General features: G+C 44.8%; 1 protein-coding gene and 2 long non-coding RNA genes across 4 annotated transcripts; 2 read left to right on the forward strand and 1 right to left on the reverse strand.

The window, feature by feature from the left end:
* The first annotated feature begins 12,701 nt into the window (after nt 1-12,701).
* Nucleotides 12,702-20,145, forward strand: PDP1 (pyruvate dehydrogenase phosphatase catalytic subunit 1). 2 transcript variants are annotated; one of them, XM_068672259.1, is made up of 3 exons: nt 12,775-12,850; nt 13,195-13,229; nt 16,118-20,145. In XM_068672259.1, exons 2-3 carry the CDS (start codon nt 13,199-13,201, stop codon nt 17,767-17,769), a joined length of 1,683 nt encoding a protein of 560 aa, XP_068528360.1. In that variant the 5' UTR covers nt 12,775-12,850; nt 13,195-13,198; the 3' UTR covers nt 17,770-20,145. The 2 variants fall into 2 exon arrangements, with proteins under 2 accessions (XP_068528361.1, XP_068528360.1); XM_068672260.1 differs by lacking the exon at nt 13,195-13,229 and having other exon boundaries at nt 12,702-12,850.
* A 7,159-nt stretch (nt 20,146-27,304) lies between these two features.
* LOC137851293 (uncharacterized) lies at nt 27,305-34,157 on the reverse strand. Its single transcript, XR_011093109.1, has 2 exons — nt 30,203-34,157; nt 27,305-29,245 (listed from the first exon to the last, which is right to left on the reverse strand). It is a non-coding gene; the product is annotated as an uncharacterized lncRNA (long non-coding RNA).
* A 1,321-nt stretch (nt 34,158-35,478) lies between these two features.
* Nucleotides 35,479-42,071, forward strand: LOC137851832 (uncharacterized). Its single transcript, XR_011093511.1, has 3 exons — nt 35,479-36,369; nt 36,529-36,631; nt 39,199-42,071. It is a non-coding gene; the product is annotated as an uncharacterized lncRNA (long non-coding RNA).
* Nucleotides 42,072-62,918: the final 20,847 nt, after the last annotated feature.

Here is a 62,918-nt window from a genome sequence, read left to right on the forward strand (position 1 = left end):
TTAATAATTTAAATGAACACAGCCGCTCTGCTGTACCAGCTGCTGCTTGTGCAGGAACTTCATAGCCTGGGGACTTGGCACTTTGCTCAAAGCTGGCAGCTTGCTTGGGGAATCAGCTGCTAAGCCCTGTTTCTGCAGGGAACCACACGGAAAATGGTGCTTTCAGCAAGAGCGAGGCCGTGGCTGTGGCCCTGCAGGCTGGCATCTGTGCTCCAGTGCCTGCGGGGAAACCTGCTCGAGGCTACGGGTCACAGATGAAGTGATGTTCCCCAGAAACCCCACAGAAACCTCTGCTATTATAATGGATATTGAATTTCCACTTTACAGCTCTCTTCATCAGGGTGGCAGAAAGCCATCGAATGAGGTTGGTTGGGTTGCTCGGTTGGTTTTAATCACTGAAAACAGTGAAGGAAGAAGTTGGCCGGCTCATGTGGTGTGGAAGGAGCTGAAACGAAAAACAAACAAGCTGTAATGCCATCTTCTTCGTGACCTCTTCACCCCGCTTTACAACCAGGGGGAAATAATTCCCCTCTAATCATTCACAAAATCAGTCACCGGTTCTTCCTGCAATGCTGAGCTAAGGTATTTGCGTTAGGCTTAGCCCGATCCCTGGGCCGAGCAGCGCTGCAACAGTTTTACTCTTTTCATAGAGCTCTTTTCAGAATCATTAGGGTTGGAAAAGCCCTCTGGGATCACCTGGTCCAACCATCCCCCTACCACCAATGTCACTCACTGAACCGTGTCCCCAAGCACCGCGTCCAACCTCTCCTCGAGCACCCCCAGGGACGGTGACTCCACCACCTCCCTGGGCAACCCGTCCCAGTGCCTGACTGCTCCTTCCGACAGAAATGTCTCCTCATTTCCAACCTGAACCTCCCCTGGCACATCTTGAGGCCATTCCCTCTGGTCCTATCACTGGTTACCTGTGAGAAGCGGCCGACCCCTGCTCCCCACACCTTCCTTTCAGGTAGTTGCAGAGAGCAATGAGGTCTCCCCTGAGCCTCTTCTCCACCTCTCCATTTCCACAAAAAAACAGTTCCTGACCATCCCGAGAGGCAGCAGGGCCCCGTAATCCCCGTGGCCCCAAGGCATTGCTTAAGAGTTTGCAGGCAGGTTGTAAGCAACCATAAAAACCTCCCCAAGCTCACATCTCGGTCCAAAGGCTTGCGATGCTGCAGCTCCCTGTCTCCAAGGATTGCTGTTAGCTCAGGGAGAGGGGAGGAAGAAAAATCCTCCTGTTTGCTTTGGCCGGGGCCGCTGGTGCCTGTCAGCACTTCGGTCGAAAAAAAAACCCACAGCACCAAGCCCGTGCTGAAACCCCACTGGTGGCCGATTCCCATGGCTGCCTGGTAGCACCGGCTCCTACCCGCTTTACTCCCAAAATATTTACTTTGTGATTAACTTGGGAGTGGGGCCATCACGCGCGGTCCCGACGAACTCGGCGGTGAATGAGATGCAATTTTCCTTTGGGTTTGCACAGGCGTGATGAAGGCTGTGCTCGAAGCAAGCCCTGAACGGGAATGTTTCAAATCCCTTCCCGCGCTTCCCAAATGAGGCAGGGAGCTGGCAGGGGCGAAAAATGCAGGACGCAGGACCCGTTTCTACAAACCCTGGGTGCTGGCTGAGGAGGGGTGTTCCTGGCAGCCCTCCCCCCCTCCTCCAGCTGCTGCTCCCAGCACAATCCCAGCAGCAGCGCCGCACCCCCCGACCTGCCTCTGAAAAGGCATTTTTGGCACTGACCCGACGCATTTGGGTCAAAGATGTTGTGCTGAGGCTCAAAACTCCCCCCGTACAGCTGCTGCTGCTGGGCTGAGGAGGGCAAAAACGCCCAGGAACACACAGGCTCCTGGTGCAAGCCAGCCTGTGCAGCGTGCTCATGCTCGAAGGGCAGCAGCACCGGGACCAGCCCTGGCTCAAATTCTGCCTTCCCGAAAAGCGACCCCAACGCTGCCAGCTGGGCTCAGCGCTGAGGCTGAGCACAAGTCCCCTGCTGCCGTTTGAGGTTGGTGATATGGAGAGCTGAGCTTTATTGCATGAGCTCAGCCCTTGGTGCTCTGCACAGCCACGTCACGAGCTGCATCCAGCATTTCCTTGGAGGCTGAGCACAAGCTGCAACACCTTGGTCAGTGTGAACTAAAACCACATGAATTTCTTCAAAGAGGACAGAGCTGTGACATCCTCTGACCGTCCCACCCAACCCCTGCACATCAGGTGCTGTCACTGCTGGCTGCTGTAGGGTGATTTTGAGGCAGAAGCCGAAGAGCAAACCTCCCGTTTCTGCCTGGGACAAGCTCTGTGATAATTCTTTCAAAGGGCTTCAAAACAAGAAGCCTGGAACAGGACCTGATGCTAGAGAGAGAGGTAAAAGTGAACGACAACACAGACGTCTCTGTGGCCAGAGGACAACGAAAAAATGTTAAAAGCTGCAAAAGATCGGGTTAAAAAGTGTTGCTTAAACCTCCCCCTGCCAGTAAGTGACCTTAAATATTCTCTGTTGTACTTGTTACACATTTGCTTGTGTTTATTCAGTTCAGCCCGCTCCACGCTGTGCCTTTGGCGTGTCTTCTTCTCGTGTCACCCTCAGGTCCTTTTGTGCAGCCGGCAGTGTCACCCCGCTGCTTTCCTTCCCTCGGTGCCAAGGGAGGAGGCTGAAGGAACAAAGCAGCAGAGCTGATGCTTCCAGTGGAGAAAGCACGGTGGTGAGGCTAATCAAAAACAATCTCTCTGGAAAGATCTCAAGCAAACGTTATTCTTACAGTGCTAGGCTTACAATAGTCGGAGTTGTGTGCCCTATTGTATTGTTAAATGTTCGTGTTAGATATGTTTACTGTTAGATGGAGAACCACAAATCACTCCACTGCCCTCAGCTCCGTGTTACTGCTATCTACATCTTACCAGATTTAGCCAAAAGTCTGAATTCTGTCAAAACAGGTAGATATTGCCACCCCCATAGTTATTTTACATCAATCCTGATCAGAAATACACATCCATGAAGCGGTGTGTTGGGGCCACGCGCTCACCTGCAGGCACATGCATCCCCTCTTTTTGCAGTGTAATCACTTCACTGGTTGAAGTCAATTTATTTTTTTTCTAACCCCCAGCACAGCAAAATGAAAAGTCAACGTGTTTTGCTGCTCTGCTCCATACATCACTGCCGAGAATCGGCCACCATGGGGCTCAGGAATTAGTGCTTAGCTGGCAGTTCTGCTGATAACGCGTGAGGCAAGGCAGCCTGCTCGTTTTACGGCCGCGTTGTCCCTGCTGACAGAAGTAAAAACCTGCTTTTGTCACTGTCAATAAACAAATTGGAAGCTGGAGGGAAGTTTTCCATCAAAACAACAGCTTTTCGTCAGGAAATGCCACTTCATCAAAATCAGAGCGCTGAGCGGCTCCTAATGGACTTCAGAGGAAAGCAAAAAACAGATTTTTTTTCAGAAACCGTCTCATTCATTGCTGCTTTCTTGAACTGCAGGGTTCCCACCTCTGTGTGTCTGGGGGACTTCTAATATTTCAGACTCTATTTTCCAGAGCTGAGGATGCTGGAAATGCCTAGCAGGAAATTGGGCTTGGCTCCCTGCAGTGCAGGATGCAGTCGGGCATCCCACAGGACACCATCTCACTCTGAGGACAGGTGGGTTTCCATGCCCACCCCCAGGGAACCCCAAGGAGCCTGGGCATATTGAAGAGGGCACGGGTAACACAAAAGGAAGTTAATGGGGGAAAAAAGAGGTTTATAGGAACAACAAACCTGACATAACTGACCTCAAGTCCAGGACAGAAACACTTCCCAGCGCCCAAGGGGCAAGATGCGCTTATAATCTCCCTGTGAAGAGCTTCTGCTGCTGCTTCTGGCTGATTACCTGCAGTTAAGAGTGCACTTAGTTATGAGCACGGAGCTGAATTCCTCATTAACATCCATATCAGATGCCCGCACGTTCCTCCAGAGCACTGGTTTAGCATCAGACCTGCCGTGGGTGCAAGCCAAGGGTGGCAGAGAGCAGAGGAGGTGCCCCATGGCTCTGGCTGCGTTTGAGGAAACACAGTAAATGTATTAAATACTTCTCATTTCTTTTGCCTGCAGAAAGTAAAAGGAGTGAGCAACACAGGCAATGACAAAGGAAGGTGAGGAAAGATGAGGGATTTGGAAGGAAAAATGTTTTCCCATTCTCACCACTGAGACTTGGTGCCTACAGCAGGGGTTATGACTTGTGCAATGTTCTATCCTTTTCCCACCCTGATGGACATGGGCTTAGTGAACTCAGAGACACAACTGAACAGTCTTTTACCCCTTTCTCTTTGACCTCTTTTTGCTTTTGCCATATGTCATAGAACCACAGGATGGTTTGGGTTGGAAGGGACCTTAAAGCCCACCCATTTCCACCCCCTGCCACGGGCAGGGACACCTCCCACCAGCCCAGGTTGCCCAAAGCCCCATCCAGCCTGGCCTTGAGCACCTCCAGGGATGGGGCAGCCACAGCTTCTCTGGGCAGCCTGTGCCAGGGCCTCACCACCCTCTGAGTGAAGAACTTCTTCCTATCTGATCTAAATCTCTTCTAGTTTAGAGCCATTCCTCCTTGTCCTATCCCTACACCCCCGGCAGAGTCCCTCCCCAGCCTTCCTGTAGCCCCCTTTAGGCACTGGACCTCTAGTTCCAGCGTTACCTCACTCCTAGCCTCATCAGATTTTCACTGCAGGAAAATTATTTCCACTACTTAGGTTTTAATTAAAAAATGGTTTAAATTCCACTCATTATTTAGTGGAACGTGAAGGGCTTTACATGAGCGAAACGTTCCTTTATTCTTTTATTTTTTATCATACGTCTTTTCATCTTCTAATTAATCCATCAAGGCTTGAAAACTCACAGATTTCCTACGGTCCGTGTTTCAGACATGGGCTCAATCCGGTTCTCCATGGGGTATTAAACACAAAGCAGGGATCAAAGGGAAAATGCAGCGCTCGGTGTTCGGTACAGGAGCTGCCAGTGCTGTTCCGAGGCGTGTTTCAGACAGAGCCGTGCAAACTGATTTGCAAAGGAAAACTCGGCTGCAGGCTTTCTGAAAGAATTCAGTGCTAACTGAACCAATGATCTCCCTCACTCTTTTTTTTTTTTTTTTTTCCAAAAGGAGCTTTATCAGAAAAAGACAGAAACATCCTTAATATTCCTACCACAAACCAGGCTCAGTTCCAGAAATATTTTACCTCTGAGTAAGCGGGGAAATGAGCTTTTGTGCCGTCCCACTCCAGTGACTCACCGCTCGCTTGGCGCAGCCCGGAGCATCCTTGCACAGCCCCCGTCAGCAGCGGTGCTCAGCCAAGCATGTGCCTCCTCCACAGCTCCCGGGCTGCAAGCAAACGAAAGATTTATTGCGCGGTGGGTACGACATACGTATGCCTTACGTCCACTCGGTGACAGGCGTTCAAGCTCTGAGAGCTCTCAGAGTAAGATTAAAGCACGGCAAATGCTGGTCTTCTTTAATATTGTGCCAGTTTTGTATTGCATATCTTGTTCAGCTGCTTCGAGACAAAATCCTGGTCCTGTTGGGTTATGGGGGGTTGATCCTTTACAAAAAGGATCCACCGGCTATTGGGGACAACCCTACAGCAGGGGTTATGAGCAGCCTTTTGGTGTCACATTTATCTTGTCCTGATGTGCCATCCTATTTTCTCTGGCATTCCTCGATTACCAGGGCACAGCCCCAGGCGTGCCAAGCCCTCGCCCACGGGGTGATGTGACCCGGCTCACAAAATCTGCTCTGTGATGACCCAGGAGCCTAAAAAGCTCCCGAATCATTACTGATTATTCGTGTGTCACTTATGCAAACAGTCAGAAGATACCCTGCCATGTCTCATCTAGAGGAGCTGTTTGTTTCTCAGCTGGTACAACGTGAAGTCCTGGACGCTTTCTTCTTACCAGCCACCATCTTCAGTCACCCCAAGCTCTTTTTTACTTATTTATCTATTTTACCTAGTGAAAATAAATGCTCATACAATGCGGGTCTTTACACGCAACGTATCCTTTATAAAAGGAAGTCGTGGGTGTGCTCGTTTGCTTTATGGGCGATGTTTTTGCAACAAATGAAAATACCGAACTAACTTTCAGGAAACAAGGGGAATTTATGTACCAAATTTATTCAGGATGGGCGCAGCAAATACCACGCCGTTCACTGGTCCCGGTGGAAATGAGGCTGCAAAATGTCCCCCCGCACATGTTTGCTCGAGCGTTGCTAAATGAGCAAAAGCTTTTGTATCGTGGTTAATGACAGAAATGGCAATCTGTCTTTCATTGTATCTGGGCGGGAGGAGAAATGAGAATTACGATATAATAAAACCAATTTTGGGACCCGGCTGTAACCATGGCAACCTTCACTGACAGCCTTTCACTGGGAGTATGGGGAGATGGTGCACTTGGCAAGCCTGTCTGAATCATCTAAAACACCGGCTTGCAAATGTTGCAAAGATGTGAACTTTCACCGAAATTAAACTTTTGCGTTCATCACCTGACGTTACCTCTGCCTTCCCCTCTTCCTGCGGGCTGCAGGGAAATGTCCTCACCGAACAGGCAGACACTGGGGGAGATGCACTGCAGGGTGATGCACAAAGTGAAAAAAAAAAAAAAGAGGTGAATTCCAGAATAAAATATTAACATTTTCTGAGCCACGTTCCCCTCTCGCTCACGTTTTTCCCTCCCACCTTTGCTGGCGTCAGCACGCAGGGATGTGAGACCGGGAGCTAGGTCTGTGCCTGTAGCTCATCCTTCAGGATTTAAACCCAGCCTTTTTGTTTTTTTTTTTTTTTTTTTTTTTTTGGATGAAGACCTGGCAGCATTTGTAAATTTTTCTTTCTGGGAATGCCTGGGCGTGAGCCCTGCCCCAGCAGGTGTCGGAGCCCCGCGCTGGGCACCAGGTCCCGTGCCCCCGAGCACGGGCTGGGCACGGGGAGCTCACCATGCGTGCGCGTGGGGCCCGAATTTATCACGAGCTGGAAGCAGTTCAGAGCGGCCGGCGGCGCGGATTTGCTGAGCCAAGCCCCGCAGAGGTGAAGGACAACGAGGCGCTGACCTTTCCTACAGCCCTGGGAACGTGGCTGTGGCCCCAAATGACTTCCTAGAGCTGCTCGAGGCGGAGAAGCCTCCTTGCCAGCGCTGTGTCTCTGCACAAAGCACTTTTTTTGTATGGATTTTCCACGGAGAGGGAAGGAATTATCTATCTGTGATTCAACCACATCCAGATCCCCTTCCAGGCTGCTGCAGTGCCTTCATTCTGCTACGCGGGCTTCGAGTTCAAAGTCAATGCGAACCAGCACACTCCTCGTTTCTCCTGAAATTCGCTCTCTCCTTTCATGGCCGAGCAAAGCAAGGCAGGAGAAAACACCTCCCCGGCTGGCACAGGCTGCGGGGCCTCCAAGGGGCCGGCTGGCATCGCTGTCACTGCTGTCACGGTGAACGAGCCGTGCTCCTCTTGGGTAGGAACCTTTCTGTCATATATTCTGCCTGCTGATACACACAAATACAGAACAACAAAGCTTGAATCTAGGAGAATCCAGGATTTTGCTTCCCCTGTATGATCCCAGCAGTCACACCGAGTCACGCCCCCGGTCCTGGTTACCCCCAGCAGACTCGAGCACTGCCCTTCATACAATTCCTTGATTTAACAAGACACGTACAAAGTTCCTGTTGGTCTTTTTTTCCTGAACACAGCCAAAAACACGCAGGCAAACAGCAAGAGCCTACCTGTGAAGCCTTTTCCAGGAAGCCCTTTGCCCTAGCGTCCTCTTTTTTTGCTGTCATTTTCGGTGGCATGCCCCTGAACTCACTTCACGGCGCCCTTTGCATTTCTGCCCTTCATTTTTGTGGTGCTTTATTTATTAATGTATTGATTGATTAACCCTTTTTTTCCCCTTACATGCACATTTGTGGCTCCATGGACTCATGGGGTTTGTTCTTCCTCACACTGTGATACAGGTGCAATACTTTGGGTGCTGGATTGTGGATTGTACTGTTCTGTGGTTTGTTTGTTTGTTTGTTTGTTTGTTTGTTTGTTTTCTTTTAGTAATCAAAAAGTCCTTCAGCCACTGCCTCAGGCTGAACCACCACGATGTATCTTACCTCATCACTTTGGAAGCGCTCTTTGGGTGCGTTAGAGCACTTCCACTTCAAAGTACGGCCAGCCACGGGAGATGAACTCCTGTGAGCGCTGAAAATGAGAGAGCATTAAAGCGGTGCCTGTGATGGCAATATCTGGGAGTGAGTTTGTTTTCTGAAGGCTGAGAGCAAATCCTTTCTTCGCTGTCTCACGTGGGGCTTCATAATCACATCAGCAGCGCATTTAAAAGAAACGGGAGCACTGCGATACTGCAGTTTGAGGAGGAAACAGAAACACTGACTCGGAGTCAATCAGCTCCCGATCACCAGTGCTGTAATTTAAAACATAAATGCCTTTCCGAGCTCATCTATTCCAAGCTGGATGGAACCCAGCATGCTTCAGTTTTTAAATAACTCATTCCCATGACCTTTGCAACTCGCTCACTTACACAACCGTGCAGAAAAGAGCCTCGCACACATGACTCAGGCTGCCGTAGGGTTGCTGAAATCTAAGAAGGCAGCCTACATAGCGTGAGCACAAGCAAAAGGGAAAAGAAAAGGCTGATTATATAACACCCAGCCCAAATCGAACCAACCCCCCTGCAGTCACACAAAGCTGTGGGCTTCGGAGGTGCAGCCACGGCTCCAAGAAGTTTCAAAGAAATCCCCTGACGTCGCTGGGGTTTCGCCCCAGCGTTTCGTATCGGAGCCGGTAGGAGAGAGAAATAATCCCTCCCTCGCAAAACCCTGCTCTGAAACACACAGTTTGCAATCTGGATGCACTCCAGCCCATCTGAACCATGTTGAGTAAAGTGACCCTGGGGGAAGAGCAAGGTGCCTGGGTTGCTCACTTGCAGACCCAAAATCATCTGTGATTTTGCACCACCTCCCTGACCCCTTCTGTCATTGATCCGTGCCCCTGAATATGCCGGGTATTTGGACTTGCGAGCTAAGCCCAGCACTGGGCTGGGATCCAGAGGCGAGGAAGGCACCCAGGTGCCAACCTGCGGCAAAGCCAGAGCTGGGATCCCGAAAATGCCCTTCTAAAAAACTCCCGAGGACAAGAAAGGCACTCCTAAAGCCGGCCTGGTGGAAATGGTCACCGTCTAGATTTGTCTTACAGCTAAAAGCCTGGCTCAGGAGCATGGCTTTGTAGTGCTGAGATCCACGGGGTCTCTCAGAGGGAGGTGTCAGCTCCTCCCGTTCCTCAACACCGTAACAGAGCTTGGCTTGTCTCCTAAAACACAGTGTTGTTCCCTCCACAGGTTCCTATCCCACCGTGTGAAGAGCCCAGTGGCAAAAGCTTATTCCCTGTAACTGGTCTAATTTTCCAGGAGAGCACCCCGAGTGCCCGGTCAGCTGGGGTGAGGGTAATCCCTATCCCGCTCCGCCGGCTGGTGTCCGACACACAGGAATCCTCCACGCCTTGGCTCAGGCTCCGTGACCTTCTGCTTGGGGCACTCAACCCGGGAGAACGAAATGATTCCCTGGATCTGGCCCTAGGAGTTCAGATATTTTAAAATGTTTGTGTTAGTTGGAGCACATTCTCGGTTATTTGTCTGTGTCTGGACCGAAGGTGATCCTTTCGGTGGCCAACAGCAAAGTATGTTCCTTGTTTTGCGAAGCCCGCTGCCTGAGGATGGGCAGACAAACCAGGCTACGGGTAGGAGGACAAAACAAACACATTTGGGGGTTTGTTGTTTAAAAATATAACCTAAACATACCGTATAAAGCAAAGAGCAAATATTTATGTAGGAGGGTTTGCCTGAGATAGTAATCCTATTTATTAACCAAGGAAAACAGGACCCTAAATCATCTTTCTTCTATTTTATTTTTTTTCTCTGCTATTTCCCCTGGAGCCTTCTGAATCTTTTACACATCAGCCAGCACGACTGGAAATGCAGTTACCTTTTTAAATGCTTGTAGCAAATGTAAAAACTGCACACCAGGAGCAACAGCTGGAGAAGGGATCAGCCCCTTCAGAGCCAAGATTGCTGGAGCCAACCTCCCGATAGCCTGAAATTGTTTCCACACAGAACAGGCACCGATAATGTCAAAAGTGTCATTCTTGAAGCTTGCCAAAAAAGTCTTTTCCAGTGACATTTTGGTGCAGCGTCTCCTTTACTTCAGCAAGTTAGCAGAATGCTTTGTTCCTGTACTGGGTCTGGCTGGGATGGAGTTAACCCTCCCTGCAGCAGAAGCTGGTTGTGGTGGAGTTCGGCTGCCTAAAGAGGTAAAAGCACAATTCAACCACAAAACAGGCAACAGACACCAGCTGAGCTAGAAAAACTCTGTTTAAGGAAAAAAATATCTTTGGAAAGCAGGCGGTGAAGCATGGGAGCTGGGGCTCAGGCAGGCTGGAGAGTCTGACTGAGCATCTCAGAGGTGTTCGGGACCAGCCTGGCCGAGGCCCTGGGCAGCCTCACCGAGCTCCTGTCCTAGCTTATCTTGATTCTGGGATGCTGGATCCCAACCGCTGCGTTTTGGAAAGGATCAGGGCAGCAGGATACAGAAAGGTGCAGCCAAAACCTGTCTTTGAAGCAGTCTGAATGAAGACCGCAGGCCATCGCAGTCTGCAGGTATACTGTCTGCTTCGAGCTCGAACGACACATGTATTTTTGCCACGTAATGCTTCTGATTTCTGCTAAAAATAAACGATGGGAACAGGCTTACATTGCTGTCATTGCTTCCGTGGTGCTTTCAGGAAAGGTGACAAGATTAGTTCAGTCTTGTCCTACCCTTCCTATATATTCAGTACGTGCCATGTTTCTCTGCCCCGTTTTCCCCCTTTTTTAGGGTTTTCTTTTGGCTTTCCAAACTTTGGGACAGGTTTCATAGGCGCCTGCTCTTTTCATGAGGCGCAGCAGCACAGCAGCATTTGGGAAACACTGTGCGCAAAGACATTGTTAAAACCTTAAGCAGTCAAGGGCTATAAAATCAATCAAGGCATTACCCCATAGTCCTGAACCAGCTTTCATTATAACTGAACCAAATCTCCTCATACAACGATCACTTAAATAGACCCGGGCACAGGTCTGTCTTCCCACAGGCTTTTATCTCCTGATGGAGAAGGATGCCTCAGTTGTGCCTCCTTACGTAGCCTTAGGACCTTTCTAATCTCGGGCGCTTTACAGTCACTCTTGCAAATACAAAATGATGTAGATGGTTGTTGTTACAGCACACCCTGCCAATCTACTTCCACCCATGTGCTACCATTAAAAAAGAATGTAAATTATTCACCTCCCATGCCATTTAATGAAGTATTTTATGTGTGATGGTGTCCGTCAGACACCATTGACTTGCTTTTTACTCTAAAGTGGGCTTCAAAGAGAGGGATGTTGGTGTACTTTTTCAGATATATAAATGTCACAAAAGTCGCCCAGAACACCGATAAACAGTCATTTAAATATTTTGTGCTTTCAGCTACCACTGTGGAAGACCTGTATATTCAAGGGTGGCATCATACCTTCCCAGCTGGTTTTCATATGTAGGGTCAGTGGGAAGAACTTTTTAATATAAGTAGGCATATCTTGAGTCTTTTGGGTAATACCCACAGAGATTTTCCTGTTTCCTCTCCTCATTTCTGTCTACATCTGTGAGTAACCTACCAAAGCTGGATAAAGGTGCAAATATAGTCAAAATTAAGGTTTCGTTACAGCTGTTAAAGGAATGCTTGTTGCAATGTTTCACAGGTAGCTGCACGTCTGATGCTCAGCAGAGCAGGCAGCCTGGCCACCCTAGAATTGGAGAGGCATGAGGGCACAGGTAAACAGAGGAAATCGAAACATTGCTGAATTTATGCTGGTTTTGTTTTCAGAGATATATGCAAAGAATCCAGGCTGGCCCAAAGCATCTCAAAAAACCTGGCTGTTGCCCTGGAGATGTGGAAGGGGGACAGGACTGTACCTAACAGGGGGAGAGCTGCTTGTGGGGCACAATGGGCGCTGCTCCTTTGGCCAAGGGCTGCTCCTACCCCACAGCTGCTGCCCTCGGGCTGTTCCTCGCTGGCAGCAGCTGCCCAAACCCCGATGTTCCCAGAAATGGGGCTGGTGGCAGGGGAAAAACAGGGCACAAACGAGCAGCAGAAACCCCCAATGCTGCAGCATGGGATTCAGTCGCCTCCTGCAGCGTTAACAGGCTTCATAACGCACGAAGGCAGCTCTGGAGTGTTTCAAGGGGGGCAAGAGAGCGCATTTCGTTATTTTGAAGTTATTCGGGCTGAGAAAGCAGCACGCCACACGGCAGCTTTGAACAACGCCTCTGCAAGCGGCTTTATTAACGGCTGGCAACGACGGGGCTCTGCCTCCCGACCCGGGAGGAAGCCGCCACGCCTCTCCCTGCAGACACGGCGAGGAAAAGAAGAAAAAGCTCTGGAAAGAGCCAGGGACGGCGGCAGGGGCAGCCCCGCGGGCACCGCCTCAGAAATCGCCTCAGCCATGGGCCCCCCCCCCCTCACGGAGGGGGGGGGAGTGGGCGTGGCTTCGCCGCCTTCCCGCCTTCGCGCCCCTGCGCGCGCACGCAACGTCCCCTCCCCCCCCTCCCTCCCTCCACCCGCGCGCCTCAGCGGCCGCCGAGCCTCCGCGTCACGTGCCCCCCCTTGCCCTCCCCGGCAGCCAATGGGCGGGCGCGCCGCGGGCCGCGGAGCCTATATAAGGCGGCGCTGCGCGCGGCGGCCCCAGCAGTGAGGCGGCGGCGGCGGCGTGAGTGGGTGTGCGCGTGGGGCGGCGCCTGCGGCGGCTTCCCGGCTGCAGCCGTCGGGGAAGGAGCCAGGTGAGGCAGCTCTGGGGCGGCGCGGAGAGGGGCAGCAAGGGCCGGGAGGAGGCATGGAGGGCGGCTGTGTTAACCTAAGGGGGTAGCGGCGGCCGGCGGGGCGGGCCGGGCCTTGCCCTGCCCCGGGGGAGCGGGCGGCGGCGGCTCGGTGTGTGCGCGGAGCGGCTGCGTGTGTGCTGTGCCTCCCTCCCGGCGCCCCCCCGGGCGCTCCGTCTTCTCTAACGTCCTCTCCGCCTTTGCTTCTTCGCCCTCTTTTTTTCCTTCCCCCCTTTTCCCTTCCCTTCCCTCCCCCCCCCGCCCCGGGCTTCTGCTTTGTGGATGTTGGCGGCTTCTTGTTGTGACAGGAGAATGTGTGTGTGCCCCGGGCCCAGGCGGATCGGTATGTATCTCGCACCGGTGTTTGGGGGGGGGGTTGGGGGTCCCCAGGGCCGAGCCTGCCTCGTTCCTTCTCCCATCCTCTCCAGCAGCCTGCTGCCTTCAGGTCAAGTGTCTGACAGTGCTGTTCAGGAGGTGTTTTGGAGGAGCAGCATCAAGTGGCCTTTGTAGGACAGTTGTAGTAAGCCCTTGTTAAAGGAAGGGGTGATATACTTCTGTTTAATCAGTATAGTACTACAAAACCCATAAAATGGCCATCTGGCTCATTATTTGCCGTGTTTGTGGCCTGAGAAGTAGTGTTTGTATCCTGTTCTCAGCCTGAAGAGGCTTTAAAATCTATCCTGATACCAATCACCTGACAAGTCCTGCTTGGATAGTAAAATTTCTCCTTAATGTCTTTTCCTTTTGTCCAATCATCTTCATCAACTTGAGGCCTTAAAGTACTTCAGGGCTAGCTGCAGTGTGCTTTTATTTTGGGCATCCATGTTGCAGGGTTAAATGGGAGAGTCTTGGAATGGTTTCAGTTGATGTTGGTAGACTTGGAATTTCTTTGACTTGATCAGCTGGGTCTAAAATCAGGCACACAAAGCAGACTAGGAAAAGCTGACAGGGATTCATTGAGAGATACAGGCAGTGGAAAATCGGAGGCTATTTTCTTCATGCATCCTCACAGGTTTCACTAAATATTTGCTAAACTAAGAATAAAAAATATGCAAAATAACTTCTAGTGGCACTGCAGGGCCACTATATCAGCAGTATGCTTATAATTTTGCTTCATCATGGGTTGACAGCAAAGCTATTAGAACAGCTGTAAACCATGCATGGGTCAGCACTGAACTCAAGTATGTAGCAGCCAGAGGAGCTCCCCTCAGTTGGGGTCTAGCAGGAGAGCAGTGTGAGATCCGAGGTGCTGCTGCAGACCTGACACATCTGTAGAATGCTGAGGATCCCATTCTGTAATCAAAGTTGTGGCTTTCAAATGTCATGTGAAGAAATGCACATAACTGTTACCAAAATAGCTCCTGTATAATTAGAAGGCAGTAATAGACTTTAAAATCTATATTTGGAGTTGCAGTTCACTTGTGTCATACTGTGTGCATGTGAAGTCTGGGCTGGAGAAAGACATTTTCTGGGAAGCCAGTGGCTAGCATAAATTTATTATGTGCCTGGGAGTTCAAGCCAGTGCACTGCTGCTGAGTATATGGGCAGCTGGCCGGGGTCCACAGGACTATGACCAAAGCTCTCCCTGGTAGCTGAACCACAGCAAATTGGCCTCTTCAGGCATCATAGCTGTCAGGAGGAGGCCTGGGAGAGGTCAGTGGACAAAAAATCTTTGCGAATGCAAGTTCGGATTGACAGGCGCTTCTTCAGGGAACGAAGGTACAATGTGAGAATGCCAGTGGAATGGTAAAACATGAATTCTACTTTTCTCAGTCACAAAATATGCAAAATGCTGAAACCAACGGGGTCTACTCCTAAGAAGAGGCAGGCTTGCAGAGCATTGCTTGCTTCCTTGTCTTCCAACACAGTATGGGGTGTGTTCATGTGCTTATTCTAGATACTTCTCCACTGATAGACTGCCACAGAATTCTGATCAATGGGAAGCAGAGAATAAGTGAGAGACAGGTGCCTAACAACAATACCTAGGGCTGCGGAAGCCTTGTACAAGAACTCTAATCTTCTTTTTAGAAGAAGCAGTTACGCTGAAGCTTAATCATAAAGAAACTTGATCATAAAAGATGGAAGGAGAGAAATGAATTGCCATTAACTGTGCACACTTTGCAGAAAAGAATGCAATTCTGCTCTCTTCCCACTGCATTTTTTTTGAGTTTCACACTAAAACACTACCTGAGAATGAAGCATAATGAATAAGAGGTTTAGGAGGTGCTCGTGCTAGTGTTGTGAATGAGTGTGGTGATGGGGACAAGTAAAGTGATGTTCGAGTAAGTTTTTTCCAGAGGAATGAAAAATTATTAGGGAGACTTACGCATGGCAAAGCATTAGTGTTTTTCTTGGGCACTAAATTTAGTTATTTTCCTGTAGCACTGATCTAGCTTTGGGTTAGTGTGGCGCTGTTCTAGTGATGGAGGAAAACACAGGTTGTATGTAATCTTTCAACTAACTAGCTTTTTTTTTTTTTAGCAATTTGTAATCCTAAAACTGAGGTAGATCAGCTGTTAGTAGCAGATGTACATTTTCTACCACTTATATTTTTATCTGATGAACTAGAAATCTATCGCCTAGACTCCTGAGGCTGCTTTGTATATATAGACACCGTGATGTCACAAGTGTGATAGTTTTGCATATGAAAGGGGGGAGAAGGAACAAACCTTGCTATTGGCTTCTGTTTGCCTAAAATAGGTCTGCTCTCTGCTGCTTGCTTTTTATCATCTAAAGCATCTTCATCTTAGCGCTGGTTGTCTGTCATCTTGACGCTGTTCCTCGAAGCTTGCTGTTACGTGTTATCTCTTCAGTCTCACAAAGACTGCATCTTCCTGTGCTGCATCCGGCTCTGCCGAGCTGGAATCTCAGCATCAGCAGGAAACCAAACCTCCATAGAAGCCTCGTGGAGCATGGCACTGCTCTGTTGCATTGCTGCGTGCTAATTGTTGCCTGAAATTTTATATGGAGCTGCATTGTCTGGATCGCTGTCACTTCCTTACTACTGTCTGAGTGGGTGTAAGAGCTACTGCATCTATGCTGAGCTTCTGAGTATGATACAGCTTCTGTTGTTATAGCCCAGTGCTGTATAAACAAGCACTTCTTCCTCTTCTGTTTATTTCATATTATAAGCAACTTTGTTTAGGGGCTGTAAAAGTCTTAACACAGTCTTCTGGGGGAAAAAAATCTGTTAGCTGTCCCCCTAAGCACAGTTGTTTTCTTGTATTTCAGCAATTCCAGTCCGAAGCTCCAGGCTGCCATTGCTGTCTGATGCCATGCCAGCGCCAACTCATCTGTTCCCATTGATTCGTAGCTGTGAGATTAGCAGAATATGCAGTACTGCTTGTTACTGCCACCATAAACATCTGTGTTGCTTTTCCTCTCATTTTGCTCACGGTCACTTCAGATATGCACCTCAGAAGAGATTTGCAGCACTTTATAGGCCAAAGGAGAACTTTAATCATTTTATTCACGCGAGGGATTACGCTTCTACACCACAGAGATTTTACCTCACTCCTCCACAGGTCAACAGCATCCTGAAGGCAAACGAATACAGTTTTAAAGTCCCAGAGTTTGATGGCAAGAATGTGAGCTCTGTCCTTGGCTTTGATAGCAACCAGTTGCCTGCTAACGCTCCAATCGAAGACCGGAGAAGCGCTGCCACTTGCTTACAGACACGAGGGATGCTTCTGGGTGTGTTTGATGGCCACGCAGGCTGTGCTTGTGCTCAAGCTGTCAGTGAGAGACTGTTCTACTACATCGCTGTCTCGTTGTTACCTCATGAGACTTTACTTGAAATAGAAAATGCTGTGGAAAGTGGCAGAGCTCTCTTGCCTATTCTGCAGTGGCACAAGCATCCCAACGATTACTTTAGCAAAGAAGCTTCCAAGCTTTACTTCAATAGTCTGAGGACTTACTGGCAGGAGCTGATTGATCTCAATAGCGGAGAGACTACGGATGTGAAAGAAGCTTTAATTAATGCTTTTAAGAGGCTTGATAATGATATTTCTCTGGAAGCTCAAGTAGGAGATCCAAATTCTTTCCTCAACTACCTAGTACTGCGAGTAGCATTCTCTGGTGCAACCGCCTGTGTGGCCCACGTAGATGGTGTTGACTTGCATGTGGCAAACACAGGTGACAGCAGGGCCATGCTCGGGGTTCAGGAAGAAGATGGCTCTTGGTCCGCAGTCAATCTCTCCTACGACCACAACGCACAAAACGAACGGGAAGTGGAACGTGTGAAAACGGAGCATCCCAAGTCTGAAGAGAAGAGTCTGGTGAAACAAGACCGCCTCCTGGGCCTGCTGATGCCTTTCAGAGCTTTTGGTGACGTGAAGTTTAAGTGGAGTATTGAACTACAGAAGAGAGTAGTTGAGTCGGGCCCGGATCAGCTGAATGACAATGAATACACCAAGTTTATTCCTCCCAATTATCACACTCCCCCTTACCTCACTGCTGAGCCAGAGGTCATCCATCACAAATTAAGGCCGCAGGATAAGTTCCTGGTTTTGGCTACAGATGGGCTGTGGGAGACTATGCACAGGCAAGATGTGGCTAGAATCGTAGGGGAGTACCTCACTGGGGTTCACCACCAGCAGCCGATAGCTGTCGGCGGTTATAAGGTAACTCTGGGGCAGATGCACGGTCTCCTCACAGAAAGAAGAGCGAGGATCTCTTCAGTATTCGAAGACCAGAACGCGGCGACTCACCTGATCCGTCATGCAGTGGGCAATAACGAGTTTGGCACTGTGGATCACGAGCGGCTGTCCAAGATGCTCAGTCTTCCAGAAGAGCTGGCTCGCATGTATAGAGATGACATTACCATTATCGTGGTGCAGTTCAACTCGCATGTTATAGGTGCATGTCAAAATGAAGAACTGTGAATTTTCACGTAGGGAACTGGTTACCAAAGCTGTAACGATGGCCAGTACGAGCAGCAGATGGAAAAACAGACAAATTCAATAAGTGAGCAAACTGGTTGCTTGCTAGATTTAACATAATCCATTGTTCCTGCCTTCCCACAGAGCTCTAGATAGAGGGGGAGTGCTATTGACCTTAAGTAACTTGAAGAGGAAGTCACAGTTTGGGAAAAGAGGTTTTTGTAATAACTTTGCACTATTGATTTCATGAATGCTGCTAGAACAATGTCTTGAATTTGGCAGAGCTGCATGAGGGAGGGAAGGGAGGATTGAGAATTAACTACCAAACATCTGTCTGTTTTAATGAAACGAAGCCTGTTAACATCTGTAAATATCACTGTCTTAAAAGATGAGTAATGAGGAATGTTGTTGAATTCTTACAGGGCTAATTCTTGCGGAGAAGGTGTGGTTGGTTATTTGTGAATATATTGACAACCTTTTCCTCTGAGTAGGAGGATGACTTTAACCGAGTAGGTCTTCAATGTAACAAAGTTATCTCACTCATATAGACAATGTCATTTGCTTAAGGATATTTGTCTAAGTGTTGACTTTCAATGCAGGTCTAAGCCATAATCAATACTTGAGATTCTGTTCTGGTTTAATCATATCTTTATACACAGTGACTTCTAAATGTCTGTGCATCAATAGCTTCTTGGCTTGTGGGTTTCTGCACAACTTGTAGGGCAATAATACATTACAACATGCAGTTAAGGTATCAAGTAACTTCATGGAGGACTTCAGCATGAAGAAACTTGCAGACTCCTCAGAAAGAGTCTATGTTGCTAGTCAAGACTGTTGGCTTTCCTAAAGGTCATGTCCTTCATGTACTCCACCCTGTCTGGTGTTACTTACCTGGTAAGATAAACCTTCACCTGAAAAGATCAGGAAATCATTACTAACCTCATTGTGGCTTTGTAATTTGCACTCGTTTTTACTTTGGCTGTTTCAAGTGGTCACATAATGAATGTCTTGCACTTGAATACATATTTGTAAGAATGTCAGATTTAAAAAACTACAAATTACAAAAAATGAAGTATGGCTTGTACATAGGGTTTTAGTTGAGAAGCTAACTGGCATGCATGTGTATGTTTAGTGGCTTTTTTTCTAACAGCTTTATTAGCAGCTCTGGTTCTCTGGACAGCTGTTGTATGCATGTTCTTACAGTCCAGAATGTTACCACATGGCAGTCTCCTAAATGGATCTGTTTGGCTTGTAGGGGTTGAGTTTGAACTTCACAAGTAGAGTCCTGGACTAAACTTGGGTGCCTCAAGTTGTTGGGCTCTAACTGTAAAAAGTAGGGACTGACAACTAACTTAAAGGTCGTCATTGCATCTGTTTTAGATATGTCACATTGTACAGATTCCTCTTAAGCTGCCCTTAATTTAAAAACTGAGATGCTGGCTAAAATGCCAGTCCTTGGTGACTGGGAGAACACTTGTAACTTGAGTCATGTGTTCTAGAGAAACTCTAGATCAGTCATAGGTCAGCATACTTCATTTCACGGAGGTGTTTCAGCTAAAATAACTTCCTTAAGCCTTCATTGCCAATTCGAAAAGAAAACACAAACACTTTAAAAAAAAAAAAAGCCCAGCTTAGTTTGGTTAGTTGAGTAATGTGGCACTTTCCACTAAATGCAAATATTTCCAGCTAAGCCTACTGTTACATAGGGTACACTTTGCTTGAACAAGGAACCTGTGCTATAGTAAACATTGGCTCCTCAGACTCACGAGTGCTGGGTGTACTTAGTGACCTGCAGCTTTAATCTGCCTTCCCTTTACCCAGCCTGAAAATACCAGGATCAACTTTGCTGGAAGGTTAATGCTATCTTCAGTTTGCATCCACGATGTGAACAGCCCTTCTTTATTCGAAGGGAAAAGGGGAACTCGAAAATGCTTAGACAAGTACTGGCTGTTGACATTGCTTCTGTATGTTGTGTTTTGGTGCCTGTCTTTAGCTAGGTCAGTAGACTTCATGTTCTATCATTCAAATGCAGTATGTATCTAAGCTGTTACAGTATTTAACTTTCTTACTTTTTTTTTTTACTGTTAAAGCTCTATTACATGTATTGATGTATTTAACCTATGATTCTTGATATGGATTTGGTACAAGTCATGGCTAGAAGAAATGAATATTGGTCCCATGTACACAACTTTTGAGGAGAAGCTGCTTTTTGTAGAAAAGACGCATATGTATGGGGTCAGACAAAATAGTATTTATGTCTTGCTTGGAGACTTGCTCAGTATGTATGCAGTGAACAGAAACAGCGGAACTGCCTGCTGAACAGGTGATCTGAACAAATGTCTTTTAATAGAATAAATAAAATGATCAATTATGCAGAAATCCTTGTGTATTGGCTTGATACAGAATGCAGCGGTGGCTCTGCCAGGGGTGGAGCTCATGGAGCTCTCTTCATTTCGAGTGTGTTCTGTTGTGCAGTCACAGTTATGAATAGACCAGATGGCTCAACAATGCAAAGCATAAATGGAAACAGGCTGGGAACTGGGCTTCAAAGCTTCCAAATGCCACAGAGGCTTGAACCCTACATCAGGAGTGCTGCTGCTGCCGCCTGCTGGCAGTAGAGCTTAAAAAGAGAGCCTAAATCCTTTCTGTTGGTACCTCGTGAGCGTTCCCCTTCCCTCATTGTTCTCTCGGGAAGGGAGATGGGGGTGCTGCAGATAAAGCAGGCATTATCAGTGCACAGAAATTCGAGGCAACAACATAAGTTGTGGACTGTGCCCTATACAGAGCAATATTTCATAAGCAAATGATCTATTACACATGCAGGTCAAAATGACTTGATGGTGAACTGAAAAGGAGCAGCTCGTGCACCACAGGCTGAGAACATGCTCTGTTGGGTTGCTCACTAAGCCTGTTGCACTTCAGGGAGCATTGCTATGCTCTATGGGAGGAGGGTGCAGCAATTGCTTGTTACACAAATACATGTTTCACAGCTGCAAGTAGATGGCTTAACCCAGAAGGATGGCTCACAAGCCTTCAAATTCATCTTTAAGCCAATATCTTTAAACGGTTCTAGGTGAATATGCGAACAGAACTGTTTTGCAGTAACAATCCTAGATAAGGGGGGAGTGGCAAATCTTCCCATGGTCTGCTTTCATTTTAAGGATCTAATTCCATTCCCTTGTGTTTAAAAAATGGTATGTGTTATAGAATTCTGCCAAAAGCAAGTATAACGTGTTACAGCTGTTACTGTGCGAGCTTCCACATTCTCATTTTGCCTTTTGTATGCAAGACTTGAGTTCAGAATTCATTTTGTTTTTCCATTTCCTTACCGTAGGGCAGAGTTCTGCGTGTCATGCTCCTAAAATGTGACGCATGCTGTAAGAGCATAGTCTCATCATGATGTGCTGTTTATAGCTGGACTCTTAGACCTGGGTTCCTGTACTTTGAACTGTTCTGGAGCAGAAGGATGTCTGGTAACTGCTTCCAGTGAGTGTGCTACAAAACAGGCTGTTCTGGGGGAAGGCATATCTGTAATGAGATTACCTGGCATCAATGGACAATTCAGGTTTTCAGTCCTGCCCATCTGCGATATCCCAGGCTCCCTGATGCAGATAGCGTCTGGTTTCATGACTTGCAGTAACTCCCTGCCACCTGATGTGCACCAGTGACCTTTATCAGTGTGGCTGCTCAACAGGCAGCAGTGCTGCTGCACGGCAGTCCAAGAACGGTACCTGCACAAGGCGTTTGGGTGTGCCGGGGGGATAGTTCTTGTAGTTAATAGTTTTCTTCCTATAGTGCTTTGGTAGATGCCTCTTTCTGTTCCGTTCAGAGGCTTAAGTGTAGAAGCTGATGAGATACTTCATTGCTGTGTATCGGTTCCTGTCTTAATACAAAGAAGCTTTAAACAAAGCAGGCTTCAGAATGAATGCATTCATGCCTCAAAATGGTGGTTTAGCTGTTCTGTCCTTTCTTCTCTATTTTAATTTGAAAGCCTGCCTTTGCCAAATGTTTTCACTTCCAGCATTTTGCCTTCTACTCAGCAGTGAATGCAGAAAGGCGTTCACATCTTCCAGTGATATAACTGTCTACCCTTAGGTGTTCTTTGTGTAGGAAAAAGGCTCGCTGATGCCTTCTGGATTAAATTATTCGTTTAACAGCTACAGCATATTTAATTGTTCTGCAAACAAGTAGATGCCCCTTCGTCAGGAGCATTATTAACTAAATGCAAACTCATTATCACTATTTCTCAGTTGTATTAACTCGATTTACCGGATCTTGATTAGGGGGTTATTTCTTTTAGATGAATCTCATAACATACCCTGTTAATTAGTCAGTAGTTCAGAGATAAAACTCAAATGTTATACCTGTGCAGTGAAGTTCACTTTTTTTTTCTATCCTAGCCAGCTGGTATTAAACACTGATGACTGATTTTAATTCTTGTCCTATGAAAGCCAAGTCTGGAGCTAATCCCAAGTTGCCTGTATTATGTGAAGTATGTTCCTGGTGGAAGGGAGAGAAAATAGACTAAATTTTGTAAGTACCGCATCCTTTAAACACAAAGTCCAGTCTGAATTCTGATCCTTTGAACCCACATCAACTGTGCTTGAACGAAGGAAGAATCAGAAGAACTGAACTCAGTCACTTGACAGATTTCAGTAATAATAAATTGCTCCCCATGTTAATGCCCTGATAAATCCAGGGTCATATTTGCGATGCAGTAGATTACCCTGTCCTCTTTGCTTTTCCTTCTGGTTATGTCTTCTTTCTTGCTTCTGTCCCTATGTATGTTTTATTTTAATGATAGATGGCAGGGTAATGGGCAGGGATAACTTTCTGACCTTCATAATTGGATCACAAATGGAACTTGAGTTGGCAGAAGCACTGCGTTGTGAATACAAAAGCAATCTGAGATGAATAAATGCTCATCTGTTCGCTGTGCTGCAAGGCCGTGGTGTTAGAAACCTTGTCTCGTGTGCTAATGTCAGCGTGCAAGTCTTCTGGAAAAACTGCATTTATTGCAAGTGACTCACCTAATCGCTTGTGAAACTTTCTCAGATTACATAAAATGCACCATAAGGAAGTTCAGGCACTGGACTGATAATGACAAACTTTCTGGTGGTAATTAACAGGAAATTAGCGTTTGGGGATGTGAATTAATAAAAGGAGTAGACTAAAAAGTGACTCCAAAAAATAAATCAGGCCCATTCAGCAACAACGTGGAGGATGGCCCTAAACTTCTGATTATTTTGAGATGGTTCTGCCTTTATCCTTTCATCTCACTGGGCAGGGAAAAAAAGATTGAAAACCAGCTGGGTGTGTATCTGTTCCTGTCTGAATCAGAGCTAACTGGCTTGACAGATTGCTGGTGGTGTGACCGCCTGTTTGATGTCATCGTGGGTCTTTCTTTTTGACCTGGAAAATTGACTTCTCATTATAAATTTCTTAACTAGTAAGTTCTGCTTAATAGAACTTGCCAAACTATTTATGTGGCATCATGATCAAACAGTCCATTTTTAATACCCTGTATCTGTTCTTAAGGGTAGCATTTGTTAGTGCCTCACATAATCACAAAGCTAATCCAGTTCGGTCTGTCTGTGTGCGGTGCCACATGCCTTTCGGCTAGCTTTCAGAACAGGAAAAACCCAATGAAAAACAGGGAAATGGTGACGTTAACAGGAAAACACCCCAGGAGCTGACACAACCACGCGTTAAGCCCAGCTCTTTCCAAAAGCTCTGAGTTCACGAAATGAGTCAGCCCCCGATGACTTTCATCTGACAGAACTGCTGCAAGCCCATAACCCTTAATTCTGCAGGTGCTCCCTGTTGCCCATCCCTGGTGCTGCCTTGCCATGCTGGTGGCTACCACCTGGGCTACTGTTTTCCAAGATTTTATGGGCTATGTGCAAGTTTTGTGGACAGATCCATAACAGCTTTAGTTTAAGACCCCTAAATGTGCGTACACGTGTATGTACAAATCTGCCGAGTGTCTTAAGCTCTTACTGCAGGTGGTGGAGCTGTATTGAATACAGGCCATGGAGGTTTAATGTGGGAGCTGTTCAGCCCACTCCAGAACACCTCCGTTCAGCTCAAATGACTGCACCAGCCTGGTCACCTTGTTCACATGCAGGCAGCTCCATCGGGTGCTCGCTGGAGGCAAGCCTCAGCCTTCCTTTCCAGGGCCTTCAAGGATACAGTCAGTCTGCGGATCCTGCATCTGCCCATCCTGCACAGCAACACACACATCTTGGTTTTTGAATTCAGCGTTGTACCTGACGTACCTGTAAGTAGCCCTATTCTGCCTTTGCCCTTTAGTCTGTTAGATAAATGGAAGTGCCTGTCATGCCCACTGCCCTAATATTCTTATGTTGGCCTACACAGATGTAGGACATGGCTCTCCTGGGCTGTAGGTTTTACCTCCCTTTTCCTCCTATGCTGCTATTACATTGAACTCCCTTTATTTTCCCTGCTCAACAGTTTTAAGTGAGCAATATATGGTTTCCTTGTAATCTCCAACCACTGTCCTTGACTAGTAGTTAATAGTACAGAAGGGAGTCTTCTAGCAGGGAGTTGCCCAGAAGTGTAATGTAGCAAGGGAGGGCTGGTTTGCTGGTGAAACTGCAGCAAACACTGACATGAAAGAGTCTGAGGAGCTGTCTAGCTCAGTGTCAGAAAGGCAGCTAAGTATAAAACACATCATGAATGTTTGTGATGAGCTAGCTGGCAGTATTTCTTTTGTGAGGTTTGGACCACCTTTATGTTAACTTCATGCCGTTTCATCTGAATCTTTTCCAGGCAGGTGAAAAGAAGCCAGAGGTGCTCATTTCTGACATCTGAGGAAAGCTACTGACTGCTCCTGGAACTTTGACAAAAGTAGATAAGAAGCTATTGTGAAAAGCCAACAGACCAGAAAGTACAAGGAGGAGAGAAAACAATACAAGGCTAGGTCCCCAAAATAGCAAATACTCCCTCCCCTCCAGGTTGGTAGCTGGCAAGCATTCAAGCTGATATTCCTTGCATTTTTAAAGCCACCTTAGCAAACAATATTTTACAAAGGAAAATTGCCTGGTCTATGTCAAGGGTTTGAACAGGTGGAATGTGTCATTATTGAATCTGTTCAGTGATGATTCAGACAGCTTCGCCTTCTGAATTTGCTAACCTGTATGGAATAGAAATCTGAGTGCTGTGCGCCTGATTTCCTGACGCAGCTTCTTGCAGGAGCCTTTGAAGCACGTCACAGCTGTGAGATTAAAAGCTCAGTTCCGAAGTCAGGCAATCATGAAACTCTTTGATATGAGATCAAGCCTCCCAGTGTACGAACACAGAGGGTGCTTGAAAGCTCCGACTTAGTGCCTTAGTTACCTTTAAAAAATAAAATAAACTGTCTAGCTAATGAAGATACAGAAAAAGCACATCATAATCTCTAAGGCAATGAATTCATTTTGTGCCAGGGGAGTTTTAGGTTAGATGTTAGGAAGAACTTCTTTACTGAAAGGGTTGTTAGACATTGGAACAGGCTGCCCAGGGAAGCGGTGGAGTCACCATCCCTGGAAGTTTTTAAAAGACATTTAGATGTAGAGCTTAGGGATATGGTTTAGTGGGGACTGTTAGTGTTAGGTCAGAGGTTGGACTCTGATCTTGAGGTCTCTTCCAACCTAGAAATTCTGGGATTCTGTGAAATGGCAGCAAGTAGTTAGATGGCTTCAGAAAAGCAGCGGAATGTGTGTTTTTTCAATAGTACACAAATATAGTGAGAGCAAATCCTTAAAAAAGTAAATTAGGCAGACCTAAGTGGGGAAATAACACCATAGTATGTCTTTGAAGCTGAAATTATACACATGAAAGAAAATCTGTTATAAAACAAAAGAAATGTAGCACAAACTATAACAATGTCAGAAGAGATTTTATCAGTTACAGTGCTGATCTGGTCCTGCTCAAAAAAAAAAAAACAGAATGAATGTATGATCAGAAATAGCTGAATGGCTAAGGCAAAGACTAAAAAGCTGCTGTTTCCAACCAAAACAAAACTGAACAAAACACAGGTGCTGCTGTTTTGATTTCTAATGAGGCTTGCATTACCACTTTTGTCTCCAAAGCTGAAAACAGACAAGTTAGCAAGATGAATTTATGAGTGCAGGAAACTTAAAAAACCAAGGCTTGTGCAAATCAAGGAATAGTAACTTTTTGGTTTTTATATTGCTATGACCCTTCAGTGCAGAAGGGAGAAAGAAAGCTCGGGGGAAAGAAGAACAGACTAAACAGAGAAAAAAAATCACAGCTGGGAAGCACCTGTAGAAAAGATGGAAGAAAAGTAGAAAAGCACATATAGAAAGCAGCTGGCACATGAGAGTTCATTTAGCTTCTTTATTGCGTTGTCAATGATAGTGCACAGTCGATAATCCGTCATATCTGTCTTCGTGTCACAGCCTGGTGAGGGTTATTTTTCTCCATTCCCTGTTGTTTATCATCTTGTCACTTCATTTTCTTTTTCCATCAGCCTCCAAAGTCTTCTAATCTGAATGTTTGCAGTATATTTCAGATTTTTGTGCCTTTAGGCTGTGCTTGTAGACCGTTAAAAGCTATGCTTGGCTTGCAGTGTAGTTAAAAGCAGCTATTCACTGACATTTTTACAGTCATAATGCAAAAACAGAGGTTTTTCTCTTACATTCTCATACCAGTTGCTGCCCAAATGAATACTAATTGTGGCATTCCCTTGTTCACCAAGTTTTTCTACTTCTCTGTACCTTGGGTGAAGCTATTGTCCTGAAGACAAAGTACAGAAAGTTAAATTTGTCCATCTTGAATTGCTTTAATACAATGGAAGTGCCAGCTCATGCTCACAGCATGTTGTCTGTGGGCATACTTCAAACAAAATCTTCTCAGGGCACCGAGAGACCCTGCCAGTCCCACAGAGAACATCAAACGACCGCGTCATCTACTACCAAGAGGGCAGTAAACCATCAGGTGACAGCATTGTTTGCAAAACTGGGATCATCACATGATTCCTGGCAGCTGCGATTTCAGAGGAAGACTTTCGATATATATCATAAGGTAGCTTTCTGTGACATTTTGTTTCCAGACACACCCTGTGAAATATATTTAGTTCCTAAAATACTCCGCTAGTGAGTGTTTGGCAGAACAGCGTGTGTAAGTCTGCATTGAGGATGTGATAATTTGGGCAAAAACTGCAAGAAACTCCAACAAAAAAAACCCTCCAACATACATTTGGACTTTGCAGTAGTGAATCGTTGAATTATTAAACTGACATTTCTTACTCTGCAGTAAGGAAAAAATGACATTTTAGAATATCAGATCAACAGGGACAATATGCCAAGAGCTGGCAGCAAGGCAGAACAGGAATGCAAAACCCAGTCAATAACAAAATGGACTCAGATCTTAGACATAATAACTTAATGGGCAATGCTATATATATAATATGTCAATAAAACACTGTTTTCTGGATGAAAGTTTGTAAAATGTGAAGCTGGAAAAAAAAAATCCTCTCTAAATTCAAAGTTTTTTTTTTTACAGAGAGGAGTAAGAAGAGAAAATGAGGGCACAGAAAATGTTTGATCAAACTGACGTTAGTTTTGATCTACTCCTGATTTGAAGACACCAGACCTACCCAAGACATTGTTTCCAGCTGTTTTTATGGGAAGAAACTAAGAAGCAGCCAAAGTGAGGATGCTTGCAAAAGGCATCTTGGATTCAAAATGTGCATTCATTTTCATATGCTTAAATCCATTTGTGAGCATTCACATATGTGAATTTTCTGAGTCATTATGTGGAGAAGCAGTGCAGAAGAACAATAGTACTTTCACATTCTTTTGTTGCCATTTTTTTTCTAAAACACTCAGTCAAATTAAAACAGTATTTTGTCACTAAAGAATTTGAATAAAAGACCCTAAATCCGTAAGCTCCTCCCAAACGCTTTATAGCAGCTCTTTACTATTAATTCCTTCATGATTTGTAATTAGTCACTTGAAGGAAGGTCAGAAGAAGGAGGAAATTGTGGTTTGAAATGTTCTTAAAAATTCAAACAATAAAAAAACTGTGTTTGCTGATCGTTAGCACGAAGAAAGCTCTGGGTGTGTTTCTTTAGGCTTCATTTTCACAGAATCACAGAAAGTTGGGGTTGGTAGGGATTGATGGGGATCATCCAGCCCAAATCTGTTCGACCCCCCCATGTCAATTAGACAAATTAATCAAACCAAATAAAGCCAAGCTTCAGGCAAGTTGGGAACAGTTTAGGGAGAGCAAGCCTCAGCCTGAGGCCTTGCAGACTCAGTACAAAGCTTCTGGGCTATTTCTATTACAAATTGTGCAGTATTACAGGGCTCATGGTTACAAAATCCATGCTGACTGCACCCAGTCACCTTGTCCTTCATACACTTGGAAATCTGGGAATATTTGCTCCATCGCCTTCCAAGGCTGACTAGCCTGTATTTTCCTGGGTTTTCCTCCTTGCCCTGCTTGAAGATAGAAGAAACATTTTCTGTTTTCCATTCTTTGGGAGCCTCTCCTGGTCACCGTGACCTTTCAGAGATAATTGAGAGTGTCACAGAATTATAAAATGATTTGGTTTGGAAGGGTTGTATTTTCTCTCCCTTTGAGAAGGGGGAGTGAGAGAGTGGCTGTGGTAGAACTTGGCTGCCCAACCAAGTAAAAGCACCACAACTGGCTCCCATGGTCCCTTCGCTCTAGGGATGGATCCTTCGCACAGGATTTTTCTAAGCAGATAACCTGAAGAAGCCAAAGTCTCTCCTGAAGCCCAGGATGTGATTCTGATATTTGCCTTGTTCCCTCCTTTCAGAATCCTCCACTAGCTCATGGCCACTGCAGCCAAGGCTGCCCCTGACCTTCACCTCTCTGATGAGGTCTTCTTTCTTTGTAAGTGTGGGGTCCAGCAGGATGCATGTCTTCGTTGGGTCTGTGGTCACCTTTGTTAGGGTATTTTCATCAGTGCACTCCAGTAATCCTTTGCCGTGTGGGCAGCAAATTAAGAAAACAGAAAGGTAACCAGGGTAGTAACAGACAGAAAAAAAGAAATAAACCACTAACCTTGTTCTGAATTCTATAAATAAAATGTCTAAATAGGAAGGAGAAAACATGTCATTTCCAGGGAAGGTGAGTCAGCTGAGACCTGGACTAACACCAGATTACATGAAACGAGTCTTGAGTGAAATCCTGGCTCAAGTGAATTCAAGAGAAACCTTTGCTAGTTCTCATGAAGACATGTGGCAGGGTTTTACTCATCTTTAACATCTTTACTCATCTTTAACAGTTAAGGATTTTGTTCCTTATTCTGCCAGGCACAACTGGGTAACCAAAGACAGTTTGCCTAGGGTGAAGTTTTCAGACATGGCCACCTAGTTTACAGTCCTCAGGTTTTGGATTTTGGTTTCAAAACCTATGCCTAAATATGCTCAGGGTGCATGTGCATCTTTTTGACATCGCTTGGCTCTCTGAAGGCTCACCCCATCTGAAAACCAAGCAGGAGAGGTCACAACAAGGAAACACTTTGCATCCTTGGTTTTACATCTTGATATTGGGAGATGAGTGGTTGGAGAGCTGCCAGGCAGAGAAGGACCTGGGAGTGATGGTGGACAGTCGGCTGAATATGAGCCAGCAGTGTGCTCAGGTGGCCAAGAAGGCCAACGGCATCCTGGCTTGTATCAGAAACAGTGTGACCAGCAGGGCTAGGGAGGTGATCGTCCCCCTATACTCAGCTCTGGTGAGGCCGCACCTCGAGTACTGTGTTCAGTTTTGGGCCCCTCGCTACAAGAAGGACATCGAGGTGCTTGAGCGGGTCCAGAGAAGGGCGACGAAGCTGGTGAGGGGCCTGGAGAGCAAGTCCTACGAGGAGCGGCTGAGGGAGCTGGGCTTGTTCAGCCTGGAGAAAAGGAGGCTCAGGGGCGACCTTATCGCTCTCTACAGATACCTTAAAGGAGGCTGTAGTGAGGTGGGGGTTGGCCTGTTCTCCCACGTGCCTGGTGACAGGACGAGGGGGAACGGGCTAAAGTTGCGCCAGGGGAGTTTTAGGTTAGATGTTAGGAGGAATTTCTTTACCGAAAGGGTTGTTAGGCACTGGAACGGGCTGCCCAGGGAGGTGGTGGAGTCACCATCCCTGGAAGTCTTCAAAAGACGTTTAGATGTAGAGCTTAGGGATATGGTTTAGTGGGGACTGTTAGTGTTAGGTTAGAGGTTGGACTCGATGATCTTGAGGTCTCTTCCAACCTAGAAATTCTGTGATTCTGTGATATGTGTCAGCGCTACAGATTTGTATAGCCATAAAATAGTAACGAGTCTTATTTACAAAGGCTGTGCAAAGTTAAGCTAAGCTTTGTAGGTTAAAGTGAAATAAGCAGATTCAAAATACAAACTGTTGTTATACATTCATGAAGTAACTTTATTTTGTGGTATAAAACTTTCTACCAACCTTTGCAGTTTTCTCTCAGCATCACCCAGCAGTCCCCAGGGAACCAATTTCTCTTAATCACACCTTGCTGGCCGGGCAAAACGTGGTTGGCATTGTAACTAATTGAGTTTAACAAAAAGCCAAAGCAAGCTACAATAGTGCAGCGATTGGCCTGTTTAATTAGTTAGGTGCTTTTATTTGATTTTATAGACTCTTGTTACAGGCAGTTTGTCTTTGATGTTCCCTCTCCTTGTGTTTGTCTCCAGCCATAAAACATCTGTTCCCCATGTAATTGGGAGAAGTCAGGATAATGTAATTAAGGAAACATCCTTTAGCTGCTGAATCTTCTTCCTGATGGGGCTCGAGCTGAAAGCAAACACTGCTTATTTTATCAAGCAATGATTACTCACTAATCTGTTTAATCTGGGTATGGGCTAACAGAGAGCTGCAGCCGATTTTTTTTTTTTTTTTAACGAATTATTTGTAAACTTGGCTCCTCCTTGTGGATGATCTTTGTAACACACCCCTGGGCAAACGGGCTCCAGTCTGTGAAAAAAAAAAAAACCAACAACACACTGGACCTAAATTTTCAGGTTGCCTGGATTTAGAAACAGCAAGTCATTAAAAAATTAATACCCTAAAAGCATTTCAGCCATGCGCCCACAACAAATTCCCGTTTTGTGGTGGACCCCTATTGCAAAGCCACAAAGTGGTTCGTGGTTCATCTGCAGATGGTTCTGTGAAGAGCCTGGCCAAGGTGGTGCAAAGGGAGATGTTTTCCTGAGGAGGCCAGCAGGCCTTTTATTTACAGCTATGGTATTAGCAGCTGATGAAATTTGCTGTGTTTTCAACCTTAAAAATGTCATATCTGAATGTTATCCTGAGATGAAGGATCTTTCTGAAGTAGAAACTCTGTCTATTCAAGCCTGAAAAACTCCCTTATTTGATGGTAGTAGAAATTTATAGGTCCTTCTCATATGAAGTTTATCTCTGCTATTCTCTGTTCTGCTATTTATTCCCAGTCATGAAACGTTTGTTCTCCACATAATTACGAAAAGTCAAAATAAAATTACATCCACCTGAAATAAAGATTTAGATTTTCTTAGTGCAGGCCTTCTGGGGAATTTTTATTTAAATTTGAGCATTTCTTAAAGGGAAACACTCTTTAAAAGGAAACTGACACATTCTTTATGGAAATGATGGGGAAAAAAATATATTTTCTGTGATTTAATAGACCAAATATTGCATAGTTTAGAATGCCCAAATGGACAGTATGGCTGGAACAGAAGTTGTTGTATAATGGCATTTGAGAAGCATTACAAAAAATATGTTTTTCATGTCCTAATGGTTCTCCCGCTCTTGTATATTAACTCGGTTTGTTTGTTTTTACAGTGCTTTTAGGAATTACTACTTCTCTTTGTACCTAAGAAATACACTTCCCAGGCAGGAAAAGCAGTAGGCTCAGAGGATGGTGCTGTTCCTGGTGGTGGTGTTTCTCTGGCTCCCAGCTTTGCAAATAGAGAGTGCAACATCCACAGTCACGTGGCAGAGACTACAAAGCAGTCATCCATCTTCATTTCACTTTAATACTGTTTTCTTTTCATGTATAAAATGAGGGGAAGGAGGAACAAAGCTTTGTCTTCTTCCATCATCATGATTCTCTAGCAAACCCATAATCAGAGGATTCATCACAAAACTTCTGGGGAAGGGATAGAAACCTTTTAATATGCAGATGACTGGACGTGGTCCAGAACAGGGAACAGCTCATGCAGCCTTTCTTTGCTTTTGTTCTCATTCAGATTTTCACCCTAGACAAACACGAGCAATGACATTTCTGAGAAGCCTGCATTGTTCCCATTATGGCTGTGCTGAGAGACGCACCTGCTCCTGTGAGTGCTGCCAGCCACAGGACTTGTGTGGATGCTTGGCAGCATGGTCATGGTCCAGGAACTTCTCCTGTCCCTTTCCCCATCCCTAGAGCAACCAGAGCAGACATCAAGACATCTTATTCTCCAGTGTGGATTTAACTGAGGATGTCCTTAGGACGTAATGATGATCACAGTGCTGTTGTAATTTTCCTAGCAGCAAACAGCTAGGTATATTGATTTTTTAATTAGGATTAGGATTGCAACAACAATAGAGAGATGGCATCAAAATAATTAAAAACCCATTTTCCTAATCTGGCTAAGTGATCTGACTGATACGTTACTCACTATTCAGGCTACTGGATGCAGAAAAAAAACAAACTATGCAGATATGGGAAGCTTTTTCTGTACCAGTCTTCAGATAAAATAACCCAATTTGTTTCCTACTTTTATTAGAGAAGATGACATTCAACAGCCATGAAAGTCAGAATTATAAAAGAAAGTTTTTCTTATAACCAGCCCACTGAATGTGTTATTAAGAAGGTATGAATCAGTTGTTTGTGTGTCACTGGCACTGAGATAATGAGGGCATAAACAGCTCAAGTACTTGCAGCCTTTTTATAAATGCATTTGGAAATTGGAAGGACTTTCATACCTTCAAGATAAAAGCTATTTTCAGCAGGCTAGGGAGAACATTGTTTTACTGCCAAGTGGATTTCTGACCACGTGGTATGGACTTCTTGTACCTTTCTCTAAAGCTCATGATGTTGGCTGTGGAGATGGCACAGAAGACAGAATCTTGGAATATGGAAAATCACAGGATCATTAAGGTTGGAAAAGCCCTCCAAGATCACCTGGTGCAACCATCCCCCCACCACCAGTGTCACCCACTGAACTGTGTCCCCAAGCACCACGTCCAACCTCTCCTTGAGCACCCCCAGGGACGGTGACGCCACCACCTCCCTGGGCACCCCGTCCCAGTGCCTGACTGCTCTTTCTGAGAGGAAATGTCTCCCAGTTTCCAACCTGAAATGATGTAGTAACTATATGAATATGATGTATGAATTTATTAATTGTAATAATTTGGTAAATGTATTCCTGGCTCAGTCAATAATCCAAACACACATTTCCTCCAGAAGCTAATGTCACTGTATTGTAATTAAAGCAAATTCCTTGTTCTGAAAGGCTAACACAAAGACACCTCCTAAAATTCAACGCACATACTGTTCCTTGAAGTAAGAGTAAATTAGTCTGACCAGGTTGAAAAGAGCTAAGAAGGTAAAGAGTTGGAAAATATGTCAAGTGACAGACCTGATTTAGGAGAGAGATATTGATATGTGAATGGATAAGTGTGAAATGATGACCAGCTTGCCCATCTCCATGCAGAGCATGAATAGGTGCTTCGTGACAAGGCATGCTTAGGTGTTTCTTTTAGTATGAGGTTTGTCTCCATGAATAATTCTGTGTTTTATGAGACCTGAAACTCTCATAAGTACTAATACTGACATTTGTGAGTCATTAATTCTATTGTTGTCCTGAAAATAACAGAACTGCGGGCGCTAAATTCAGTCAGAGACGTTCAGATGAGTCTGTAACCCAAGATTTCAGCCTAGGAAGAAATACTGCTCCCCAGCTACAGAGACTGATTTTTGAAAGGGAATTCATTGAGACAGGTACAACTCTTTCAAATACTGCTGGTTGTCCTGGTGTTTTGCACTAAGTGGACTTCTAACTGGAGCTATCTAAAAATTATCTTGCTAAATTTGGTCAGTAGCAGTCTGTCTTCCTCTGGGTACCTTATGACAATCAGGTTCACCTGTAAGGAAGCCAAAGTATTTTTAATTTACTGCTGGTATAACTTGCTTCCTGGCAGAGTACTGGTACAGCACCTAGTAGGGGGCAGCTTCTCAGGTTTTATTTGGCAGCTCCCAGCCTTTCATCTAACAACAGAGCCTGCATCGGAAAGATACGGCAGTTGTAGCCTAGGAGACTCAATTATTTCAAGGCTGAAAAAATCTCAAACACTCTGAATTACATGCAAGTGCGAGTTCACAGATTTGAAATAAGCCAGCACATCCTGATTTTTTCTAAACCTTTTTTTTTTTTTTCTGGTGTTTGCAGTGCTTAAAAAAAACAGCTGTGTGTCAACAATAACAGTAGGTTTAGTTTCACTTAGTCTAGGTGCTAAATGCAGTGCTAGGGGGATGCTGGAAGCACTTCGCTCCCTTTTGCTGGCAGCGTTGCTGCTCGATCTGTCTACTTGACATAGCCTAAATTCGGCCCCTCGGCTGGAGGTGAAATGTGTATCATCCTTCTCTGAAACAAGAACCGTGTTTGCATGATGCTGCTGTGCTGCCCTTCAGGGCTTGGGCTCCTGGAAGGAATGGGTAGGGGCTGAGCTGTTGGAGTCATTGGGTAGCTTTATGTAATTCTCCTTTGGATTTTCAGAAGATATTTGCAGCTTTTTGAACTTGCTCCATGTGACTGCTTGAGAGCAGCATCTGAACGGCATTTCTGTCTGCTATTTGTTGCGTCTGTCACGACGTTTGGCCCGGCTGCAATGCTACCAGCAGTGGCAATCTGGAAAAGCCTCCCCAGCTGGCAAGCCTGAGCAGCGTGTGTGCGCCCTGGCTGGCACCAACGGCGCAACTCATCCCTCAGGAACATCCCTCCAGGTTCCCTTCAATGTAAATATTGGCACTGTGTTAGGATCAAGGCCTGAGTCTTTACAGGTGAGGCCTTCATTTTGCTCTTAGCATCAGTCTCCCTCTCTGCCCCCCAGCAGCATAGGTAGGTCCCGTGGGTCTGACAGCTCCAGGTAGATCTTCAGTCCTTCCAGGCACGTAACGGGTTCAAACCAAATTCCAAATTAATCCTTAATTGCTAGTCGGGAAATCCCAAGAAGTTCCTCAGCTACAATGGAGTTCCCCATCGTCGCCTGGGTGCTATATTGACACTTGGATCTTGTTGGTTGTCACTGAGGTGGATGTTCTGCAGATAATCTTAATGAAGATAATTTTATTATTAAATAAGTGGGAATGGTTTCTTATGATTTATTTGAAGGGTCACTTGTTTCCACCAGTACTGTTAGGGAATCAGATCCATCCCTCCTGCAGAGTCTGTCACAAATTGTTAAGACTCGGACCTGGTCACATTTCCCTGCCCACTCAGACCTCATGGCCGTAGGCAACTGCCCTGCAGTTTGGGGATTCGAATCCTTTTCCCAGCATAAATGGGGATATCCACGTGTGCACGGGGCGGTCGCTGTGCCCACCTGGGCCGGTTGCACATGAGGAGTTTGGTGCAGCAGGTGACGGGGGTAAGAGTAAGAGCCCTGCCCAGTGACCTAGCAAAAAGCTCTTTAACCAAAAACAAACTGCTCGGTTGCCTACTGACTGTTTTGGCAGGGATTTTACCTGGGATTGTTGTGTAAACAGGCTAAAACCATCAGCAGAAACATGAATTTCAAGTCCTGCTGGCAGCTTTTCATAGTGAACGGCTGGCTGCAGAACTGCCAAGGCTGCTCAGAAGTTCACAAGTACGATCATTTTTCACTCAAAGGTGCTGATTTCTCAAACTGTGTGTTGGAAAAGGACAGTTTCAATAAAATGTAAAAGCCTTAAAAATGCCCTAAAGTTGTTCAGATGTCCTATTTCAACTCTTCTCAGTGAGGTTTTCAGGAGGCCTCATTTTACAATTGAAATTCATTTTCAGTAAAATTAAAGCCAAATTAAAAGAAATATTTTGATGGTTAAAAAAATAATCCAATCTAAAGATCTAAAGTTACTCTTTTGCAAGCTTTCAGTGTTTAAGCATGCTCAGTAATATACTTTTTGTTCTGATTTTGGATGGATGTTATTGTTTAGAAATATTTTTAATGGAAGAGGAAATAATTTTCAACTGGATTCTGATTGCTCTTTTGGATGGAATTAGCTAAATCCTACAGAATGCCCATCTCTAAGAATGCCCATTTGTAAGACACAAAACAGGATAATTATATATTTTCAACTGAAGAAAGTTGATCAAATATTGACTAATTCATGAAGATGATGATGCTTTGATAGTGTCAGGATTTTAGTATATCTCTAAATAAAACATTCTCCTACTCTTTTTAAGCCATTAATATGTCTTTATATGCCCGTATAATTATGCTTAGAAGTTAGGTTCTTTCTGTTTCTCCCAGCTGTTGCTTGTTTGGTCAGTGCAAAGGGGAAAATAAGCTTGAGAGCATTCTCGTCCTCCAGCAGCAAGGTGACAGCGGCACTCTGAGCTGCAAGAAGACACTTGGTGCAGCCACTTGCTGGAGAAGCTGTGTCCTTCCAGGTACACTTTTTACCTTTTGGTCGCATGATTAGATGGTCCTATTTCCCCTTCTATCATCAAACCCTCTGTTACCCTTCCCTGGACCCAAAATGGCTGGGGTATCTCCCCAGTCCTTCAAACTACTAATGCTTCTCTCAACTTTCTTTCTCCACTCCTCAGCTTTTGTTCATGTGGGAGCTGAACTCACAGGCTCTGGCAGAGATACCTAGGCATGAAAATTCATGTGTGAAGATGATGAAGGCTGGGAGCACCGTGGCTACAGGTAGCAGCAGCTGCTGAGCTGGTTACTGGCCTCTTCATGTTCATTGCAGGAAGCATTTGACTTACAGTCCATATTTATTCAGCATTAGCTAATATTGTTCATGCCCACAGAGTTTTGTTAAAGAAATTCGCCAGGAACAGAATTTGGGTAATGCCTAAGAAAATGGGGCTTGGACCCCTAAAAGAACCACTTGTAGCCATTGCAGTGTAAATGCTCAACACTACTAGTAGCAATCAATGCAATCAGAGTCCTACATGGCAGTCATCCTGCCTCTGTTTTTAGAAAGAAAACATCCAAAATCAGAGTAGGGAACTGCTAGAAGCCTCGAAGAAATGTCTTATAAAGATGAAGCCTAGACAATCTATTTAGGATGTATATATGTCAGTTGGGATGCTCAGGGTAGCTCTGATTGCCATAGAGATGATCACAGCTCTCCCTGGAAATATTTTAGCTAAACATAGGAGCAGGGCTCATGGTGGGAAGTTTCTCTTCTGGAGTGCCTTGACACTTCTAGCAGAGCTCAGAAATACAGACTGGGCTTTTGTAAAATACATTTTATGCAGAAAAAGTTAAATCTTTGTGTAAGCGTTCCTGATTGTTCAGGGTCTTGTCGACAGCATTTTAAAATGACTTTGATTGGAGTTTTTGGAAAAGAGACCACATTACTTCTGGAAATTTAGCTGCCCCTGGAAGGAAGCCAGGGGGATTTCCAGTGTTCATTTGTATTGCTGGAAGGAGAGTAGCAGCAAAGGAACTGCACTGCAGCTCACCTACCTCAGGTACCGTTCCCTCCACAAGCCGGAGGTCCCAGTATCACAGGGCATTACAGACTTTGGAAAGGTTGGCCTTCAAAGCAGCGCATGCAAGAAATGAATGAAATCCTCCTGAGACGCACCTGTTACCCTGCCAGGAGAGGCAAAAATTTCATTTCCTTTCCCCAGAGCTCAGCTGGGGCCAGGGAAGGAGCAGCCAGACAGGGGGCAGCATCTGCTCAGCCAGCAGCTGGGCTGCGGCTGGGGGGAGCCTGCAGGGGAAGAAAATGAGCTCTGCTTGCTTGGGTGCAAGCCCAGGGGAGAAGTTGTGATGCTTTTTTGATAAGCTGCGGTGGCAGCCGATCAAAGTGTAGGCCTCGTTTCTTGGTGATAGACGGGGCTGTTTCTGTCAGGACACAAAGAGCTGCGGATTGCTGTGAATACCTGAATAACAGAACAGCCGTACAGTTATTTGCTGCTGCTGACACTGAAAGCAATAGGTTAAGGCTTGAATTGCAAAAAGAATCGAGCCGATTCCTAGGCCTTCTGTAACAGAAATTATACAAAGGGGAACAGCGGCAGCTCCTTTTTAGACTGGGAGTACCTAAAAATTAGCATCTAACAGTCCGTGTCACCAATCCTCAGTGCCACTGTGGAGCTGAGCCTGTGCAAAGTGATCAGCATCTGTCAGATCACTGTCACCAGACAACCTCCATCGTTAGGCAGGGCCACTTTCCTCTGTCCTACTGGCTGCCAGCTGCCGAGAGACCTGGCAGGTTGTTGCTTGCAGCGTTAAAGCCATTGCCAGCTGCAGAAAGGTCCCCATCCTCCTGTTGGCTCCTGAGCTCCTGGTCTGTGCTGTGGAGAGCTCCAGAAGCAGGGGAGGGGATTCTCTGGGAAGCCAGCCCTGCAGGCTGGGTGCTGCTATGCATGCAGCAGGAGCCATGCAGCATGCCTTGTGCCCACTGGTGCCTCCTCCCCTGTGTTCACACACCGAGGCTCGTAACGTGATGCACTGTTACAGCCCGGCTCTTTCTTCATCCGGGGTGCACAACTGATAGCATCCCTTCCACGGCCCTCTGGCCTGCAGGAGAGGGCTGTCATTAATTGAGGCTGGAACAAAATTCGTCCTTGAGGGTATGGATGAATGAATTCAGAGATGAATTTAGACAGGTTGGAGGTACCTAGTCCAGAAGCAACCATCCTAGTCCACAACCATCACATTTTCTTTAAGTCTTCTCACTCCCTTTCTCTCCAACATCCCACGTCTCTCCCATCTGATCCTGAACTAGCATCCAGTTTTGACAGAAGGAGGGGCTGTGTCCCTGTCTCTCCTTCCCTCCCCTCCTTTAGCAGTTATTCCGGGAGCTGGCAATTGCTTTGAGCCCTCATCTCTTGCTTCCTGGAGGAACACTGTCATCACTGGTCAAGCAGATAAAATGGTGGGAACCATGTCAAAATCTAACAGTGAATCTTGTTTGGTTCTTTGTCATGATGCAGGTACCCTTCCTCTAACTCTGGGTCTCCCAGAGCAAGCACCTGCCCACAGCCCTGAATGAATTCCCTCAGAACTTCAGCCTCCTTCCTCTGCCTCATTTTTTATTAATTAGCTCTGAGCAGGGGGACTGGGGATATTTCTTTGGAGCCACCTGACCCTATCCCGCAAGGTGTATCCCAGCTCATAGCAGGGAATCCTGCATGCTAACAAGTTCATTAATTGCCTATGATCCTTACTGTTTTGCTAGAGATTTGTGTTAGCATTTATATGCATTTTTTTTTCCATAGGTTATCTCTTAAAGTATTTTTTAGTTGTAGACACAGTCTACAGCTGCACTAACCACATCACTGGGTTAAGCCAAGCGAAGCCAATGGTTTTGCACCAAGGGATGCAACGACTCAGTTTCTCCGTCCATCCTCATGGTCCATCCTCTGTCTCTAGCCTTTTAGTGCCTTCCAGTTCGTCTATCCTAATGTTCACATAAAAAGAAAAACGTAAGCAGAGATATGACTTATTCCAGGCTGTACTTTTTATACATTAGATCCTTACCTACTCCAGTAAGGGTGGCACCATGAAATAAATGCTCAAAAAGATTTTCTCACTGAGTTAACAACTACTTTAAGTAAGGATTTGTAAGATTTAAGGCTTGTGCCATTCTCTACAAAGGAAATTCAGTTCACATAGCTTACACTGCATGCATGATTATGATCTTAGACTTTGACTGCATGCGCTTCATTTTGTCACATATGGGCCAGGCTGAAAAAATTAATGAATACCCAATATTATCCTAGCAAATTGCAAGCATGTTTGTTTTCACATTCAATTTTAATTAGGCCAAGACTACCATGAATCATTTGAAAGGTTCTTGGGACCCATCTTAATGACATCCTTTTGTTTGTTTTTTCCATGCAAACTTTAGCTGGTGTACTCATGGAAAAGATAATTAGCAATGTACAAATATAGTCTTCAGAAAGCAAAGTTGTCTTTGTTACTTAGTAAAACAAACAAACAAACGGGGCTCATTTAGGCATGGCAATTTGCTAGATAATAGGTATGTCATTGAACAACTGAAGCGGAATGGTTGGTATCTCTCTTTTTGATTTCTTACTCAGGTATGACATAAGGATTTAGACCAAAAGAAAAGACAGGAGGGACTCCTTCCCAGTTGTGAAAGTGCCTGATGAAAGAAGGCTTATTTCCCACCTGCGGTTGCTAAAAGGGAAGCCACGACCCAGCGCTGGTACCAGGGCTGTCTCCATCGCACAGTGGGTACACGCTGTCCCCTGCCTGTCTGCCCAGAGGAATGTCATCAGCCATTGCCCAACACTCAATTAGTTTTTTAAACCAGAATTTCTTCTATCCACATTGCTAAAGTGTTCATAGTCATGACATACAGCGATGCTTTGTATTAAAAAAGTGTGCATGAAGGAGTAAGTGAGCTGAAACTGTTTGGAGTGGTCGGCTGCCTCCACCGTGTCCCCCTCCATAGTCATTGCCCCATGCACTGAAGTCAGCCACCAGATTATCTTTCGCTCCAGTACTTGTGGTAATGCTTTATTTCCATCCTAAAACACCAAAGTATGGACTTTCTTCATCTTCTGTTAGACACTTTACAGAATTCACAGAACTTAGGCATTTTTTCTAAGGTCCTACCAGAAAGTGTTGCATTTCCACCCAGCAGAGCACAGTCCTGCGTCCTTCTGCTTTAAGATGCTGCTCTTTAGTAATCAATTAATAATTTCATGCTAGCATGGTTACTGTATCTTTTCCGAGTTCATTTACAAGCTGGACTATTACCATGGTAAAAGCTAAACAATTCCCTGTAAACTGCTTCACCCACAGATCAGTTTTATTCTTCTCAATTAATCTTGAGCGCAGGGCCATCCGGATGGCTCTCCCTCCTTGTTAGCTGCTGATGCACTGTACTGTTTTACAGGCTAACTCCTCTCATTAATTCTGCCTCGTTGTTTTTGCCAGCGTGACATGCTAGAATGCAGACAGTGCCAAAGTTTGCAGAAAAATTTCCATGAGGCTGAGGGGTATTCTGCAGGGAGGAGAAGTAGGAAACGTGACAGAAGTCACCTTTTATTAGTGCCAGTCTTGACTCCAACGTAAGGAAACGGTGCAGTAAGTGACAGCTTCTTTAGTTTCTGTTTTTTTTCTGCAAGAGTAGCTCCTTTGTCAGCCAGTCAAAGTGAGTTTCAGGGAAATTTATAGAAACATGTTAACTCTTGGAGGGCTACAAATACCCTGTGAGGTACAGGAAAAACCTTTCTCTTCTGAGATTTTGCACCGCAATAGATGTCCTCTGTGTTATGTATGCCGCACATCTAATACACCAGCCCTTTTCTTCATACATCGAATCAGCCCTTCAAGAGCAATTCTGATGGAGCATCTTCCATGGCACAAGTTGATCATCTGTGCAGGGTGGATCCTTCCAACTTGTTCATAATCAGATAGGAGCCTTGGTGGGTTGGGTGGGAGGCCTCCTCCTAATCCCACTGAAGTCAGAGGAAAGACTCCTATTAACAGGCTTTGGATCTGTGCCTGTGGGAAGCTCTTTTATAAACCCCAGCTTGCCTCGAGCAGCCTAATGCCTCCAGTTCGAACTAGCAGGGCATGCTGTAATATAAAGCCATTCTGTACTTCAGTTTTTCTAGGATTACTTGGAGGGATAAGGTGGCCCTATTGAGCTAGAAGTTGGGATCTTGGAGACTGGGAGAAGAAACTGATGGTATGTCTGAGTACAGCTGGGATCAAGAAGGTTACAACTCTCTTGCTTCTAGCACCAAAATCTTTTTGCAACATCATCTCCCAGTCTTTTAACAAATGCAGTCTTATGCCCGTCCACAATGCTGCCGTTGTTTGACCACGTAGCACTCTCTTCTACAGTCTGCTTACTTTCTCTTCCAATATAAATCAGATCCTCACTCACAGCATCTACCATGACTAACTATTTCCCTACTTACCACCTTCTATTCAGACTCTTTGTGCTGAATATTTATACTTACAGCGTAAACTTCTGGGGAAGAGACCATTTTGTGTTGTGTTTATGCATCAGTTGTCTCCTGGTCCAACATAATGACAACAACATTAATAATAAAATAAACCATGTTGCTCCCAGTGTTCCACTTTTCTGCCCACCTCCTCCTCTACCCAGTACTGCACCGGTAACTCTGTCCCAGGTGCAGTTTTCCAGCTGCAAAAGAGCTAATGGGACGGCTGTTCCCAGCACCATATATTCCAAAGAAATGATTAATTTGAAGGTTTCCAAAGTGTTAGGGAAGTTGCCAACAGAAGAGGAAGGGCCTGAAATGGTGTAACTGGCCATTTCTTTCCTGGCTTAAGCCTACAACAGGTTGAGCCACCCAATTTAGGTCTGGGGGCAGGTATTCATCAGGTTTCTTGAGGGGAAGGAGGCTAAGATCTGCAGAGCTGTCCCTGTGCATGGCAGCTTGTTTTGAACAGTATTTTCCGAGAAGGATGAAGTTACTAATGAGAGTATTAAAAAAAGCAATGCTTGTCAAGGCTGTTGCTGACAGGATTTCCCATCTCAAAGCTGTGTAAGTAAGGGGAATTTGTTTCTGGAAGCAAATTCTTTTCCTTGAAGAACTACGTGGTATCAAGAAAAGAACTCCCTGTGTTTGCGCCCATCTGTCAGAAGATGAATTTGGAGTTGCTGCTGTTGCTTATCCTGCTGGAGCATGGGGTTGATTAGTGAATGTGCAGTGTTTACAGGGGGGAACGTGAGCTGGGCAAATGCAAAGATGAGAGTTACAGTTTGTCAGCACAGTATCTCTAAAAAGGAAGATTATATGCAAGCATTAATAACGTAGCTTGGGCATCAGCCTAATTCTGGAGGCCTGTGGTGTTCATTATAATGGCACATTGCATTCCTCAGTGCTGGGAGATCATTTTATCACAACATTTGAAATATAAACTGAAGTCAAAGTTGAAGCAGGCTTTTTTTTAATTGCTGGCGGGAAGGCCATAATGTACCCTGCCAAAGGAGAGTTCAGGGCACAGCTGAGGGCATCATTAAATAGAGGCACCAGCTGACCTCCCGAAATGGCTGTGCAGGCAGCAGAAGTTAATTTCAGCAGGGCTGTTGCACTGATGCTTTGTGTATAATCACTGCGCTACACAGGGCTCTTGCTCCCGTCATTTCTTCTCACAGTGGGGTTATGTGATGTGGGACAGTGCCACGCTGAGACACCAGCTGAGTGAGCTGCCTTGGCTACCAGGAGCACTTCTAATCATGTTGATGCAATGCCTGACTTGCATTAATTGGGCTTTCTGAGAAACTACGTGCAGTTGTCCAACAGGCTCTGCGTTGACATGCCTAGTTTGTTTATAGCCCTCACATTACCTAGAGGGTCTTCTGCTGAGCCATATAAACATATTTCTGTACCAACTGTACGCAAGCCATCCTCTCTGGTCCTGGGTATTGTGAGAGGTAGTTCCTATCATCACCTTGCAGATATGAATTACAAATAACTCACCTTCTGTTTATTTCAGAGCATTTTTGTCTTGCTGATGTTTTGGCCTATATTCTTCTGGCATATTCAAAACGCTGAACAGGGCATGTAGGGAAGAATAAGGTTACACTAAAAATACAGGCCACAAGAGAACAGCTGTGTTGTGCCTATCTATCATTAAATAAAGAATAGAGCTCTAAAAGTGTTTACAGATTGTAAAACAAAAGCAGATTGAATATGTTTTAAATTCTAGGAACTAACCTAAAATTTGCTATAAAACAAATATATGGCTTACAGCTGGAAACCTGTCAAAACACACAAATGATTGCTCTGCACTGTCTGGAAAGAGTTTCTGTGCCCAAAGACTTCAGAACAGCAACAGATGTACTATTGCATAAGAAAGACATCCCTGTTTTGAATTTCAGTTTACACTACAGAGAGGCATATGAGAAATACAGTTCTTTTCATCTTACCCAGGTCCTTCTGTTGCCTCCTTAACATCTTGCTCCACATACTTCTCCTGTGTTACAGTGATATTAGCAGAGATACAGAAAGATGAGAATATATATCATTATAAGAAGAGAAAAAGCCATCTGGCTCAGTGTTTGTGGCTGGCTCTTAATTCGACCATGTTGGTTTTTTTCCATGCCCCTCAAGCCCCTCCTTTTCCAGAAACAATCTATGTGATCCCACATCTCTTCTTCAGTAACTTGTTCCAGATGTCCAGCTTTATGAAGAATAAATTTGCCTTAGCTACTCAGTATTTTCCTAGTTTCTTTGTTTTTAGATTGCTTCCCCTTTCTTTGAAACTCCTTTACCCAATCATCTAGCTCTCTCTGGCCTTTTTTTTTTCTTCCTAGTTTTTATAGTGTAATCAAAAGATATTTGTGTCACACAAACGTTTTTATCAAACCCCAGTCCATGCCACACAAGGATAATGAGGTCTCTCTTGTTTTTAAATGAAGACGTGCAAGAGGGGTTGTGGCAGGCTGTGCAAGTAGATAGCTTTATGGAGAGCATTCAATTATTCAGTATGAATTTAGCATTTTCTTTGACTGTTCTATTCAATGCATTAAATAATGGTTATAGTAACAGTCAGCAGTATCACCAACCGATAGTGCACTTTAGGATGACACCTGCACTTCAATCTCAATCTCCTTGTCTCCTGCTTGCCCATGAGGCACAAGCTGGAGTTGACTCTGGACCTCTCTTTGGAGGATACCAGCTGGTTCCCTCTGAAACACAGCGTGCACCTGGTTTTGGAGTTACCTCCTCACTTCTGAGACCCCCAAGTTTCCAAGAATTATGATGCTCATCCAGTTTGGCTCCCTCTGGCACTGTGCAGGCAGCCTTTGGACCCTCAAGCAGCCTTGCTTGCTCTCCTTCTACAGCCCAGGACACACAATATCTACCCCCCATTACGTGCCCTAAAAATACTTGACATGTTGCTGGGACGTTTAAAACTGAAATAACAAAACCCACGGAAGAGAATCAAGTCCTTGGGCATGCCAGCGGGCCCAAGGGGCCTTGTCTGTGTCCATAAACAAAATCCTCAGTCTTTGCCCTTGTGGCCTGAGGCATGGCCAAAGTCTCGCAGCCAAATGCCCTCCCTGAGTGGAGCAATGTTAGCCGTGCATGGTGTCCTGGGCATAGCTCCTGGCCATGCTGTCCCCCAGATTCAGATTCAGATTTGGATTCAGATTCAGATTCAGATTTGGATTCGGATTCAGATTCAGGGCACCTGCAAGGGCACCTGGTGGCCTGGGCCAAAATGGCGCCGGGCAGCTGAGGGAACAGGCGGGCGCCAGCTGTGTGCCAGCGTTCAAGCCCTGCTCGGTATGTTCGTGTCGGTGGAGCTGAGGAGGCTGTATTTACAAGAAATTTTAGAAACTGGAAATAATTAGGAAAACATCCCAAGGCCTCATGGGAGTTCAATAATTCTGGAGATGGAAAAAGATGGTCTTTTATAATGGGAGTGTTGCACCCTCAGTCCTCCCTGCGAGGAAGCAGCCTGCTTTCCTGGACAAGAAGTAATACCGGGCTTGTTACGTTAGGGAGATTTCCCACATTTTCCATCTGTCAGTGCAAATTTTTGAGGGAACAAATGTGTGACACTTGACAAATTCAAGAGGCTCTCTCCATCTATAGTCAGGGGCTACTCCTGTTCAAGAAAAGGTCAGGATTTAATGTATAATTTTCACAAGGGAATCAGTTTCCAGGGCAAAAAAGCCAGAGACCCCCATGCACAGCCTAACCCCAGCCCTGCCACGGCTCAGTGGTCGGCATGGGGTTCAGGCTGAACACCCACCCTTCACACACATCCCATCTCTGCATTACCACTTCTCCCTGCCTTTGCATGAGGACTGAGGTGGCTCAGGCCAGGGACGGGGAAAAAAGTAGGCAGAAAAAGGTTCCCCAAACCCTTTTCCCCAAATGTAATGTGGTCTCTGCTGAGGCAACCTGCTTTCCTCAGATGTTTTATTTGGGGCTGACCATGAGCAATGCTGTCACTGTAATCCCTCTACCCAGTCAGTCCTGGGTGATGTGCTCAGTGTCTCGTGTTCCTGCAGCAAGGTGGGGAATGCTTGAGGTGACTGAAGAGCAGCATTGGGGAACCACACCAGTCAGTTTTGGGCAGCAATACACTGCAAAATATGCTGCTGAGCTCAGTAACAAAAGCTACATTAACCACTTTCAACTTACTGTATTGAAAACTATATCTTTTCTGTTACACCTTCTCTCTTCCACAGAATATTTAACATCAGTTAAAATTAAGAGGCTCAGTAAAATGCAGAATAACAGATTGCCTTCTATAAATACACCTTAAAACAAATAGGCTTTTTTTTTTTTTTTTTTTTAAGCATGGAAAAAAATATTACCCAAAACAGTGGATATCTCACAGCTCTTACTGTTTAGAAACAGGGATTTTATTTTTCCAGTCCAACTCTTAATTTTTCCATTCTCTCTCGGTTTGGAGTGCAGTGCAAATACAGTACAGCTACATTTCTGCTTTCTGTCCTACACCTTGCAGATCACATTGACAACAATTTAAGCAAAAGGATTGCTCAGAGTTACAAGGATCATCTGATTTACTGAAACTCCTAGACTGGAGACATACCAGGCTCTCCCGCAGGAGACCAGAAAAAAAGGAATGTTTGTGTGGATTATGTCGCATATTTATTAATATCTTTGTTGTCTCTCAGAGTTCATACCAGTTATGAAGGAGTAAAACTTTCAGAGTGAAGTCTGGCTTATCAAGGCTGTTAAGTAAGCCTCGTTCCACATCTTCAAGCACAATGACAAGAGCAATCAATCAAATAATCCTTTTACTTTTTCTTTTCATGTTCCTGGGTGGGGATGTCTCCAGAAAGCTAATTGTTAGTATTTGTGTTCAATACAGGCATTAGTAAGACTGAGAGGTACAAATATGAAGATTATTCACAGTAATTTCATGCTGTAGGGTATTCCATGGGCAAGGATATCAAGATAAATGCATTGTATATAAATGTATATTATGAGGGATTATCTCTGCTTTTTTTTTTTTTTTTTTTAGATTAGTAAGTGAGCAATAAAACATTGCAGAAGTTCATCTGGTCTGAAGTAGGACATCAACTGAACCGCATTTTCAGTTGTTTCATCTCATTTACAACAGCTTTTAAACATCTGGGCTTACCTAGCCCAAATACCCAGGAAGTGTTAATGTTAACTTCACCTGTTAAAACAAAACCACAGGTTTCAGTTTTGTTATTCGCTTTTTCACCATATTGTTGCTGATGAGGATGTCTCCATTCTCTAATAGAGACCCTGTGGCTTTGCCCTTGGCTTCTCTCTGTCTTTGCTGTTAACAGTGCAACTGAGCTGTGGAAAGCCACTTTGCACCTAAAGCACTGCAGGTGCAGGCTGCAGTTTCGTATGCTCTGGTATCTAAGCACCCCTGTCATGGTGTGGTTGCTTTCCACAACCTAAGCCATAGCCGTGTCTCTGCTGGTTGAATTCCTTCATTCGTACTGCCCAGGTTGAGCCTTTTAATAGAACCATAGAACCACTCAGATTGGAAAAGACCTCTAAGATCATCTAGTCCAACCTTTAAACCAGTACCGACAAGTCCACCACTAAACTATGCTATAAAGGCTACATCTACAGGTCATAAGTACTGCATCTTTTGCCAAATATTGCCTCCTACACAGTGAAGCACGATGGAATTCACAGCTTGTAAAATGCCCAGGGCTAAGCTGAGGTCTGCTTCGTTTTTGATCTGCAATCAGTACCATGGCTTTGCTCTGAGGCCTTTGTTTTGTCACATACACAAGTGATTTTGCAGTGTAAATACCGTGGTTTTAAAGGTTACTTTCTCCATGTTTTTATAGGAAGAATAGATTTGTTCTTCAACCTGGCACTTATGCCAAAGCCTTGGGGACAGTTCTTGCCTGTTGGAATCCCTCCCTGTCCCTTCAGGAGGAGGAGGAGGAGGTGGAGGCAGGTAGATAAGGCTGGCTTGGTGGGGTCAGTATGGGACTGGGCACAGCCTGGCTCCAAGGGCTGAGGGTGTGCAGGCAGTAGGGGCAGCAGAAGGCCCAGGAGAAGGCACCACGCTGCAGCCCAGGGGTGCTCAGGGTGCTCACAGCGTGGGGAGCCGTCACGGCAGCCCGGTGGCTGCTCCCGCCTGGGAGCGCTACCAGATCCACGTGACGTTCAGCCTTCTGGCAGGGAAAACTCTGTGGAAAAAGCAAAAGTTGCACTGGATCTTGTTTTGATTATTTGTTTCTAACCTCACTACAAACGGAAAAAATTTCTCTGGTGAGGGCTCGCTTGTTATTTTCCTATTGTTTTATCATCCTCCCAGCTCACAGTAGGGATGAATAATCCTCAAATGTCACTCCAAAGGCTGATCCCTAGGCCAGGTTATGGAGCTTCAGCACTGAGGATGGCTCTTTTCTTTCCCTTTATTTATTTATTTTTTTAATTATTTGTTTCCTTTCACTTTATTCTGGTTCTGCTCCATTCTCCTCTTTTCTTTGTGTCTTTCCAGTGACTAATTGCAACCAGCAGTCCCTTCAGCAAACAAATTCTTCCTCTTCCTCACCCTTTACTTCTGCTCGGAGGCCAGAGCTGGGGTCTGGTTGTGTTAAATGTGTCCATTTCCCTAACTGGGACACATAGGGTGTAAGGAGATCGTCCATACACAGGCAAGCAGTATAAAGTAGGGCTCTAGGTGACTATTTTTCATGTTGGCTTTTAAGAGTATTGGTATGGTTTGTAGTAAATTTGCACCTCCTGAATTCATCAGAGCCAAAGATTACGTTTAGGGAGGCTTTTCCCAAACACATACGGCCTTTTAAATTTCAGAGACTGACCAGAAATCGCAGGAAACCGTAGGCCCAAGGAGAAAATTTGCTGTCAAAGAACTGAAACATGGCTTCACTACCCGAAGGTCAAAATTTCACTTCGAAAAAGATGGGTAATGAGGAGACAAGGAAAAGGCAACAGGAACATGCCCGCTTTTCTGCAACTTCGGTGACTACAGTGCAATTGGATGTCTCACGTCATTGGGCAGATAGATTGAGGGTGTTTTTGAGCATGGGTGAGTTTTTTTCAAAGACAAAGATGTTATTTCAAATCCTCAGGGTTTTGCATTAGGTAGCAAATTATTTTAAAATCACTCAAGCTATAACCTATAAAAAATTCACTTGACATTATCCTGAGAAGTAAATTTATTCCAGGATCATAGGATTTATGTTACAGAGAGGTATGAGATACATCAGAGCGCCGAAGTCACGCAGAGGAGGCTTATGCAATATTTAGCTCTATCTAGATCTAAACGTAGGCCTTTTCTCCCTCCCAGTTTAATGTTTTCATTTCAATGAAAACGCTTGTTACTGTACTTAAAAATACAGAAACATTCAAAACATGCATTTGTTCTTTGTTTCTAGGATTAAGGCACAATTCCTCTCATTAAAGCTCTGTTGGAAAAAATCTTTTATAACTTGAACACTAGGAAGAGTGCAATGACACTTTTAACCTCAGCAGCCATTACCTGTTTTCTACCTGTCTGAAATAGAAAATAAGCATCCAGCAGTGTAAGGAAATAACACTTACACATGCTTATTGCTGGTTTTCAAAGCATCACATGTAACTGTTGTTACCAATAGCAGCAAAAGCTCACAGTGGAAGGAGGTGGCAGAACTGGAGGAGGTTGGGAGAAAATCTTCACTCAGAGCGTGGTGAGGCCCTGGCACAGGCTGCCCAGAGAAGCTGTGGATGCCCCATCCCTGGAGGTGCTCAAGGCCAGGCTGGATAGGGCTTTGGGCAACCTGGGCTGGTGGGAGGTGTCCCTGCCCATGGCAGGGGGCTGGAGCTGGGTGGGCTTTAAGGTCCCTTCCAACCCAAACCGTTCTGTGATTCTGTGGTTCTATGAACTAGGAAGCTACTCCAAGTCTCCCAGCTTGCCTGTCTGTTGGACCATACTGCTAACTCTTCCAAGAGATGGGCTGTTACAGTTTTGAAGGTTATCTCTAGTGCTTTTCCAGATCGCTCACCCAGCCCGCCCCCAAGCCCCAAACACTGTGCCATCGCTCAGCTGCCTTCTCTTCCAGCAAAGCAAGCCTGTGATGAGGCTGCGCCAGCCAGCTTTGTCAAAGAGATGGAGATCTTGGCAGTCATTCTGGATCACAAGTTCCTCCTTAATATCCAAGTCACAAAGACGTCAAATAAATATCAGTTTTTGCCATGGTTACACCTGACACTCATTGTGTTTTTTTTCTGTCGATGCTGGGTGATACATGCTTTGTCACATGCTGTGACACTTCATCATGCCTTGCAGTGCACTCTACAGCTCATAAACCGTGAGCTGGGGCAGAAGGGCAGAAAATTCATGCGTGTGTCTGGAGAAAGGATGGGGTGATATCCAGTGGATGTTTCAAGAACTTTATTAAACCATCAAGATCTTTTCAGCCAGCTCATAAATTCTGAATTTCCCCTGCTTATGCCCACCAGACAGAGCAGGATCCATGCTTCCCCTTCCTTTTGCTCCCATGGGCAGCCTCTCGACACATCCAGCTTCACTTGAAGTTGTGCTGCTCCCCTCGCTCAGCTCTCCAATGCACTCAGGGTGATGTCCTGCCATGAAGAAGTCCAGACCACAGAAGAGCCTGGACAGAAGACAGTTGAATTTCAGCTTCTGCCACTAATGCATTATTGTAGCAATATTTCAAAACAGAAAATATGTTTTTTTGGTACTCATTTGCTTAATGGCATGAACAGTTCCCACAGTGGCCACCTATTTTTTTTTTTTTTTTTTTTGTGAAGAAATCTGTTTACTCAAAACCCTAATACTCTCAGTAATTTTTGGAGGTGGGAGACCATTTCCAAACCACGTCATATTTGTTTGCCATGGACTGCATTTCTTCTCTTTGATCAATTTAAGGATGAGAGACATTTGGCCTTCAAGATTTGAATTTAATTTCCTGGTTGGGTGAGGACTGTCGTATTCCCACCAGGTTTCTCCAGCCAGGGTCACTCAGCACAAAAGCTGGGACAGCGTGGAGCACACACTGATGTTGTAGCAGGACAGAGTTGACCGTGGTCATCCTCTAGTTCTGCCATGGAGACACCAACCAGTGCGTACCCCATCTTATGTCCTTGCTATAGAAAGGCATTTTGGCTTGAACATGGCCCTTCCTGTGTTTGCTAAGTGTCACACGAACTGATCCCTTTTCGACAAGGGATCTTAACGTCACACGAGAATGCCAAAGTTTGAATGATACTAAAAATCTTTTCTCCACTGGGAACAAAATACCTCCTTCCAGCATGCCTCTAGCCCCCTTGTTTTTGCTAGTTTGATTGCAGGAACTTTAATAGAACATTTTTTTTTAAAGCAATTCCTTTCTTTAAAAAGCAAACCTCTCTTTTTTTAACTTTTGCTGTGCACTAATCTTCGTAAAATCTAGTGCTCATAAAACGACAATGCTGCCTTAGGAATTTTTTTGCAAGATTGAGTTATTCCTTCCTGCTGAACTTTCAAATTACAAGAAAAATATACTACCCTTTTCTAAAAATATATTCTCCTCGTTACACTCAGAAATAAATCTGTCAGTAGGTGTCCTGACAGATGCAGACTTTACTATTGCTAGTTAATAAACAATGTTTGTCTTTCCAAATCTTCCTGCAGTAACTTACAAAAGATCTGTTTATTTTATCCTTACCTGAGGTTCATTGTTCTGAAGACAGATAAGGAGTTATAATCTCTGTATGTTTTCCCTTGTAGCGTATTGGCTTTTGACACCTTGCTGCCCTAACATATGTCTTTAAAAAAATATGGCTGAAGCAGTGTAAATTATATCTATAAAATGCATATTGCTCATTCAATTTACGTTTTCAAATTGCAATTATATAATTGCCACTTAAAACATTGTGCTGTTTGAGCATTACTGTGCTTTTATGTATGGGCAAACAGTTTTAAACTGTTGCATCTGTTAACATCTATCAGTTTCCCTTCCCTTCTCTTCCCTAACACCACAGAGCTGTCAACACTGCGTGGCTTTATTCCATTTGGGGATTACCAACAAGAAAACATTCTCCTGTCCATTTAAGGTAATTTATCTCTTTCTTTACAGTAAATATTTAATGTATTTTCTTATGATAGGAAGGACGGAGTCAGGCTAAGAGATGCATCTTGTCTGAAGTGAACATAAAATGGCACTAAATCACATTTTTCATCTTAAAAAACAATCTCTTTTTTATTTATTTTTATTTTTATTTTCTTCTCCTTTGTTAGATGATAATTGACCTGAACGACTTCATTGATTCACTTCACCTAATTTTTCTCCAGTGGTAGGACTCAATGATCTTTGTGGGTCCCTTCCAACTCAGGATATTGGATGATTTTCCTTAAGGGTTTTTACAGAGTTCATAAACTGCAAAGTGTTTCACAAAGAAACAGGAGAAACCTTGAAAAATCACAAGTCAGTAAAACTGGGCAAGCATAAATATACAGTAGGAGGCTTAATGACTGGGATGAGATGCCTCCTTGGATCCAGTGAGACCCCAGAAACACAAAGTGCATTAAGGCAGCCTCCTGAGAGCTGAGCCACCCTTCTTCCAGCTGATTTTACAATTTGCCATTTGTTTAGATATATTAAGCAACAAACGCTCACTTTTAGTGCAAGACCTCCCTTGGGGTTTTTATGCATTTGATTCAGGTAGTGGAATACGCCTAAGTAGAAAAAAAAAAAAAAAAAAAAAAAAAAAAAAAAAAAGTCATTTTCTTTAAATAGCTAAGGGATTTTTCTGTTTTGTTTTTTTTTTTTTTTTTTTTTTTTTTTTACAATTGTTTTTTAGGAGCTCATTATGGACAAGATTTCATTTAAAGTATTTTTCTTATGAAGTATATGGCTGTAAAAATAAATACCCTGTTTGTGATACAACTCCTGCTCTAGTCTGTCAATATAACTCAGAACTACAATTTCATATAGAATTAGATATTACAAGGAAAAGCATTGTAGACACAGACATTTTTTATACAGACCAAGTAAGGACAGAGATTCTGATTCTCAAGGTGGAAAGCTGGCACTTAAAAACCTTATCCTTTTTTTCCATTTTGCCTTCACTCACTTCCACAGCCACAGTCAAGATCAAGATTCATGGCTTCCCTCATGACTGCACAGGGAAGCATTATATTTTTCATCATCTGATAAAGCTCATTAAAATGTTGTCTACAGCACTTCTCTTAGGTTATTTGTTCTCAGTGGCATGTTACATGATTTTAAATGATTCCCAAGGGAAAGGGCCTTTTCATTTTTCAGCTGTTGGGATGAGAGAGAGAATGTCTCACATTCTAAACGAAGGGAGATTTATTAGCAAGGAAACAATGAAAGAGTGGTCTGATTTTCACTGAAGTAAGGCCCCTTTCCATTGTTCTTCTTGGGAATAATCTTTGGTTAAAGACTGCAAGACTTGCTCCAGTTAGCTTGAATGTACATTTTCACAGCCAGTGACATCTAATTGAATCTGTGTTTCTGAGTATATCAAAGCATGGGTAGAAGCAGTGAAGTGGAGAGGTAGCCCAGCGTTGTGTGGCTGCTTCGATAGGGATCCAAACAGCCCGTGCGTCCTGGCCCCAAACAGCTGGAGACAGCACAGTTATTAAATCAGCATGCTATGGCAGGAAGCATTGCTGCAAGCGTCCTGCACAACCATCAATGTATTAGTGACAAAGGAAGAATCACAGAAGCATTTTTGGGTTATCAGTCACAACAGCACGGTGACTGGGTCCTGCTACCGTCTAAACAGCAGTACTTGTTTCCGGATTTGAGAGGAAGAAGCATGAGAAATAAGCCGGCGTTTATCCAGGATAAGAGGTCTGTGACTACTTCTGATTAATGATCATTTGTCCAAAAATCCAGGAAAGCTACAAAAGAGCAAGAAATACTTTATTCTTGGTCTTTCAGCCATTTTGCCTGCTTGAGGCCAAGGGGGTCACTACAAGCGGATGCAGGGGACCCTGCCAGCTTGAACACAAGCAGACTCCAAATGGGATGGGTGGCAGAGTGGGAGGAGAGGGGGTTGTCTTGAAAACTCTTTTTTTTTTTTTCTTTTTTTTTTTTTGGTTTGTTTCCTATGTAACTAAGTCATAATTTTGTAAAGTTACATCTGTCTGAAGTGGTGCCTTCACAAGCCAGAAAGCTTGCATCTCAAGTGGCTTCCTAAAAACGTGCAAGAACTGGGGTTGAGGCAGCACTGAGTCTGTAGACATGGCCTTGAAACTGTAGGACTTCATCACTACGAGGACTGACATACTTTATTTATGTCTGGAGCTCCCAGCAGGACAAGGGCACGTGAAATGTAGCATGTCTTCTTGCAGATATCTCCGAGAGACAGGAGAGGAGGAATGGGGGGGCCTCACCCAGATCTCTGACAAGAGGCTCGTTGGTTCGAGCTAGGTTTAATAACGACGTCTACCAATGTTGTGGTTTTCATCTGCGAGTGTGTCTCAACCCTGGAATACATTCGGTATTGTCAAGTTTTAATGTCAAATTAACTCGCCTGAAGTTGCAGCCAGGCTCTTGCGGTCTCTAAGCAACTGTTCCAAAACAGCGGCCAACAAGGGGCTGGGACGAGGGAGGCTCGAGGCAGATCCCCCGTCTCCCTCGGGCTCTGTTTCGGGCTAGGCCACTGGTGGACGTGCACCTGAGGGGCTGCCTCACCATCCCTTTAGTTTCCCTGAACCAGAGGAGCCAGAAAATACCAATAAACTGTCCCTGACCTTGAAAAGCCAGCTTTTACATGGTGGCCTAGCAGCAGGCACAGAAGCCGACGTATGTTGTTTGTGTCAGCATCCCACTGTTCCCTTCAGGGGTGATCGTATGGCCGGGCTTGCAGTTCCCAAGTAAGGCCCCAGAGAGAAGAGCTATATTAATTAAGGGGATCCAAAGCCCTTTGTGTTTTATTCGAGAAAGAAGACACTTGCAGAGGGTAATCTGCGAGGCCTAAGTCAGGCTCTGGTGCTGAATCCCCCTCTGAAGATGCCTGTTTCTGTGCAGGATCCCCGATGGCCAGATGGGTTTCCCAGAGCTACAGATCCTCCTTGGCTTGCAGCTGCAGAGGCACACATTGTTTAGTTCAAATAGGTCATCTTCACAAATTCACGATTGCAAAATATCCTGATATTGCCGAATGCATACCGGGACACTTCATCTGGGCCCGTAAGCAGTTCAGAGCTCGGCCTAAATGGAGGGAGTAGCTGCCATCAATAAAATCTTTCAGGATCGTTTAGGAAGAGCACAGGACTGAAAGCTGCAGGCTATTGTGCTTTCTGCCGAGCCCGCAATAACTCTTTCAAATAAGAATATTGAGCTGAACTGGCCTGACTTGCATCCTGTGCTTTGCGCAACACACTATTTTGCTGCCTGGCATTTAGATGAGAATATCACAGCACTGCAACATGGCATGATGGCCTTGTGCCTTTCCTCACTGCTTACATTCAAGTCACCCACTTGGATGATGCAGCGCTGTGCATTACACCACAGACACCCCCAGCAGTAATTCCTGGGGATGTGGCTCACTGGTGACCGTCGAGGCCATGATACGCGGTCCATGAATCATACGGGCCTGTGTTTGGGGAGGCATCGACTGCCTCTGCACTGCAGCAGGAGCCCAGCTGGCAAGCCACTACCAGTAGCCCTGCTGAACGGTTCCAGAAAAACAGGGGAAAACAGCAATTTGAGAATAATGTGTTTCTGTAGCATATGCAGACCTGGCATAGGCGTTGATCACAAAAGAATAAAGTAGTCAAGGCATAAAGTAGCCAGCCTGAAGCATTGCTGTCTAACTACTGCCTTTTCTTTTGTAAATCAGAGCTCAGATTTTGTTTTCGGTTCTGATTCATCCAAAATAGCTGACAAGGGCAGTAAATCCTGTATTTATTTATTTTTTTTCCTGATGTATTCCCAATGCTGCTGAGTAATTCCCTTTTATAGAGCTGTCTTGTTGAGATACTCATCTCGCTCTTTACTTCAGCTTCTTCCTAATTCTCTGTCTGACTGTTTTCTTGTAGAAGACACCAGCAAATGGAGGAAAAGAGGGGATGGCTGGGGACATGACACACAGGCACAGGTTCAATGCAGAACAATCCCCTATGTGTTCTGACTGAAGACAGCAGAAAGAAGAGACACGAAGCTGGATTTTCCACAGTATTTCTCAAACGTTGTTAAACTCCCACTTGCCACAGTTTATGGCTGCATTCTTTCTCCTGCTCTGAGTTGAAACAATTTTCAGTGGGAGTCCTTTGCAGTGGATACTTCAGAATTGTTGGCTCTGATTTTGCTCTCTTATATCTTGCTCTCACAAGACGACATCATGTCCTCAAAAAATGTCCGTACCAACCTAGAAATCTCTAATGTTGGCATAAATTAGTATCATACTCATATATTTTTTGTATTCTTTCCCTTAGTTTGTTTCTAAGATCTCACTCTTGCCCGACCCTAATCTGTGCATACTTGAAGTTAAGAATATGAGTAACCCCATGGAAATGCTAATGTTTGCAGACCTTGCTTTTTAAATCAAGAGATCTTCTTGTGTGTGAGTCTTGTAAGACATTGTCTTTGGTGACATTACTTGTAACATCTGGGGACATCACGTCATTGTAGCTCATTAGATCTGCAATTGGCATGGCAAAAGCCAGCCTAACAGCTCTGAAGATGTGTTACCAGCAGGGCAGGGATTGCGTGGCAGCCATCAGAAGGCAAAGTTCAGCTGCCCGAGGCTGTCCTTAACATGATACTTGTGTTACCGCAAGCTGATGAATCAAAACCACGAAGAGAGCAATGGGGAAATTCAAACCCCTGCAGCTGGGAGGGTCTCTGGCTCCAGCCCCTTCCCAAAAACCCAGCCCATGGGCAATAATTTTTTTTTTTTCTCAGTGAAAATGTCCCAGGGCCATTTCACAAGTGGGTTTGTAGCTGCAAGTAGAACAGCAAGACCTTGGGGTCTGAACTCTCAAGCAAGTAGCTTTAAGTCACAAGTTATTACATTGCTTTTAGTACCAGCATCATCCTCATTTTTTTTCTTCTGAGCTTATCCATCCAGTCTCTCTTTAGCTTTGTCCTGTGTTTTGAACACCAATAATCAGATACACTCTTTAGAAACAGAATTAGTTGTCTATATCCCAGAGCACTGAAGGCAGGCTTCAGTTTTTCACCCTTCCTCAGAGGACAAAGAGTTGTGCTAAGCACCGTAAATGATGTCAGACCCAGAACTCCTCAGATAATGCATCACATGAAAGTATAAAGCACAAAATCTACCAAGGACTGAGACTGAGCCTGTTCTGGCCAAGGTTGGTGCCTCCCAGGACTGTAAATCTGCACCCTCCCCACTCACTCTTTTCAGATGATGATATAAAAGGCCTCATAAAACGTTCTTGTTTGAGTTAATCATTCCTTCAAGCTCTCCCAGCCAAGCTGAGCTGAGCTCCACGAGGTCGGCCTGCTCCTTGTACTCACAGCCAATGTTCCCTTTTTTTATTAGTGTATCGACAGGGAGGTTTACTCCAGTAATGCAACAGTGTCGGGGCCTCATTTTCCATGGCATGAAACTATTCCCACTTCACCTGCTAGCAAGCGGAGCTCTGCTTTTTTTCTGAGCAGACAGACCATTCCTGATGCGTGTGCCTTGACTTTGTCTTGAGAGCTTCTTCAGACAACCTGCAGGCCAATCCGTGAGTTATTACCCAGTCCCTCCGAGGAGCTTAATGCCTTTCCCACGGTGAAGAAGGGTAATTTAGAAAAAAGAAACACGTTCTCAAAGCCATCTGAGTTGTAACTGAGTTATTATCTACAATCTTTATTATTAGTTTGTTGTACGTGGAGACTGTTAAGCTAACAGCAAACTGGGAGGAATGAGTTGAAAAAAAAAAATGTAAGTATTGCCGGTGTCTAATGATTGCTAAATTACTGTGATGATTTTGAAAGTTTTGTGACCCTCTCCAGTCTGCAGAAACATGCTAATTATGGTCGCATTGCAAATTCAGAGAAGCCTTCAAACTGAGGGGGGAAAATCCCCTTTCACCAGTTGTCAGCCCTGGGAAGAATATCTTAAAAAAAAAGGACTCTGAAGAGTGAAACAAAGAAATGATGCAGATTTGTTCCATCTTTGACAAAGGAAGAGAAAAGAGATGAAAACAGAAACAACGGGGGCTCCAACTAGTCCTGGAAATTGTAGTGGAAAAGAGAGATTTGAGCCTATTCCCTGCAAACTAAATAAAGAGCAACTGAGGAGGAGCCGTGCTGCTGAACACAGCCTGCAAATGCATTTTCTTACTCGGTGCTTTCCTTTTGTAACACTGCTTGCAACTGCGTGACTCAAATGTCAGTCCTTGCTTGCTGACGTAGAAGAAAACCTTGCAAATTTCTGCTGCCACACAACCAGCATTAAAAGCAACCCCAGAGAAATGGGATATGCACTAAGGTGCCCAGGGGTGACGCACCCCAAATGCCAGCTTCAGGGGCACTTGCAAATCAAGTCAAATTTGAGCTCCTCAAGCTGCCGTGTGCTTCTCCCTAAAACTGTGTTTGCAAACTGAAGTCATCAGATGTCAGGGGCAGGGACGAAAGATGAGGGGTTTCCTGATGAGGGTCAGAAGCAGGAGGTCACTGCATCCTCCTGGCTCTGCAGCTGCATTCGGTAAGTGCAGCAAAAATACAGAGAGTGAGCTGAGCTGGAGATGGTTTCAAAAGCTGGAAGATTCAAATGGTGCAGAGGGTTTACAGAGCTGAATAAAAATGAAGGCTGAAAAAGATGACAAGAATAATGAAAATTAAAAAAAAAAAAAAAGAAAACTGGAAAAAAATGAAACTGAAGAAGTTTGATATCTTTAATCACAATTCCTAATCAGAAGGAACAAAATAAACTGCCTCAGAGAGACCTCTTTGGCCAAATCCCCCCAAAGGAGGAAGATTTTGTGTTTCTGCCAGATTTAAGAGCATGGAAAATACGCAGGTCCCACGGAAAGGCATGGAAATGTTACCTCGGAGCAGCCTTGCTTTTATGTCTTCCTTCGAGTTTAGTCAAGCCAATAAATATTAGGAACAGAAAGCAAAGTATCCTTATGTTTCCAGAGAACACAGAACTAACAAGAAGTGCACAGCAACTTTTTCCTAAACTAAACAAGCAGTGTTGAGCATTTTTCACATGCTAGATAATGAATCTTGAAATAAAGGATAATTCACAGATGAAGCGTCAGATTAACGGGTTGGAGGATGGATGGCTGTTTGTGCTGTTTTTGTTAAAATTCTTTGTATGGGTTAAATACGTCTCCCTTGGCCCGGTTTCTGCCTGGAGGGAAGCTGAGAGCAGAGCATGCTCATGCAGCCTCTTCTGGGAATGTATTGTCAGCATTGGCAACGCTCCGTTTGGGGAAAGATGTCACAAAAGGTGGCAAAATTTATCAAGATGTTAAATTTGCAGTCACCTGACTTTTTTCAACTCCCCGTACTGCAAGATGACACACATCAGGAGTTATTCTAGCATGGAAGGGTTTAGGCTGAAGCTCATATTTTTGTATGGAGAGCCCTGCTGGTAAACATGGGAATCCCTTGGGATTTTATGGGGTGGATGTGGAGGGATCCAGCCCCATTCTGGCATGGCTGGCACTGAGCTGGGACCAACAAGCAGCGGAAACCCGGGCTCCTCTTAATTAAATGGAGCAGTTAGCTTAATTTACCTGTGTGGCCAGAGCTGACAAGCCTCACCCCTCACCACACAGCAAATAGTGTGAGCCAGACCAAGAGCTGTGCTTTAAAACGATGTGAAATAAACATCCAAAGCCGTGCTTACATGACCCTTCAAGAGCAGCTCTAATCAGTGCTGTGTTGACAGTGGCAGGTCACTAGTTTCCATTGAGATTTCACAGTTGATCGGTGAATGTACAGACTAGCCAGGGGGCAATTTCTCCTCCTTAGTTAATCAAATGGAAACTTCCAATCCATTTTTGCATCCACACAGCAGCCATTACGGTCTATTTAAGCGGGTTAAATATAAATCGGCACCGAAACCCACCCCAGCAGCCTAACAACGCCTTCCCTTCCCTTTGCAATATTATCTTTATTTTTTCTCAGCCTTGTGAGTGCTCGGAAGCGTTTCCTTTAGTGCTGGCTGGTGTCTGTTTGCACTGAGCCCTCTGCTTTAAAGGCTTTGACCTAGTGCTGAGGTTTCAAGGGCAGCAGCCGCAGTTGCGCAGGGGCAAAAGTGGCATCGCCCTTTCCACATTAAAAGCAGCAGTGCTGGGTTTTAAATGCAGCCTGATGAGGACAGTTTTATCTTCTTCTCTAAATACAGGCAGCATATTCTGGCCTTCAGCTGGCGAGAACCAGGCAGAAGGAAAATGCAGGTTTTATACAGCAGGACCACAATATACGGTGTGTTTTCCAAAGGCCCTGGGCAGCACCATGCGTAGGCCCCAGCCCTCCACGTGCGCCTCATGGGAGGGGAATCTGCAGCTGCACAAAGACTTTGCCAGCAAATTGCCACTTCTTGCTGTGGAAAAGCAGCACAGGGAGGTGGCAGCTGAGGTCTCCAAGTGCTGGATCACGGTGGGGACACCAGCACCTCCCCACCGGGCAGGCTGTGCCCAGAGATGCTGTGGATATGGGACTGGGGTGCAGGCCCCCCAGGCCCATGTGGGTCCACACTAGGTTCGGCTGTAACAGCTCCCCTCCAGACATCAAGGCTGGGGATGTGGTGCCGTTTCCCATTTTAATATTCCCTGTGACATCTCTGCACAAAGTGGGAAAGTGAGAGGTGGCAGTGAGGGAGCGGCGGGGCTGTCCTTTGCGCGAGGAGGTCTGGAGAAGGTTTCTGTCACCACCTGACGCAGCTCGGCTCCTCGGGGGCTGTGAAACACAGGAGATGGGAGTAAACTTTGCCCGGCTAGCAAAGGCTGAGCCCTTGCAGAATGAAAAGCAAGTCAAACAGCTCTCGGGAAGATGTGATTGTTTGATAAACAAGAACATTTTATGGTAATCTCTGTATTTACAAACATGAGGATGGGTCAAATGCCTGCTCCTCGGAAATTTGTTATTTTCCTAACAGAAATTTCCTTTAAAGTCTAGCGGTTAGAAAAGGCTCATGCTAAAAATAACTGATAAATGGGCTATATCCCCGAGTGTTCTTTCTCTCAAAAAATAAGGGTTATGAATGTATTGCTTTTTTTTTTAGGATTCTCAATATTTTTTTGCAATATAACATAGACTCTTTCTTCATTCAACCATATAAAATGTAGGGCTCAGATAGCACTTAACTTCAGGCACGCTCAGGAAAGGTTGCTAATGTAATGTGCAATGCTGTAAACTCACAGGCATCAAGGAGAGGGTGTTAAAGATGTCTCCCTGCATAGTTTTGGTGACAATATGCCCAAGCAGTCACACAGAACAGGGTATGTGCTGACTCTGAATAATGTTCTCCTTGAATACACGATTTTAACTAGTACAATGTCATTCATGAATGTTAGAAAAAGTTTATAAAGCCATATTGCTGAAATGCAGTGAAAGAATTCAATGTTATATCTGTGAGCTGGGGTTGTTTAGCTGTCCTGCTATACGAAGGTAGAATTTAAAAATCGGTGCTGATTCCTATAAAATATTTATACACTACAGGCTTCCTGCCTGTGAAATATTGCATACTGCTTGGCATTTTTCATCATTTTAGAAAACACACATAGATGAAAGACACAAGCAAAAGCCCCAAGATAGATTTCTCTTTCTAATTACTGTGGTAAACATCCCATAGTCCCATTTCACTCAAAATTCTCATTGGCTTCAGTTCTGCAGTGGAAATTTCGTGGAATTACAGGGAATTCTGCCTATTAGAAGTGCATAAAAGCCAAGCCACATGTGTAGTGTTTGCCTGTTTTGTTTGCATTATGTATTTTGGAAAGTTAATGTTATCAATCTAGAAGATCTCTACAAAAGTTACTGCTGTAACCAGATGGATTTGAGTCCAGCTCGGAATCCGCAGTGCACAATAGCCTGTGATAATTAGGATTTAATATCCTCAAACATTTGACATTTTGTGTAGCACACTGGAAAAATCCATTAATATAGAAAAGCACCGAGCAAGACTAGGCACAGCAACCTCCTCACATTTGACACGACACTTTTTATTTAAGAAAAAGATATTTTGGGTTACCCTGCTCTTTCACAATATGTTTTTCATCCAACTGCTTAGATGCTCATTGTCAGCTCTGGTATTTTGTAATGAGGATTCTGTGTATGCTTTTAGTAAGATTTGCTATTAATTTGCTATTGAAACAACAAATGATGTCATTAAATTGTTATTAAAATAACCATATCACATCTTGATATATGTTAAATAGGTTGATTTGTTAAAATATCTAATGTATGAGCAAGTTCAGAAGTGAAATGTTTTGCCAGAGGTATTCTCAGTGAGATTAATGGGATAAATAAGATAAATGATACACAATTCCAACAGCAAAACTTTCACGCTTTGATGCTGCTGATGACTTGAAAATATTACCACTCATTCTAATGCTTTGTGTAGGCAAAAATAATTATTGTTCCAAATCTAAGACCTCGTGAAAATGTAACCCATCTGAAAAGTGACTTACTGTATGACAAGATGGATGATTTGTATTTCCTCCTGGTGTTTTTCCATAGCAGCAGTGCCATAGTCTAGGGACACAGATCGTGCACTCACTGTTTTGGTAATGTCAGATGGAAGAAGGGATTGAGACAAAGACTTTTCATGTTAGTTTGTGAGCCCATGGTCAAAGGAACACTTTAAGGCACTTTGTAATTCAGCAGGAATTTGAATACTTGTGCTAGCGTTACTCAGCTGTGAGGAAAAGATGAACCTGTCTCAATTAAGCATGAGATTAAGCATGGTTTAAGGAATCTGGAGATAACCTAGAGCAATGTCTCTATCCATTCCCTGCTTCAGACTTTCCTGAGCACTGCAGGGATGTCAGCACAGGACTCTCCTTCCACTAAGATGAGTCCAGCTGAGCTCTACCTTGTCTGCCTGCGGTCAGCTCATCCAGCTTCCTTGTACTT

Source organism: Anas acuta, chromosome 2, assembly GCF_963932015.1.
Source record: "Anas acuta chromosome 2, bAnaAcu1.1, whole genome shotgun sequence".
NCBI lineage: Eukaryota > Metazoa > Chordata > Aves > Anseriformes > Anatidae > Anas > Anas acuta.

Bases quoted from the DNA above. Each gene is read 5' to 3' on its own strand.
- PDP1 (XM_068672259.1), top strand. From the start codon at position 13,199: ATGTGTGTGTGCCCCGGGCCCAGGCGGATCG. The intron at 13,230-16,117 runs GTATGTATCTCG...CTTGTATTTCAG, and splicing joins CCCCGGGCCCAGGCGGATCG to CAATTCCAGTCCGAAGCTCC.